This window comes from Physeter macrocephalus, unplaced genomic scaffold (assembly GCF_002837175.3).
Source record: "Physeter macrocephalus isolate SW-GA unplaced genomic scaffold, ASM283717v5 random_74, whole genome shotgun sequence".
NCBI classification, from domain to species: domain Eukaryota; kingdom Metazoa; phylum Chordata; class Mammalia; order Artiodactyla; family Physeteridae; genus Physeter; species Physeter macrocephalus.
Window position 1 is genome coordinate 801 of NW_021145360.1, and position 64,517 is coordinate 65,317.

The 64,517-nt window shown below is 52.1% G+C and overlaps 1 protein-coding gene, 1 long non-coding RNA gene, 1 other non-coding gene and 1 pseudogene across 5 annotated transcripts; 1 reads left to right on the top strand and 3 right to left on the bottom strand.

The window, feature by feature from the left end:
* The first annotated feature begins 3,288 nt into the window (after window positions 1–3,288).
* CREB3L1 (cAMP responsive element binding protein 3 like 1) lies at window positions 3,289–38,624 on the top strand. Of its 2 annotated transcripts, XM_007124989.4 has the most exons (12): window positions 3,405–3,616; window positions 22,682–22,910; window positions 26,028–26,212; window positions 28,493–28,571; window positions 30,403–30,560; window positions 31,206–31,355; window positions 31,509–31,567; window positions 31,755–31,823; window positions 34,092–34,191; window positions 35,120–35,246; window positions 37,456–37,723; window positions 37,910–38,624. In XM_007124989.4, exons 1-12 carry the CDS (start codon window positions 3,515–3,517, stop codon window positions 37,944–37,946), a joined length of 1,563 nt encoding a protein of 520 aa, XP_007125051.1. In that variant the 5' UTR covers window positions 3,405–3,514; the 3' UTR covers window positions 37,947–38,624. The 2 variants fall into 2 exon arrangements, 1 of the variants encoding a protein (XP_007125051.1); XR_008616528.1 differs by lacking the exon at window positions 35,120–35,246 and having other exon boundaries at window positions 3,289–3,616.
* Window positions 5,385–18,799, bottom strand: LOC129391811 (uncharacterized). Of its 2 annotated transcripts, none has more exons than XR_008616529.1 (3): window positions 18,508–18,799; window positions 14,263–14,320; window positions 5,385–5,591 (listed from the first exon to the last, which is right to left on the bottom strand). It is a non-coding gene; the product is annotated as an uncharacterized lncRNA (long non-coding RNA). The 2 variants fall into 2 exon arrangements; XR_008616530.1 differs by lacking the exon at window positions 18,508–18,799 and adding an exon at window positions 15,472–15,572.
* A 6,490-nt stretch (window positions 38,625–45,114) lies between the features above and the next one.
* On the bottom strand, window positions 45,115–45,238 carry LOC112067484 (small nucleolar RNA SNORA28). The gene has a single exon (XR_002893303.1). It is a non-coding gene; the product is annotated as a small nucleolar RNA SNORA28 (small nucleolar RNA).
* Window positions 45,239–47,068: 1,830 nt separating this feature from the next.
* Window positions 47,069–48,838, bottom strand: LOC102987477 (eukaryotic translation initiation factor 5-like; annotated as a pseudogene).
* Between the last annotated feature and the right edge of the window lie 15,679 nt (window positions 48,839–64,517).

The following is a 64,517-nucleotide window of genomic DNA, read 5'->3' on the forward strand; positions in this document are numbered from 1 at the left end:
GCCTGGAAAATCGGAGCTCCAGGCCTCCTAAGGAGGCAGGTCCTTCACCCCACCTCCCCCTATTCCCTGCTTGGAGAAGACAGGACCCTAGGGGTCATTAACACCTCCCCCATTTGATAAATGTGAAAACTGACACCCAGAGAAGGGCAGTGACTCTCTAAGCGTGTCAGTCCCCAGCCAAGCCCTCTCCCCTCACACACACACACACACACACACACACACACACACACACACCATCCCTGCTCACAGCTCAACCTGTCAGGCGCCTCTCTCTCCACCTGACCTTCAGTGTCTGGGACAGGCAGGAAGCTTACCTCTGTCCCTTCTCTCCAGCACGTCAGTCACCGCATGGGTTGGAGCATGTTTATGCATTATGCTTCACAGCTGGAGCCACTGCTGAGCGCACCAACTAGATTTTCCTGAGTCCACAACCAGAGGGGCTACGGTCTGTGAGCTTTTCTTGACCTGGAGTATTTCGGGGTGTTTGCAGCACCAAACTGGGCCTCCTTCCCCTGCCCCTTCAGATGTAGAGAAGGGGCCTGAGGCATCTGGGCCTCAAGCTCAGGACTGGCCTGGAGGAAGTAGACCCTCCCTGTTGGGTCAGAACCCAGACTGCAGACCTGGTGAGCTGTCTACTTTCCTCTGCTGGAAAATCTTTAAGAGATATAGACACCGAAGGGATGACTGCTACAGAAAGCTTCAGGTGGCCCCTCTAATCTGAACAGGCACAATTCTTTTCACTACTTGAATAGAATCAGTGAGACCATAATGAGTGTGTATAGGGCCTTGGGGTTTCACATTCATCCTCTCTCTCCCATGTCACTGCCTGACCCTCCCAGTCTTTCTCTTGCTTTCTCCTCTACTTGCTGTTCCCTCTATCTGGAATGCTTTTCCCTCCATTTTTGCCCCATAAATGACTCCAGTTCTCAGCTCACACATCACCTCTTTAGAGAGGGCTTCTTTACCTACTCAATCATATCACACTATTTTATTTCCTTCATAGTCCTATCACTATTTGAAATTATCTTCGTAACATTTTTTTTTTTTGCCCATTCTTTCCTCATTCACTCTAGAACTTAAGTACTTAATCACGACTGTATCCCCAGGGCCTGGTCTAGGGACTGTTCACAGGTGCTCAATAATACTTGTAGAATGTGTGAACAAACCCCCTGCCATCCTTCTCTTTACTGTACGTGCCAGGCTCCGCACTGCCCATTCCTCTTCTCTGCTCTCCCCGTCCCTTCCCCCCCAGGATTTCTCTTGGGAGCTCCTGCCTCTTAGACTCCACAGGAGGTACCGGAACCAGAGTGTCTCCCCAGGATTATTTTCAATGGTTTTCTGGGGTGTTCACCTGGGTAAGAATCAGGAAAGAGAGGACACTCTAATCTTATTTATCTAAAACTATATAATCTTCCCCAATCACTTAAGTGGTGCCTATGTCTCTAATTACAGAGCAGGCTGGGAGGAACACAGGCACAATTTCCAGCCAACCTCAGGCAGAGGGGCACTTTTCTTCCTTCTGGGGACCTGCAGGGACTCCAGCTCGGGAGCCAGGACTCCAGACACCTGCAGTCACAAGCTCACCCACCATGGACTGACTTGTCTGCCCAGCCAGAGATGGCAACCCCCCACGCCCACAAAGGATCAGCTACATTCTCAGTGTCTGACTGTTCTCCAGTTGGCCAGAGGTGACGCACTTGGGGAAAACACCCATGGTCTCAGCACCCTAATTCTACCTGCCACTGTTTAGAGAGTGAACTGATTTCTTTTTGGCCCTGCCTAACTTCTCAGAGTGACATTGCTGGTGAACTGGTCCCCAGAGCATGGGCTGTATTCCCAACTTCTCAAGAGCAAACTCTCTGGGAGTCCCAGGAGCTAATAGTCATATGACAATGTGGAGGGTCAGAACATCATTCTCCAGAACTATGTCAACTGAACCAGGAGATGGGGGAAAGCCACATGCCTGCCCGCCCGCCCCAGGCAAACAGCTGTTATCTCAGCCTAGCTGTGTGCCCTTTCCCCACCTTGGCACTGAGAGAGCAATTTGGGTGACATCCCTGGCTTAACTGCAATGACATCTCTGCTTCTTAAAGGCTTTTGGTTCCTGAGCTAATTAAAAGCTCCAGACAGGGAGGACACACTTAATCCTATTAATGACTTCTGGGCAGGAACAGTGTGCCCAGCCCTCTGAGGGAGTGACTTTCTGACCACTTCCATTTGTTCAGGTGCCTGGTGATTGTTTATCAGCCCTTTCAAGAGATTACGCTGTACTCTGGAGCGGGCCACTTAGGTAATGGATCCAGGGGGCCTGGGAGTGTCCTGTGACCATGGAGCATGCAGCCAACCTACATCTTGGCTCACACAGAGTCCATGACTACTGTTCTCCAACTTCTTGCTCTTCAGAAACACTAGGGGTACTCGATGATTGATGAGAAGAGGGGTCCTTACCTCATCTCTGCTGTCCCCCCCAGCACTTTCACACACAGGAAAGCTGGATACAGTCATCGCCCTGAGGGATCTCAGAGTCCAGTGGGTTTATAGACACATGAGCAAACAATGACAATACTGTATTAGACTCACCACATGGAGGTAAGCACACCATGCCCTGTGGGTGTATAGTGATGGTAACTGCTTCAGCCTGGGGGACAGGGAAGGCTTCCTGGAGGAGGAGACCTGAAAATCTCCCCATCGAAAGGAGATTTGTTGAGGGCCCCAAGAGGTGGAATGCCCTGACTTTGGATTTGGTTCAGGCCCTAGCATAAGCCTGGAAGAACAGAAATAACTCAGCTCCCTCATGAACTTACGGGAGTGTGGTTGGCAAAGCCTTAAGATGCTGAGGTTCAAGGAACACAGTTATTGGCTCTAGGACGATTTTGCTTCAAGCCCCTACCTTTTCAGAGAAAAGAGATTGGCAAGACTAGCTCGCAGCTGTCTCTTTAAAAGAGGAGGGACGATTCCTCAGGCCGCTCCTTCTCCTCATTAATATGAAATTATCGTGAATATTGATGTGGAGGAGTGGCGCCTCGGCCAGCTGGGCTAACCAGCCCAGGGGTTCCCGGTTTCACAGAGAGGAAAAGTGACAGAAGCCGTGCAGAGGGAGACGCAGAGAGAGCGGAGCGCCCGGCAGTCACCCAGTCTCGGGGGAGCGCTCAGCTCCCCCGCCCCCGGCTCCCACCCAGTCCGGGGGGCTCCTCAAGCCCTCAGCCCCACTCCCGGGCTCCCCATGGAAGCCAGCTCTGCCCCCGGAGGAGCGGGAGGAGGAGTCGGCTAAATGCCCGCGGTGCGCCCGGGGCCCCTGAGCCCAGCCAGCTCTGCGCCGCTGCCCTAAGGCCTCCGCGCCCCCCACGCCCCCTACCCGGGGCCGCGCAGCCTCTGCCCGCCCCTCCCCCGGGGCTTTGCCCGGGACCTGCCCCCCGCCCGCTTGCCAGCTCTCGGGCCGGAGCTCTGGGCCGGGCGCGCCGCCGCCCTGGAGTGAGGGAAGCCCAACCGAAGGGGGTCTCCGGAGCCTGCCGCGATGGACGCCGTCTTGGAGCCCTTCCCGGCCGACAGGCTGTTCCCCGGATCCAGCTTCCTGGACTTGGGGGATCTGAACGAGTCTGATTTCCTCAACAATGCGGTAAGATGAGGGGTCTGTGTTTTCCTTCCACCACTCCTTACTCCTCTTCGCGGTGCACCTGGGGCCCCCTGAAGGACTGGACTACACAGCACTGGGCAGAAGTGGGGGAGGGGGCTCAGTGCAGGGTCCCCTTGAGAGACACGTGCTTAGAGCTCTGAGATTTGGTGACTAGATCCCTCGACACCTCCCTAGACCCCGAACCTGGAGCCTCTGAGCTTGCGCCCGTGCACGGCCCTCCTGGAGGCTCCGTCCATGGATACATTGGCCTCGGCCTTCTAGGGGTTAGGGAACGTCGAGGCGTCGGGGCCATCGGATCCACTGATACGACCTCAAGAAACACCAATTCTGTCCCCCGCGCCAAGTCTTCTAATCGTCCTCCACCCACCCTGGGGTTCTGGGACCAGACTGGGCGCAAATTGGCGGCGCCCTTTCCTGCGCCCCCTTTAAGACCTCGATGGCTCTGCGTCTGGTTCTCCGCTGGGGGGCGCACAGGGGAGTGTTCGAGGGCCAGAGACCAGACGCCCCTTGGGGGGCCAGAGCCAGACCCAGGTTTTGAGCCAGACCCGGAAATATAGGGGTGCTGCTGTGGCCTGCCCAGGAAGTCAGGCCAGAGATCCCCCAGGGAGGGACCTGACCCTCAACTGGTCAGGGCAGCACAGGGTGATCGCTCAGATGGAGGAGGTCTTTCTCTAGGTCTGTTTCTCTGTCCCTTATGTCTCCCTGACTGTCTCTCTCTCCCTGTGGCTTCGTGACTGTCTCTGTCTCCGGGCTTGTCCTCTTTCTCTTCCCCTCCCTCCCTAAGGAAACGTGGCTTCTTTCTTCTTCCCTCCCTCCCTCCCTCTCTCAGGCTCAGCCCTAAGGCCCTGGGGGGCGGGGGGATGGGCTCGGTAATGGGAGAAAATCTTTGAGTTCAGAAGGGGCTGCCCGGTTGAAATGCGGGCTGCTTGGGAGATCTGGGGGGATTCCCCAACCCCATGCAGTGACCTGCCAGTCTCTGCCTCTCCCCCCCCCCACGCGCGCACACACACACACACACACACACACACACACACACACACACAGTGATCATCTCAAGGGTCTCTATTTGCTGGCCTCTAACTCCTGGAACCAAGATAAACCTGGCAGACGAGAGCCAAGTGCACTGAGACTCCCACGCGCGCACACACACACACACACACACACACACACACACACACACACACAGTGATCATCTCAAGGGTCTCTATTTGCTGGCCTCTAACTCCTGGAACCAAGATAAACCTGGCAGACGAGAGCCAAGTGCACTGAGACTTAAAGGATTGGGCATCTTGGACTTCTACCTAAACTGTTCCAGGCTGCTGGTGGGGAACAAGTCCAGGGACAGGAACCTGAGTCAGGGAGGCATGGGGTGAGAGGTCTCCTGGTGCTCCATCAGGCAGTAGATCCAGGTCACCCTGCTCTCTCGGAAGGCCCCTGGTTCCAGTCAGAGAGAGCACACTTCTGCAGACAAGCTGAGGGGAAGAGGGGAGAGGGCTTGAACCAGTAGTGGGGAGACCTGGGTTCTAGGGCTGCCTGTGGCTCTGCCTCTCCCTGTGAGCCTGGGCCATGCAACCGGCTTTCCTCCCTGGTCCTGTTTCCTTGTCTATAAAATGGGAAGAGGTTGGATCATTCTTTCTAAGGATGGTCTGGCACAGATCCTAGGAATGAAGTAGCAGGGATCTGGGGTTCCACACGCCCCTCCTGGAGTTGGTAACAGATACTGGTCAGAGGGAGGGAGTTTGCTGCAGCGTGTACCTTTATTGGTAGAGCCCCCCTGTGAGGATCCCTCAGCCTTCAGCAGCTCTTAAGTTGGACTTTCTTCTGAATGAACTCTGCCGCCTACAGCCTCTTCCTGCTGCTCCATTCAGCCTTGCATCCCCAGCTGCTCATCTGGGCCTTGGTCCAGCACAGGAAAGGAGGCATGATCATGATCAGACAGTGGTATCCAGTACTGGGCCTGGGGAGGGAAAGCCCTGCTGGGAAAGCTCCTTATCTCAGGCCTAAGCAAGGCCAGGTGAGGCAGGGGGAGAGGAAAGAATTTCTAAGAGGAAAGAAAACTCCTGGGCTGGGAATCAGGAAATTTGGTTCTAGCTGTGCTTCTGCCACCAGCCAGCAGGGCAGTTCAAACAAGTGACTTTTATTCCTGTGGGCCTTGGATTCCTCATCTGAAAAATGGAGATACAGAAGCTTCCCCATAGTGTTATTATAGAGATTTAGTGAGAAAATTAATTAAAGATTAATGCAGGACGATGCCTGCCAGGTAAGTTTCCATAGTTAAACATGCTCTGGAGACTAGATGGGGTAGTGGTAAAGAATACTCTGGTAGGAGTTGCTTTGTGACCCTGAACACGTCACCTTCCTTCTCTGGTGCCTCCGTCGTTTAGATGTCTAAGGTCCCTCCCAGCTGGAACCCCATACCAACCCCATCCCCAACTCCCTCTTCATCCTGCATGAGGATAGGAAAGTGTTTCCAGGGTTAAAGATGGAAAGGGGTGAAGTTTGTGTGCTTCTCAGTCTGGAAGATGGAGGGTAGGTTATTCACTATCCTTCTTAAAAATCCAGATAAAGGCCATAAAGACAGTGGAAACCATGTGAGCTCTGTTACTCTGTACAAAAGGCAAAAATCAAAAAGTATGCTTACCCTGAACACAACTGTGTAAGAAATATGCAATCTCTTGGACAGAGACAGGAGAATGAGTTGCATACTTTGCATAAGCCATGTGTGCTTAGGGGTGGCCAGGGGTGCTGCATTTCTCCTTCTGTGAGGATACCTTCATCCTATTGCAATCTTGTCTATGTGAGTCTCAGAGACATCCCTCTGAAGGAGCTGCCCTTCCTGCCAGATGAGGGGGCTTCTCCTCCCATCCCCTCCCCACTCTCCCACAGTTCCTGATGTAGCCTCCCTAGAGCCCTCTTCCCTTGGACCCTGTGACCCCTCAGCCCCTGGGCAGGTATGAGAGAGGGCCTGGTGCTCAGAGAACTGGGATAAAGGACCAGAGGGAGAACAGGTCATGTCTCCAGAGAGAGACACTAGGTCCGTCCTCTGGCTCAGGGGAAAGGATGACTCTGGTTTCTCTAGAGGGAAATGGCTTTGGATCCCAGAGAAGCCCCAGCTGGGAGGGTGTGGGGAGGAGGAGAAGGAGGAAGAGGAGTTCTGTTGTCTCAGAGGGGCACAGCAGGAAGCTGCAAGGATGTTTGCCCAGCACACTCATTCACCTCCCAGCAGCTGGGGAGGCCAGGTGTGGGAATGACCAGGCCCGGGGACCAGCCCAGGGGAAGGGGGGTGGTGAGGGCTAAACCTGATCACTGCTCCCCAGACCCCCAGCCTGGCTTCTCCTGAGCTGAGTGGGGAAGCAGAGAACCACTACCATTACTATTTCCACCACCCCAGCCTCTGGGGGATTTAGGGAGATTAGAGAAGTATGTGCATTTGGGTGTTCCTATGTCTGTGTGTGGGCCTTTAACAGCCCTTAAAAGGGGAGGGGTGCAAGCGCATGTGCCTGTGTTTCTCTTTAAATTCTCACCAACAGGAAAAAGGACCCAAGGGCCAAGGCACTCTGGTCTCCAAGTAGAATCCACTACAAAAGAACTAATACTGAAAAACTAATGGAGGAACCCAAATCTCAGGGCTCCCCTTCAGGAAGGGAGATCGCCCCAGACACCTCCTTCTCCTCTAAAACACTAAGTTTACTTTGGGCAGCTTTTTATTTTGTTTTTGCTCCCCCCACTAGGATGTGAGCTCCTTGAGGGCAGGCGTTTAACTGTCTTGTTCATTGCTGTATCCCCAGTGCCCAGTACAGTGCTTGGCACAGAGGAGGCTTCAACCAACCGTTGCTGAATGAATCCATTTTCCCTAACCCTCAGGCCAGGCCCCACATTTTTTAAGGAAGAGGAAAAAGGATGCTCTCTACTCCCAGCCATCAGGGTCCTGCGGCCCACGCTGTCTCTGAAATTCAGGAAAGTTTCCAATGAGTTATCATTGCCTTGAGTCATCCCTACCCTTGGCACAGACCCCCACAACCCCTGGCACAGACCCCCACAACCCCTGGTGTAGGACAGTCTACAGCTGACAGATGCACAGCAGGTTTGAACTTGTGGCTTAGGCTTCACCCTTGAGCACCAGTTGTCTCTAGGGCTTCCACCTTCCCCAGTTTCCCCTTGTTCAGTTCACTGGGACTCCTGGATCCACACTCACCCAGCTTAAAACTAAGCCTTTTCTAGTCCTGCCGCGGGGCCTTTGCACATGCTATTCCTGACGTCTAGAATGCCTTCCAGTTCTCTCCATCTCATCTTACTCAGTTCAAAGGAAGCCTCGTTAGAAAAGCCTCCCCAACCACCTCAAGTGGGACCCCTTATTGTTTTGTTTCAGTCTGTTGTTGTAGTTGTTGTTGTTTTGGCTGTGCCACACAGCATGTGGGATCTCAGTTCCCTGACCAGGGATCAAACCCTATGCCCTCTGCAGTGGAAGCATGGAGCCTTAACCACTGGACCGCCAGGGAAGTCCCTGTTTCAGTCCTTTGATTTCTTCATAGCTCATATCTCAATTTGCTGTTATTTTATCAGCTTATTGTCCACTTCCTCTGTGAGAAAGCAAGTTCCCTAAGAACAGAGACCATGTCAGTTGTGTTCATTGCCATAAACCTAGCACAGTACCGTGGCACAAAATAGGCGCTTAGTATAGTAACACTCAACCATAAAACAATAAGCTGAGTCTAAAATTTTCAATCATACAAAATGTGGAGTTATGTTATTGTAGGATCAATGAAAAGTGGTATTTTTCAGTTGGTCTGTACTATCACAAAAAGCACAAAAGTAAAGATTGTGAAACCTTAGCGCATGCAGCAAACCAAACTGAGGAAGTTCCAAAGGAGCACGAGGCAGTCACTTCTTTACCAGCCCCACAAAGATAAGAGTTTTTCCCACCTTTATTTGAGATGGGTCCCAGGCATAGGACAGAAGCCAAGTTTTGGTCACATTGTAGTATACTTTGCTCTATTTCAAGGGTTTACTGTATTTGTAGAGAAAATGACTTCAGACTCCCTTATAGGCAGTCCCTATAAGGGAAGGGGAGACTGTTTTTAAAAAGACAGGCCTGAGTGTTCAAGAAGTGTACTGATAATTCCAGAAGGGGCCCTGGATTCTCAGGTTCTGGCCCAGCCAGCCCTGAGGGTGATGCGGACTGGATCCCACAAAAATGCTGCCTGTGTCCCCATCTGCTGTGAGGTCCCTCTGGCTTCCCTGGACCAGCCGGGAATTCGCTTGGTTATTTTTCAATACATACATCCGTACTTTAACAACTGGGAACTAAAGGAGCGCCAGTGCTGGTCACTGTGCAGAATGACCTCCAGCCACTCACAGCCAAATAAGAGAGACAGAGAGGGAAGCAGACAGAGCAGCACCACGGGGCGCCATGATGGAGCAGAGCATGATGGGAGCCCAAAGAGGAGCCTCCAGCCGGGCTGGAGGTCACGGAAGCTTCTCAGAGGAGGTGACCTCCCCACCCTCCCTCTCCAATATCCCCATCCCTATTGGCAAAGGAGTTATTGGAAGGCATTTCAGCAGGGAGGACTGGGGCCGTGTCCCTTTTACTGAGCCTGTTATATAAGGATCATTGGCCCCTGTGCAGATGAGAAAACTGACACTTACAGAGGAGGGGACATCTAAATGCTGTTCTCCGGACAGGGTCCCATGGAGTCAAGGAGGAGAAATCACCAACTTCTCTCCCGCTCTTGTTCTGGTTTGGACTTTGCCCTCCAGGGCAGGAACGTTTGGGATCTCAGATATCAGAGGGGCTCCGCCTTCATGCTCACTCACTCCCATCCTTAGGGCACCATGGATGCCTAGAGCTTTAAGGGCAGAGCCAGCACGTTGCCAGGCAGGAGAGACCGCACATCCCATCCCCTGCCCTCTCCTCATCCTCACTCTAGGATGCCACTCCCCGGCCCACCTGTGAACTTGGACCTTTGCTCTCTGCAGTTCCCAGGACTCCTCAGGAGGGTCTGTTTCTGTCTGGCCTGGCCACTGTGCCAGGAGAGGGGAGGATGAAGGCCAGCCCCGCTTTGTGTCTTCCCTTCCCCATATGATGTGCCTCCTGCAAGTCCTGGTACCAAGGCCCTCTCAGAGCATCCCTCTGTGGGACCTGGCTTGCTCTTGAGCCTCCCTCAAGAAACCAGCTCCAGATGCTGGAGAACAGGCTGTTCTTCTGGAAGTCTCAGAGCTCCAGGGGGCAGGATGGAGGAGGAAGATTTGGGTGGAGTTAAGTCAAGACCATGAGCATTGCTCTGGCTGGAACACGAAGTAACCCACTTCAGCAGGCAGAGTAAATGGTAGAACTGGGGAGCAGGACTGGGCAGAAGGTAGTCATGAGGATGTCTGGTTCTGGGGAAGCTGGGAGGGACAAGATACAGCCCAGAACTCTGACCATTAGAGAAAATAGACCAAGGGTGATTTCCTTGGAATGTCAAAATCCTGATCCTTATGACATGGACATACCACATCATGAGCGAGGCCAACTTGACAGCTGGAGGAATATTGGGCTTCTCTGCTGCCGGGCTGAAGGTGCCTCTTCCAACTCTCCCGGGACAGAACCCTCACTGCAGCTTCCTTGGCCCTTGGCCCAGGAGCCATTTCACCCATCACAGAGAGGCTGACACATCTGGGCTGGGCTGTGTGGTCTGACAGAACAGCTGGACAGCAGCAGCTGTCCCCCTATTCTCCTTCCAAAAGAATAACAAAAATGAAAGCAGCAGTGGAGTAAGGCAGGCTCTTCAGGCCCTCACGGAGAGCCAGGAGGCAGTTTGAAAGCAGCAATTGAGGGGACTTGCTGGGGAGGCAGACAGGCCCAAGCCTTTTCCCATGTGTTCCCCGCTGCCTAGAATGTTCTCACCTCTCCTCACCTCATCTCCCTAACTCTCTGTCTGACCTTGGGCAAATCACTTCCCCTTTCTGGGCCTTGGTTTCCTCATTGCTGAACTAGACTGAGAGTTCTTTGAGGGCAGGGAGTGTCAGGCAATTGTTTTTATCTATTCACTAGTTACAGCTATAGTGACTGGGTGCTCAGGAAATGTTTATTTATTGAAGAGATGGAAGGAAGGAGTGAGAAGCGGTGATGGATGGATGAACGAGTGGGTGGATGGGTAATGGGAGAAAGGACACTTCCACACTTCCCGCTTTGATGGTACTTTTCTTTTTTTAGGTGGATTTTATTTATCAATCAGTGAATCTTAACCTAAATCCTACATCTACCTTTCACTCTATCATGATGGCCTTTTCTTTTTTTTTTTTTTTTTTTAATTTTTATTGGAGTATAGTTGATTTACAATGTTGTGCTAGTTTCAGGTGTACAACAAAGTGAATCAGTCATATATATATATATATATATCCATTCTTTTTCAGATTCTTTTCCCATATAGGTTATTACAGAATATTGAGTAGAGTTCCCTGTGCTATACAGTATGTCCTTGTTAGTTATCTGTTTTATATATAGTAGTGTGTATATGTTAATCCCAATCTCCTAATTATGATGGCCTTTTCTATTATGAAATATATCGTGCACATAAGAGAATATATATAATGCATGTATATGAATTACAAAGTGTAATAAAATGGATACCTGGGTACTCACTACCCAGCTAAAGAAATCGACCCAGCTCTCAGTATCCTGGGCTCTCAAAGTTGCATGAGCTTGGGGAAAAGTTGAGCTGTAGACTCTAAATCCATTCCACTCTGGGCAGATTCTGAACAGAAATTCTCCTGAGACCTGGTGTCTATTCCAATACCCCACCTGACCAGACAGAAAGTCCACAGGTCAGATGGCAGATACCTCGACAAGCGCTGGGGAGCCAAGCCATACCTGAGGTGGGGTGGGGTGACCATTAGCGGTCGGTTTTAGCCCTGCCCAGACCTGGGAGCAAATCCTGGCTCTCACCATTTGTCATCTGTGTGAGCTTGGACAGGTACCTTAACCTCTCTGAGCTTATTTTCCTCATCCATTAAGTAAGGATGACTGTAGCACACAGGGTTCTTACAAGGACTCAGACAACTCTTGCAGAGAGCCTAGCACAGTGCATGGCACACGGCAAGCCCTCTATAAACAGTAGCTGTTGCTGCTGTTTTTATTCTGATTGTTGCTGTTACTGCCCGAAAGGACGGTCCTCAGCATTGGACTGCCCTTGGAGGAATGTCCCATCTTCGTCCCTTTGTTAGCCCCTAATCATAGGGATTTTATTTGCCTACCTGTTGGACCTCTCTGGAGCTGAAAGGCTGTTTTCTTTGGGTAAAGGCAAAAAACCCCAGGCCTCTTCTCAGGGCTATGTCTTTCTGGGAATCAGGAGAGGGATGGCCAGGGATGAGCAAACCTGGGGCCCCAGGTGAGGACCCAATGCCTGGAATGGGGGCCCATATTTTGTATCTGGCCCTGTACTAGGTGCTGGAATGGGACAGCAGGAAATCGATCATTATTCCTTCAACATCCAGTGTTGTCGTGTGTTCTTAAGAGCACAAAATCTGCAATCAGAGCTTGGGTTCAAATCCTGGCTCAGCCACTTGCTAACTGAATAAACTGGGTAAGCTACTTAACTTCTCTGTGCCTCAGTTTCCTTAACCATTCAATGGCAGTACTAATAGTACCTACCTGATCTTCTGAAACTTAAATCAGGTACTGCATGGAAGGAACTAGAACAGTGCCTGGCATATAAATATTAGCTATTATTGTTATTAGGTATACTGTATGCCAGTCCCTGTGTGAAGCCCTGCAGAGGGTTCGAGGATGAAATCCATCCTATATCCTACCCTCAAGGTGGTTAAAGTTTAAAAGGAGAGATGGGTCCCATTGTGGATAATTAGAGTTCAAGGCATGATATTAACCAGTGGCCTATGAATGCTACAGTGGTATAAGACGGAGAGGACTCCTCCAGCTGGGTGATCAAGGAAGGCTTCCTGGAGGAAGCAGCACTTAGTTGGACCTTAAAGGATGATAGGAGTTAGAATGAGGAGATAAAAGGCAAAGGCCTTCCAGGCATAGGGAATGGTACAAGCAAAGGCTCTGCAGCCATGGAGCTTACAGCAGGTTTAAGGAACTGGGAGCAGTCATCCAATGAGGCTGGAGGGAAAGGAAAGATGAGGGGTTGCAGCTATAGTGGAAAGTTGAGATCAATTTGTGACAAACCTTGAATGCTGTGCTTAGGAGCTGGCAGTCTTTTCAGCAGGCAGAAGGGAGCCAGTGATAGTTCTCAATGATAGTTCTGAGCTGGACAGGGCAGTGGTCACAGCTCCCCTGAACCGTCTCAGTGCTAGGAGGTCTAGAGTCCATTAGGGCATCCCAGCTGTCAGCCTGTCTGGATGATCAGGGCCTCTCCCCCAAGACACCATTGTGGGCCCCTCTCTGTGCCCAGAGCAGGCCGAGGCAGCAACTGACCCCAGATCCCTTCTCTCCTCTGATTTCTACCCCCTGCCCTGATGTCACTCTCACACTGGCCAGGAGCACCAGTTCCCTTCTGGCTCTCTCATCCCCAGCACTTGGGGCCAGGCTGGCCTGGGGAGGCCCAAGGCAACTCCACCCTTGCAGAGACACAAGCTGTCCCTCTTTGGGGCTGAGAGCTCCAGTCTGAACCATGTCCTGCCTCCTGGCCCAACCCCAAGACCCTAATGGGGTTCCCTCACCCCCTCAGGACCCTCCACTATCAGGCAAAGCAGGTCCCCATTGATCCCAGCAGCCTAGAAGGATCGGAGCCCTCCTTCTGAGCCCAGCCCAGCTTGGCACCTCCTCTCCTCGGCCCTCCCACCCATCAACTGGGACAAGATACCCAAAGCCCCTTTCATCATCCTCCCGGAGAAGAGGCCCAACCCTGCCCTCTACCACCCCAAAGCCTTCACCCCTTTCTCTCCCAGGGCTGCAAATCAGTTCCACATTTGGGATCTGGCAGGCACTATCTGCTCAGAACTTTCCCCTCCCAGTTAGCTCAGGCTTCCATCTCCCCCGCCACCCGTCATAGTCAGACCAGGGGGTCTGCAGAAGGGGAAGGGCTCTTGCCTCTGGTGACCCCTTCAGAGGTCTGAGAGGGAGCTGGACTGTGGCAAGGAACCAGAGGGACAGTGGACACGAGGCTCTCCCAGGGAGAGATGAAAGAGGACGGGTAGGGGGCGGGGCAGAGGCAGAGCTTGAGCAAGCATATGAGGGGATGAGGGCTTGGGGGTGGTGAGGGAAGGAGTGAGGTGGTTCCCAGCTCAGCACATTCCTGAGACATCTGGACGTGCTGGAAGGGCCCCAGCTGGCCTGCATGGCTGTGGCTCCAGCTTCTCTGCTCTGTGATGTCAGGACCCAGCATTTCCCCCTCCTCTCATAGTCCCGCTGGCCTGGGGTCCACCTTGGGGCTGAGGTGGACCCTCAGCCTGGGGTCTCCTCCCTGGACCTCTCACCCCCAGTGAGCAAGAAGCCCCTGGGGCAGTGGAGGAAATACCTGAGTCAGAGGAGGGCCCGGGCCTGATGCAGGAGGCAGCCATGGAAGACCCAGGGGTTTGCCCATGCGACTGACTCAAGGAGATTCCTCCTTTGGGCTGGTGCCTGCCCCCTCCCTTCTCCTTGGAAGGCAGATGGAGACAGAGGAAAGACTCTGGGAATGGCTGCTTACCTTGAGCTGTGTGATCCTGGGCAAGTCCATTCCTTCCCTTGGCTCTCAGTTTTCCTCTCTGTAATAATAATGATAATAATAATAGCTACATTTGAAAAGAGCCTTCTATGTGTCTTGCATTGTACAAAGCACTTTACAAATGTTGTCTCATTTAACCCTCACAGCAACCTCACAGGTGGCGTAGATATAAGTACCCCTATTTCATAGCTGAGACAGAGGCTCAGAAAGGTTAAGTAACTTGCCCAAGGCTACACAGTAGGCAGCAGAGCCAGGATTAGAACTGGATCTGTCTGCCTCTCTTGCTTATAACCGTTGAACTACATTGCTTCTACAAGTAAAAGGGGATGGACCTAATGATGCCAGAATTCCTTTCAGCTCTAAAATTGCAATGATTTCTTTTGGCTATCGTGGGGCTCTTCAAGAAGGGCAGGGGCAGGCATTAGTCACACACTGGGTGGGGGAAGAAGGGCAGAGTCAGATGGCTTTGAAGCATCAGATCGGTCAGGAATCTTTGGAGGTCCCCTCCTTGGAGCCCCAGAGAAGTCCAAACCCCAGGGGCTGGAGTCACAGCCTGATCCCCAGCCGAGCCCAGGGGTCCCACACCTTCCCTGAAGGAAGGGAATAAATAAGGAGAGAGAATGCAACTTCTTCCAAAAATAAAACCTGAGGACAACTCAGACAGGCCTGGGACCGCTGACGAAGCCAGAGGCCGAATGCTGAGTGCACAGAGGAGAGGGAAGAGGCCAAGGGAATTCCAGCCAGAGCCTGGTGGCAGGCTCCAGCCCAAGAGGGCCTTCCAGCTGGCCAGGGGCCGGAAGAGCAGCTCGGCCGGTTGGCCACTGGGCTCCGTTTATACTCTCGGACCTGGCCTAAGCCTGGGGACAGTTCCTCCAGAGCTGAGTTGGGGGCTGTGGTCCCCAGGTACCTGGTCTGGCTGGGGCTTAAGAGCAAAAAGGCCTTGGGAAAGAACAACCCAGAGAATGGGTACAACAGGCCCCACCAGGGAGGAGCTGAGGGAAGGCATCCAGGCGCATGGAAACTGCCTGGAGCAGGAGCAAGCTGGCATCAGAGCGGAATTCAGGGCAGTCACTCCTGGAGGCTCAGCTGCAGAAGAAAAGGCCTCAGTCCATTTGCTCACCGGCACACTCCTTCATTTGCCCACTCATTCAGTCAGTCACTCAGTCACTCAGCAAAGAGCTGAGCACCTACCATGTGCTGGGACCAGTGCTAGGCTTTGGAGACACAGATGAGAATTGGACACAGCGAGACACAGAGGTGACATGGCTGGATCATTTCGAGCTATACTAAGGAAGTCGGAAACTATCCTAAGGGCAGAGGAAGTCATTAGTGGATAGTGAGCAGGGGAGTCACATAGTCATATTTATGTTAGAAGATCCCAAGGTGGAGAATGTTCTGGAGACAGATTGGAGTTCAAGCCTTGGACCGACCTTCATAACTGGGTAGTCATACCACTAGTCAGGAAGCCCTTTGGGAGCAGGAACTGGGCTTTGTTCATCTCTGTATCCACATGGTTGGGCACACAGTAGGTCCTCAGTAAACACTGAACAAATGCACGAGGGATGAATAAGTGGATGGGACTAGATGCCCTTATTCTCCAGAGGCCCCCAGCGCCAGCCCTGGCACTTAGTCTCCAGTGTCCCGAGCTGTCCCACAGGGATCCTCCGGCTACTGCCTATGGACTAACATCTCCAGCAGCCAGACCCTGGGCTGCTGTGCCCTCAGTGGTGCCAGTCACAGCTCATCCCAGCCCTGGGCGGCGGCACTAACTGCCATCGCTTCCTTCTGCCCAGACAGTACCTGGCACCCACCCCAACATTGGGCCACAGCACATGGGCCGCCTGGTCAGAAGATGCCAGGGGCTGGCTGGGAACCTGTAGGCCAGCTCTTCACTTTCCTGAGGGACCTGTGGTCCGGCCAGGGAAGGGCTACCACAGTGTCAGGAGGGGGAACTGGAGAGCCAGACTAACAGGGCTGGGGGCTGCAGAGACTGTGGACCCTGCTCTGCACAGCGGCAGCCTGTGGTGGGCACCAGCCTGCCCCTTCTTCTCCCACTTCTTTTCTCCAGCACACAGGCACAGAAAAGCTCAATCCCCATGGTACCTCTTCCTCCAGTCCCAGCCCTCACCGTCCCAGCCCCAGGCAAGCCCAGGACTCCCAACGCTCCCTCGCTGGGGGTCACATGACTCAGGCATGTGGCTTGGCACAGTCAGCATTCAGTGCTGTGGTGTTGTGAGATGTTGTGTGTGTTTGTGTGAAAGTGTGCATGCCCACGTCTGTGACTGTGACTGTCTGGGGTAACTGCATGTATGCGTGTGTGTGTGCGCACATGGGAGTCTGTGTCTGTCTGATCACATCTGAGGAGTGTTTCCTTGTTGGGTCTGTGTCAGTGCCTGCCAGTGTCAGCCTATGTGAGCCCAGAGAGTGTGTATGTGCATTAGTATCTGCGCCAGGCTGTAGAGAGAACAGTCTGAATGTGTCTAAATGTGGGGATCTTATGTTGCGTGGTGTCAGGAAGATGGTGTTTCCCTGTGTAAGAAAGAACCTCACAGCCCACGTCTGTGTAGCATGTGCACACACATGCACACGCATGTGCACAAGCACGTGCACACGCACGCACACACACACACACACACACACACACACACACACACACACACAGGGAAGCATTTCTGCTTATTTGGACTTGGGCTCTGTGGTGAAGACATGTGCACGAGCACGTGCACACGCACGCACACACACACACACACACACACACACACACACACACACAGGGAAGCATTTCTGCTTATTTGGACTTGGGCTCTGTGGTGAAGAGTTCGGTAGGGGGAAAATATGAAACCTCAGCAGCCGCCTTCCCCGGGCCTGTGGGGAATGGGGGATGAGAGTGAGGTTGGAGGCTGGAACAATGTGCTTCCCTTCACCCCTGTGCCCTGCCAGGAAGGCTCAGGGAGGGGCTGGCTCCAGGGATGAGGAAAACTGGCTCCATCCCTTCACAGTCCCCAGAGATGCCAGAGCAGAGGAAGAGAGGCCACTTTCCGACTAGTCCACTTCACCCTATGCCTGCCACCCCTGCCTCAGTAGGAACACAGACTATGTTGGGGAATGGATGGGGAAACAGGCCTAGAGAGGAGACACCACTTGCCCCTGCCCAGGTCTCACAGCACAGATGGATCTTGAACTGGGGCCTCCTGAGTCTGAGTCTAGGGCCTTTTTCCCTTCATAGGACAGCCTTCCAGTCTAGCTCTGGGAAGATGCCTGGATCTCCCCCATCCCCAAATGCCTGGATGGTTATGCTTAAGAACTAGGAGGACCACTGGGTACCCAGGGGCCCACCTCCCTTCCCCAAGCCCCTGCCTGCTCTCTCTTGACCCTACCCCCACCCCTCACCGCCACACAGGGCACAACAATGACTCAGACTGGTGGCCCTTCAGCTAGAAATGGGGGCAATTTTCTAGTGACCACGAGGCAAGTAACCGTCCGGGAATGTATGGGTCAGTGGAGGGGGGGGCTAACCTGCGGGGGAGGGGAAGGGGAAATGTGAGAGGACTCTCCTCCCATCGCTCCCCAGAGCTCACTCTCTCGGAAGGAATGTCCGGGCTCGGCCTTCCCCCCCACTCCTTATCCCACAGCTCAGCCTGGACCCACTCCGGCCTCCTCCCTCCTTTCCCCAAACACAGACTGAATCAGCCTGGACCGGGGGAGGGGGAGAAGCCCGGGATGGGGGTGCAGGCGCCGAGGGGTAGGGGCCAGAGAGAAGGGGGCGCTCTCAGGCTGCGGCAGGTGGGGGAAACCTCTTTCCCACACACACCCTCAGGTGACAGCCGCGCCCCCAGAGCTTTTCCTTCTCTCTGCATCGACCCCCAGGGGGGAATTAGGGGAGGGGAACTGAGAGGAGCCTCAGACGGCGCTATTACCGCCCAGGAGTGTCCCACCTCCCCCTACCTGGGACAGAGACCCCGTTGCCCCATCAATGCGCCCAAGGTAGGATTATTCGAGGAGGGAAGGAAGGAGCTGAGCTGGAAGAGCTGCGAAGGAACTTAAGAATTGGGGCCTGGCCTCCCCTCTGTCTTCACTTTCTGGGGCTCCCGGTAAGGGGTCGAGGCCACGCAGCTGATAAGGGTCTTAGGGCACCATAGAACTGCCAGGCGCACCTGAAAGCTCAAAAGGGCCATTTCTGCCTCTGCCCCAGGTGCAGAAAGGGACACAAGACGAACACACTCTAACCTTGTGCAGCCCGCGCTTCGGCGGAGGCCGCGAACCCTCCCCCGCGCGAGCCGTGCCCTCCTCCCGCCTCCTCCCCGCGGCTCCAGCGGCGGGCGTCTCGCAGCCTCCTCCCATTGGCCACGACCTCCGCAGATCCGACCAATGAGCTTGCTGGGTTCCGGCGCGGGGCAGCCCCCCGCGCGCTTTCGTTAACCTCTTGTGAGCCACGCGGGGCCGACTGGACACGCTCCTTCTTTAAACTTAAAGGGTCGGCGACTGAGACCCGGCTCCGGGAGGAGATGCTGCGGAGGGGGAGGGGTGCGCGGGGCTGAGAGCCCGAGAGCTCGGGACCTGTCCTCCAAGAGAGGGGAGCCGGCGCCGGCTGCGCGTGGCAGCCGAGAAGGAGCTTATATTGGCAAGACTGTTGGAAAAAGTCTTCAACAAGGAGGGAAACAAATCATAATATTTCCTTCTCTGGCTTCCCACCCCAGTTGCTTGGAAAGTCACCCCCGGTAGAACGCTCACCCCCAGTAGAACCCTATCCCCCTCAGAACGTTGACTCCCTGCCGTCTATAGAATCCTGCCTCCCACCCCCAATCATTTTCCATCAGGTAGTCTGAAACCTGAACTTTTTGTGTGTGAACTGGAGAAAGAGCTGGGTATGGTTTTGGGGGGTGGGAGAAGGGACAAGGGGCCTTGCTGAAGCTGAGGAGGCCTGACATCTCCCGGGGGGGCTTTCCAGGGTTAGGGGGAGGGTGGGTACAGAGGAAGAAGAGAGGACAGGAAGGAGAAGTTGCTCCACATTCCTGTGCAGCCCCAGAGCTGCGGATAACCCCTCCCTCGGCATCACCAACTCACTGTGTGATCCTGGTAGGTCCCTCTCTGGACCTCAGTTTCCTCATTAGCAAGTGGGGAGAAGGGGCGTGGACCATGGGCTTTCTCAGGTCCCTTCTGCCTCTAAATTGATGGTATAAACCAGCCATAACTGGGCTGCTCTGAGAGGCCAGACACTGGATAGAAATAGGGCTCAAAGCTCTCTAAAGGGAGCCCCTCTGGCACGCTCGCATGAGCAGGAGGTGGGCCTGGGGATGATGGGACATCCCACCGTTGCCCCCAGAGGTCCACCCAGCACACAGGGAAGCCCTGAGCAAGGAGGACTGGGTTCTCTGAGTGTCCCCCACCCCCAATCCGCCTGCCCCTTGGCCGCCCTCCCCTTCCACTTGGCTCCCACCCTCTGGAAGCTCTGTCCTGCTGGGCCTTTGCTGCTGTCTCCAGCAGGTGGGGTGGGACTGCTCACAAAGCAGGGGCCAACTGATCTCCCTCAGCAGGTGCCTGCGGGCACCCCAAAAGGGGTCTCTGAGAAGGACCTGGCTCATCTGCCTGGAATCCTTTAGGGACCCCAGCCCAGACTGGAGGAAGTTTCTCTCCTCTCCCAGGCCCAGGGAAAGGGTTTGGCAAACCCTTATCGCCTGAGAAGCAGCTGCCGGAGAAATACCTTAGCAGCTGACTCACTAGGCTCTTCACAACCCCCTCCCACTGGCTCACACCAGGCCTTTGAGAGACCCTGAGAGAGAGAGAGAGAGACAGAGACAGAGGGAGAGAGAGGGCGCCCCCAGGTGGGCTGACCCAGACTCTGCTGAGGGTGTAGCTAGCACAGTCCAGACTGTGGCTGGCTAGGTGGCTGGGGGGCATTGCACCCTTAAATGGCCTTTGGCTGGGATCACAGTCTTGGAGACTTGTTCAGCCTCTGACTTCCTGGTACTGCCTCACCCCAGGCATTGATGGGATGAATGACATACTGATGGCGTTGCCTCTGGGGTACAAGGCACTGTCCCTCCACCAATAGCTGTTGAGTGTCTATCCTAGGCCAGGGGATGGGACCCAGCAGGTGAACAAGTCCAGACCCTACTACCTCAGGGAGTTCACAGTCTGACAGACAGGCACCTCCCGATCAGGGGAATGTCTGCTGTCACTGGGGGAGGACTGGGGTGTGACTGGGGTTGTGGATGCTTCCCTGCTTTCCTTGGCTCCCTGAGCCTCGGTTTCCCTACCTGTCAAATATAGATATGCAACTTCCTTGTCTCCTTGGGTAATTGTGAGGATTAGATAAGACAATGCATATGAAAGCACTTCAGAAAGTTAAAACCACAAGAAAAGTGTAGGATAGGGATGGTAAGTTCTGACAAGCTGGGGAGAAGAGAGAGTACTTAAGACGATGGGTTTCTGAACTCATTTTATCATGGATTCTCTGATCCATGCTTTGTTTGGAGGAAGGACCAAGCCACCTCCCTGCATTGGCTCCAGGCTCCATTCACCTCAGGCCCAGAGTTAGGCTTTTGATAATAACAATGGCTAACAGTTATCGAGCACTCACTGCATTCTAGACCCTGTTCTCAGTGTTACATGTGTTTGCTGTATAGATGTATACATATGTTATTTGTATACATGTGTTATATGTATTTCCTCATTTTACCCTCATAATCCTATGAGGGTAGCATTAAGCACCTAACAAATATTTGATCCTCATTACAACGGTGAGGTAGGAACTATTATTTCCCCCTTACAGATAAGGAAACTGAGACCCAGTGAAGTGAAGTAAACTTAGCAAGGAGTGAGCTAGGAGTCAAAAGCAAGCTTATCTTCAGAGCTTGGGCTCATCCCCTGGCCCCCACACACAGGTGCTCATGTGGCTCTGAATCTTATTCTCAGACAGAGGGCTTTTCTGCTCATCCCTTCCAGACTAGGACAGGCTCCAAGTATTCCAGGCCAGAAAGCCAACAACTCCGGACTCCAGAAGTCAGTCCTTACCCACTCTCCAGGTGGGACCCCAGGGCCAGAAGCAAAGCCCCAGAAAATTCATTCAGTCAGTAAAAAATGAGTGAACAGGGAGCTCCCCTGGCTGTTCAGTGGTTAAGACTCTGTGCTTCCAATGCAGGGGGCGCAGGTTCAATCCGTGGTCAGGGAACTAAGATCCCACATGCTGTGTGGCGCGGCCACACAGAAAAAAAAAAGAATGAACAACATTCCCTTACATATTTATAATTCTTTAGAGAGAAAAAACAAGCACCTCCTATGTGCCAGCCACTGGATGCTTTACTAATAAGAGGTTTGTTGAGTAACTACTATGTACCAGGGACTATTCTAAGTGCTTGACATGCATTAACTTGTTTAATCTTCACAATAACCCTAGCAGATAGGAACTATTATCATCCCCACTGTACAAAGGAGGAAATGAAACATAGAGACCTTAGTCAACTTTCCCAGGATCGTGGAGACCAATATTTTTCAGACTATTTTGTTTCTGAGAAATATATTTTACATCCTTCCCAAGAACATACACACACGCACACACACACACACACACACACACACACACAACTGAGATTTAAAAAAATCTACCAAGTATTTAACTTCCCTATGTGCACTCTGATATTTTTCTACTCTATTTTGTTCTGTTTTCTTTTTTCTTAAATTCTGGTCGTGACCTACTAAATTGATTTCACAACCCATTAATGAGTCACCACCCACAGTTTGAACAGCACTGAGTCATAGCTAGGAGCATCAGGGCCAGGATTCAAATCCAAATGATATGGTTCTGGAGCCTAATCTCTTGGTATAAAGAATGGCTGGGAAAAGGGAGACACTGGAGGCATGCGGACAAGTGGGGACTGTACTAATGAGGGGGGCAGAGTCCTCAATAATCTCACCACCTTGCATTCCAGCAAAAGAGAATACAAAAGTCACTGATATTGCCTTTGGAATGCAAACTTGCTGGCATAGATACACTTATTCTTTAGTAATTAGTCCTCCCATGAAGGAAGTAGGGTGGACTGAGAAACAGACTTGGGCAATCTAAGTGATTTGACCAAGGTCACAAAGCCAGCTCTAAAGCCCTATGTCCTATCGCCTGGAATCTTTCACACCATCCAGGACTCACCCTTGAGAATACTGACGGAGAGGCTAGAGACAGCGGTGGAGGTGACAGTAGTGATAGAAATGATAATAGCTGGTATGATGATGTGGGCCGGGGGGAAGTTGGTGTTGGTGGTGGTATTGATGATGGAGGGAAGAGTAATGGGGAGGTTGCGGGGACAGCGGTGGTGGTGGTGGCAGGGCTGGTGGCACCACCAGAGCAGCATCTGTGCCCCCTTTCCAGGGTGAGCTGACTCCCTCCTCTTCCCTCCCCCTTTGCTAGCACTTCCCTGAACACCTGGACCACTTTGCAGAGAACATGGAGGACTTCTCCAATGACCTGTTCAGCAGTTTCTTTGATGACCCCGTGCTGGACGAGAAGAGCCCTCTACTGGACATGGAACTGGACTCCCCCACGCCAGGCATCCAGGCCGAGCACAGCTACTCCCTGAGCGGTGACTCAGCACCTCAGAGCCCCATTGTGCCCATCAAGATGGAGGACACCACCCAAGGTAAGAAGGGGTGGCGGGGCCCAGGGTACCAGACCCAAGGAGGGACACCAGACCCAAGGAGGGACAGCAGACCCAGAGGAGGGACACCAGACCCGAGGGGGCTCCCACAAAAACCTCTCAGGGGAGCCCCCCGCCTTTTTGTTCTTCCGCAAGTCAGACCCAGAAGGGCACTTCTCAAGAGGGTCTTTGGCTGACTTAGGTCAGTGATGTGCAAAGGGTGGGTCCCAGACCAGGGGCAGCACCTGGGAACTTATTAGAAATGCAGATTCTCAGGTCCCACCCAGACCTGCTGGATCAGAAACGCTGTGGGGAGGATCCAGCCTTCCAGGTGATACTGATGCATGCTTAGGTCTGGGAACCAGCCTTAGATGGAACAGCTGGCGGGGAGGGGAGGATTAAACAATAAATGTGGACAAGTCACCAAGACTCTAGAACCTTACCACCTCCTCACACTGTGATGTCCTCTGAGACGTTACCTGGGCGAAACACCTGCACCCTATTTTTTTTTTTTTTTTTTGCCACATCACACGGATCTCAGGATCTCAGTTCCCCGACCAGGGATCGAACCCGGGCCCCGGCAGTGAAAGCCCGGAATCCTAACCACTAGGCCACCAGGGAACTCCCCTGCACCCTCCTTTTATTGCCAAAGGTAGGGTTCTCTAAAGCTCTCCTCTCCCCCACCTCCCTCCCTTTTAAGCAAAGGGCCCTTTGAGTTTTTCCTCTCAGGTGATCAACATTTGAGAACTCCAGACTGTGCCCCACCTAGAAATGGTCTATTTGGGCATTTCCTCATATGGCTCCATCATATTTGGACACATGTCTTAGCCTTGATAAGCCTCAGTTTCTTCATCTACAAATGGGAATAACAGTAAACATTTCTATAGCACTCTCCAGTTTACAAAGTACCTTCGTGTTATTATCTCATTTGTTTCTCACAACTCACAGGTGAGGTCAGAATCACTTTTATCATACTCCCCATTTGTCTGATAAGGAAAATGAGACTTCGGGAAAGCTGAGTTGTTTAGGTTACGCACACAGTAAGTGCAGAGCAGGGACTTGGGAGCAAGCAGGCCCCCTGATTCTAAACCTCACACCCATGCCACCACCACACTTGCCAGCCTTAAGGGGCGCTAAAGGGTACAGGCTTTGGTGTGCATCCCGGCGCCTCAACCGGCTGCTGTGTGATCTTTAACAAGTTGCTTAACCTCTCTGGACCTCGGTTTCCTCAATTACAAAATGAAGACACTAGGTATCTTGAGAATTCTGGCCAGGATTAAAAATATATATATGAAAAGTACCCAGCTCAGTCAGTGCCGAGCACATTTCATATATATGTGTGTGTGTGTGTGTGTGTGTGTGTGTGTGTGTGTGTGTGTGTGTGTATATATATATACACATATATATAATTAGTGACTATTTCCTTATGTGTATAAAAGTCCTATTAAAACTATCATGTCTAGAACCATGAACAGGGTTCTTATTCCTCTTTCCCTTTGGAGGACAATGGTCTTGAGTGAGTGTTTTAATCTTCTCAACTATTAAATGGGCAGAATAGCAGCGCCCGCCGCCAGGGCTGGTGGGAGGAATCCACAAATTCATATGCAGCAAGAGCTTAGAATTAGACTCAGTGCAAGAAGTGTGAGCTGCTTCTGAGCATCTTTGAGATTCCCCAGGGGCAGAGACGGGACTTTGTACCCGGCCCCCATCCAGGCGCTTGAGGGCAGGGACACCTTCTGGGGCTTTAAGTGGCTCCAAGGCTCGTGGCTGTGGAGGTCTCAACTTCCCTGTGTGCCCTGGCCTCAGCCCAGCCTCTGGAGGTCACCTCGATGGGGTGTCAGGCCCCAACCTGGGGAAGGGTAGCATGTTGGGTGGACAGCCTCCCAGCCCAGCAACTCCTCACCACCCCAAGTCTATTTTTAGAGCAGTTTGTCTGTGGGTCCTTTGCAGGGGGCAGCTTCCCGGAGGCCAGCGGGCTGGCCCTGTAATTTGGGAAGATTGTGGGTGTTCTTGGAGCCCAGGGGCAGCCTGCAGCCCAGAACTGAGGCCCTCAGCCTCCCAGCAGGGCGGGGCCTAGCCTCTGAGGTGGGATCAGGCAGCTGCTGGCCCCTCTCCCCACCCACAGTGGGTTCCAAAGGCTAGAGTCCCCTCTAGCCCACCCATGCTGGCTCCTCAGACCTCTGCCTCACCAGAGCCAGGTGCTGGGGCCACCAGGGGCAGGGCTGACTCCGAGTGGCACCCATCAGGAAAAGGGGGGATGCCCAGCAGCCCTGTGACCCAGGTGAGGCCAGGAGGCCCACGAGGTGGACGCTGCCCTGGGAAACCTGAGCATCACTCCTCACTCCCCACCTGCCCCCCCCAGGCACCAGGTCCTGTGGATTCTTCCTTCTAAATTTGTCTCCAGTATGTTCCTTCCTCTCCATCCCCACTGCCACTGCCTTAGCATGTGCCTCACCTTCTCTCGCTGGACAATTTCAACCGCCTCCTGCGGGTCTCCCTGCCTCCCTCTGCCGGGCCAGTCTGCACACACAGGCAGAATGATCTTTTCTAACATTACAAATCTGAGCATGCTTAAAACTCTTCAGTTACCTTTAGGACAAAGTCGCAGCTCCAAGGCCCTGCCATCCCTGCTGGCCTCTCTGACCCCATCTTCTCCTTCCCTTTGAGTTCTAACTGCACTAAACTGCTCGTGACTCTCACCAGATCCCCAGCACCTAGCACAGTGCTCAGCAGACGTTTACTGAATAACAATAATTGTATTCACAATAGCTGCCATTTATTGAACATTTACTTCTTGTCAGGTACTTTTACAGATGAGAAAGCTAAGGCTCAGAGAGGTTAAGCAGCTTACCTAAAGTCACACAGCCCGTCAGGAGGGGTCTGTTGTCCAAGACCACTCTGTAAACTGCTGAATGAAGAAGATGCCCCCACTTCTTCTGGCCCCAGCCCACTCCGCCCTCCTACCTCACAAGCGCCGCCCCCTGCCCTTTTCCACCTGCCTCCCGGTATACCCTAGCATCTCTCCACAGTCCTGTCCAGAGCAGCTCCAAGGGGCCAGGAGAGGGGCTGAGCCCTCTGCTCTAGGAGTCCCCTGAGCCTGGGTCCTGCCCCCTTCCCTAGATGTGGAACACGGAGCGTGGGTGCTGGGACACAAACTGTGCTCGGTCATGGTGAAGCAGGAGCAGAGCCCGGAGCTGCCCGTGGACCCTCTGGCTGCCTCCTCAGCCATGGCTGCCGCTGCCGCCATGGCCACCACCCCGCTGCTGGGCCTCAGCCCCCTGACCAGGCTGCCCGTCCCCCACCAGGTGAGCCTGGGGACTGTTAGTAGGGGCTGAGGGAGGGAGGAGGGATGATGGGTCTCTGTGGGAAGAGCAATCCAAAGCCCTGGGCACACAGGGGCTCTGTGATCAGGGAGCAATGTGACCCTCAAGTCTGAGAGTCAGAACTCCCAGACCAGGCCCCTGCCCATCCCTTGGGCCATCCCTTCACCATCCTAGAACGGGCTCAAACCACAGCACCCTCGGAATAAGCTGGGGCCCTCACTGTGTGCAGAAGAAAGATGACAGGGACCCAGGCAGGGCTGGGCATCAGGGGCCCAGTCGAGGGTCTCAGGGAAGGAGATAGCCCAGGCCACTTAATTTTCTCAAAGTGTCTGGATTTTTAAAAAGGAAGAAACATCTAAATGGAAATATAAGAATTATGCCATATTTCAATTGTTTATCTTCATGAGATGAATATTTTTAACCCACACCCTCATGCCAGCCCTCACCCCCTTGAATGTATAGATAAGAGCAGTCGGCTGTAAATCCAAAGTTGACATCCCAGATCCCTGGCTCCTGGGAGAGGCCCTGCCTGGGGCCCAGCTCTGCTCTCATTTGTGCTCTGGGCATGCTGCCTTCCCTGTTTTTTCCTCAGCTTCCTTCTCTGTAAAATGGGAGCATGAACTACTGCTAAGGGGGTCCTACCGCTGAGTCTACAGCATGAGGGTTACCTTGAAATCCCTAGAGTCAAGGTTTGGCTGGCACTGCCCCCTGCTGGCCACACAGCTCACCTGATCAAAATGTACAGGACCAAAAGTGAGAAAGGTCAGCCCCTCCTCCTCCACCAGGGACCTGAGGATTCAGGGTTGGCTGCAAATGGGGAGGATCTTTTGGGACCACCTCTAGGACAGGCTCTGCGACTCCTCAGCCCTCGCCATAACAGGAAGGGAAGGCATGATGGCAGCAGCAGCCAGGGTCTTGGAAGCTGCGCGCCTGCCTCAGAGAAGGAAACTGAGGTGGAAGGGGTTAAGCAACTTGCCCCACACTGCAGTCAGAAGCAATGGAGCTGTATTCCAAACTCAGCCGCCAGACCCTGGAGCCCACACTTTCCACCCTAGTGAGGCCGCGACCCCCTAGTGGAAGGCACAGGAACCAGGAGTTGGTATGACAATGATGAGCGTGTGACCCACATCTGAGCTGTCACCCTACTGCATTGCAGTCCCTTCATCTGTCACTTGAGGCCTGAGCTGTGATGTAGACCAGGGAATCTCCAAGGTCCCTGCCAGCCTTAACCTCCTGGGATTCTTACTCACCTGCCTAAATTCGGGATTCTGGGTCCCACCCACGATATCATGACCTCTCTGCTGGCTGCAGACCTGGAGGGGAGAGATGGCCCTGAAATCCAACACCCAACACAGTGCCTTTGCAAAGAGAACACCCCTTGTATGTGTGTTGGTCCTCATGTGTAGGAAGCCATGCCTGTTGATGTCCTTTCTGGAACAGCAAGTTGGGATGGCATAAAGAAATAGGAATGCATGTTTATTTAAAGCATTAATCTAATTCTATCTGTCCCTTGCTTAAAAACCCATTAGGGGCTCTTCATTATTTCAAACTTCTTGGTCTGGATTCTATACACCCTCTCCCCAGGCCCTCCCCCCAGATCTTCTGGTCTTGTTTCTCACCACTCCACCTCTGACACACACCCCTACACTCTGGACACCCTTAATACTTGCAGTTTCCAGATCTAGCTGTGCTCTGTCTGGCCTCTGTGCCTTTGCAGATGCTTTTCCCTCTTCTTGGAATGCCTCTCCCCTCATCTACGTCCTGCCCCATCCTTTATCTGGAATACTCCTATTTATACATCAGGACTCAAACTTCAGCTGCTCAGGGAGCTTTCTCTGGGCCCCCAGCCAGTTAATGCCTCCTTCGTCTGTGCTGTTGTTACCGCTCATTGAACAACTACGATCTGCCAGACATTACCTCCCGTCCTCATGGCAACCCACATGGGCTCACAGTCAGTGTAGGGTCAGCCTCCACCAAAAAGATGGCCCTGGCCTCAGAGGCCACAGGTGGCCCTCCTTCTCTGAGCTTAGAGGCTAAACAATGCTACTTGGCCACCATTCTCTTTTCTTAGGTCTACTTGACTTCTCTAAGCACGAGAACTTGCCTCTGCTCCTCTGGAATGTGCCTGGAACCCTGGGCCCAGATACTTCCTTAATGCTGCAGGGCAGACCCCCAGGCCCAGGGAGAGAGGGAGGTTGGATGGCATGGTGGGGACGGGCCCCCCCGGGGCAGCTGACGGAGCTGGACCTGTCTCTTCCTCAGGCCCCGGGAGAGATGACTCAGCTGCCAGTGATCAAAGCAGAGCCTCAGGAGGTAAACCAGTTCCTCAAAGTGACACCAGGTAAGTGTGTCCAGAGAGGGACTCTTCCTCTCCAGTCTTGGGCAGACTGCATTCTTTACTCCCATGGTCCAGCCCACCCATCTCCCTCAACACCTCCCATCTCCCCAGAATATTCTCTCCTCCCCACCCTGCCCATTCTCCATCCCTCCAGTCCCCTTCTTACACAATCTACAGCTGTCATCAGTATTATCAACACCTTCTCACCCCTCCCATCATTCATTAATTGAAGTCCACTCTATAGCCATCAGTCCATCCATCCATCCATCCATCCATCCATCCATCTATCTACTCATTTATCCATCTATCTGTCCATCCATCCATCTATTCATTTATCCATCCATCCAACTAGAGTTCACTGGGCATCTCCTAGTCCCAGGAAGCTGGGGAAGCAGAGAGAGAAGACAGTCCCTGTACCCAAGTAGATCACAGAGTAGTGTGAGCCACGGACAAACCACCAATTATACAGCAGTGTTATGGATTAAAGATGGCAGATCCCCAGGAAGCCTTGAAAGCACATCCCCAGACCTGACAGGGGAGAAGAGAAGAGAGGAAGCTTCTTGGATTGACCAGAAAGAGAAAGGGCTAACTGAATCTTGCCAATCCCACCTCATTAATTCATCAAACATTGATTAAGCATCTACTGTGCTTATTCAGGCCCTGGACTAAGTACCACAAGGTTTAGAAAGATGAATAAGGCCCAAGTTTCACCCTCAAGTTGGTCCCAGCCTCTGAGAGAAGATACAGAATTAACAGGAGGTAGAAAGGGACCAGTGTGAAAACACCTTACATTGTAGGGTGCCCTTCATTTCATAAAGCATGTTCCCATACATTAGCCCGTTGCATCCTCCTGGCTCCATGCAAGGAGTCCTTTCACTCCCATTCAGCAGGGAAGTGAGGCTGGGAGAGGTTAAGTAAACATAACTGTAGGTCACACAGTTGTGGGGTGCAACAGTCGAGACTTGAACTCGGGTCTCTCTGAGTCCAAGTTCAGTGGTCTTTACAGTCTGGCATCCATAATAGGCAAATGAGAGCCAAAGAAGGGAGAGGGAACTCCTGCAGGAGGCAGTCATGGGCCGAGCCCAGAAGGATGCAATGCTTCCTCCTGCCAGCGTCAGCCCGGCTCTGCGGTGCAGTCAGCTCCAGATTCCCGCACCTGGACTTCAATCTGGGCATTCTGTGCTGGCCTGGGAGCTCTCCCTGCAGCAAGGCTCTTGGTCCTCTTGGCTCTGCACAGGCCTCTTCCTGACCACCTGCAGAGCGTCAGTCTTCCTGATGCTGTGGCCTCAGAGAAGCAGCACAGAAGGCATGCTGGGGAGAGCAGTGCTCCTGGTGGGTCTGCTGAAAGCCCAGTGCCTGCTGTCCTGTTACCCTGAGGTTGAAAATGGACACCCTGGGATTTTGCCGTGGAAAGAAAGGGACAGAGGCTGTGGCTTGACCAGCCTGATCCCCATGGGTCTTGCTATAGGCAGACTCCAGTCACCTCCTGGGGTTGCCAAGTTGGAGGCTCAAAGATCCTGAGCCCTGTGAAGTCAGGGGTAGGGGAGTTATCCCAAGAATCAAGCCTCTGTGATATCCCCACCAAGAACCAGGCTTAAAGGAGCCAGGCTTCTGTGGAGTCAGAGATGGGGTGACACTCAGGAATTGTCTTCTGGGACATCAGCTCGTCTTTCTGACATGGCAGAGGGGCTTCTGATGTTATAGCGGTCAAGGTCCCAGCAGCCAGTCCCACAGTCAGTCCGGGCTGTCTTAGGCCCATGCTATGCTGAACTCTGATTGTGCGACCAGAGCTGGGGTGCCACCCTGCTAACCTGGCTTCTCCTGCTCTCCCCAGAGGACCTGGTGCAGATGCCTCCGACGCCCCCCAGCAGCCATGGCAGCGACAGCGACGGCTCCCAGAGTCCCCGCTCTCTGCCCCCCTCCAGCCCCATCCGGCCCATGGCCCGCTCCTCCACAGCCATCTCCACCTCCCCCCTCCTCACTGCCCCTCACGTAAGCAGCTGGGGGTGGATTGACCCTAGGGTCAAGGAACTGAGTGCCTGGGGAGCCCTAAGCCTGATCCCCATCCCCGTCAGAATTCAGAGAGGTGCCTGCCTGGCAGATGGGAGTGACAATCTTTTAATCGTGCCTTAGGGTAAATAGGAAACAGGTAGAGTCCAAGAGGCCTGCCGAACCCACACTATTGCAGAGCCAGGACTAGAACTTGACATTCCTCACCTTCAGGGGGACGGCCCAGGCTGCCCCCAAAGAGCACTGTTTGGAGAACAATGTTCAGGAGGCCCAGAATCCACTGGGATGGGTGTGGAACCTCCCAAGAGGTGGTAGGTGTCTGAGGTGGGTGCTGTTCAGGGGGCCCTGGACAAGTAAGCTTTGAGGCTGTGGGTTCCAGGATGGGATCTCGGGACCACCCCACCCCCAGCAATATACTGAGGGCCAAACATGCCAGGCTTCCAGCAACGTCCTGAGCACTTGATACATGTTATTGGATTTAATTCAGATCTGCCCCTTTTTCAGATGAGGAGACTGAGGCTCAGTGAGTTGAGTGCCTTGCCCAGGTCATGCGAAGAGTAAATGGCAGAGCTTGAATTTGAATGCAGGGCTGTCTGGTTCCTAACTATCATGTCCCCCTTACCACAGAAATTACAGGGGACGTCGGGGCCACTGCTCCTGACGGAGGAGGAAAAGCGCACCCTGATTGCTGAGGGCTACCCCATCCCCACAAAACTCCCCCTCACCAAAGCTGAGGAGAAGGCCTTAAAGAGGGTCCGGAGGAAAATCAAGAACAAGGTAAAGAGTGAGCCAGACCCTGCCCCTGCCCTGGGGCTTCCCTGGTTTGAGGGGAGGGCTCTGCTCCCCTGGAGATGCCAGCCCTGAAGTTAGGGAGCCCCAGGAAGTGGATATGTGGTGTGGTAACTCCCGTTTGGGGGCTTCCCCCTATAGATCTCGGCCCAGGAGAGCCGCCGTAAGAAGAAGGAGTACGTGGAGTGTCTAGAAAAGAAGTAAGAGGTCTTGGGCAGGTGGGAGGCTTGGGTGGCCTGGGCCCCACTCCCCAGCCTGGCCTGCTCTCCCCAGCCCTCTCTCACAGGGGCCGGGGGCACAGGGACTAGGATGCTGGTGGGCAGGGCTAAGGGGGCAGCAGTGAGTCTGGGGGCTGCCCCTGAGCCTGTGCCTGCTTGGCCCCCGCAGGGTGGAGACCTTTACATCCGAGAACAATGAACTGTGGAAGAAGGTGGAGACCCTGGAGAATGCCAACAGGTGGGTGGTGCCACCTGCGTCCCCTCGGCCCCTGCCCTTCTGCAGCCAGTGCCTGGCTATGGCATAGCTCTGGGAGGCAGGAGAGAGGAGAGGTCGCTGAGTTCAGGATGATGGGAACCCCAGAAACAGGGACTCTGCAGCCTGGGACCCTCAGTTTCCCATCTAGATACCAGACAGGGCTGGTAAGGTGCTTAAATGTGATGATACAGACCAGCACAGCAGCAGCCCCTGGGAACTTGTTAGAAATGCTTATTCTCAGGCCTCATGCCGGGCCTATTGAATCAGGAACTCCAGGGGGAGGGTTCAATGATCTGTGGTTTTGTTTTGTTTTGTTTTGTTTTTTGCGGTACGTGGGCCTCTCACTGTTGTGGCCTCTCCCGTTGCGGGGCACAGGCTCCGGACGCGCAGGCTCAGCGGCCATGGCTCACAGGCCTAGCCGCTCCGCGGCATGTGGGATCCTCCCGGACCGGGGCACGAACCCGTGTCCCCTGCATCGGCAGGTGGACTCTCAACCACTATGCCACCAGGGAAGCCCCTGATCTGTGTTTTAATAAGCCCTCCAGGTAATTCTGATGCACCCTAAAGTTAGAACCTACCGGTGTACATGCTTGCCACCCAAAGCGAGTTTCTCAGACCAGCAGCATTAGCATCACGTGGGGGCTTGTTAGAAATGCAGAATTTCAGGGGACATCGCTGGCGGTCCAGTGGTTAAGATTTCGCCTCCCAAGTCAGGGGGTGTGGGTTCGATCCCTGTTCGGGGAGCTAAGATCCCACATGCCTCGCAGCCAAAAAACCAAAATGTAAAACAGAAGCAATATTGTAACAAATACAATAAAGACTTTAAAAATGGTCCACATCAAAAAAACTTTAAAAAAAAAAAAAAAAAGAAAGAAAGAAATGCAGAATCTTGGGACTCTCCCCAGACTTACTGAATCATAATCTGCATTTCAACAATATCCTTGGGCGATTCACATGCACAATTAAGCTTGAGAAACATTAGTATGGAACCCGCACAGGACCTGGCATGCAGTAGCTATGTAAAGTCACAACTCTGGGTGCCATTTTTGTGATCCTGGAAAAACTGTTACATACACCTCTCTGGGCCCCAGTTTCTCTGTCTAAATGGAGATGATAGAAGCAGTATCCCCCAGGATTCATGTGACGATGAGATGAGACCTAGCAAGTAAAGGGCCAGCACTGTCCTTGGCATTTGAGAATGTTCCATTGATGTTAGCTTTTCTTCTTTGTTTTTTCTTGTTATTATTCTGAATTCTTGATAGTAACCAGCCATGAGCCCACAGTAGGTTTGTGGGAGTAATAATTGTTTGCTGGGAGTAATTAAAATAACAGACAACAGCTAGTATGTAGCAGGTGCTCAACAGAAGGCTTTTTCCTTCTTTCCTTCCTTCTCCCCCAGCTTCTCCAGCGGGATCCAGCCACTCCCCTGAATGACCTGGAGAATGCCCCCCTGACTCAGGGATGGGGGGCGGGAGCCCTCACCCCTCACCCCCTTCCTCTGGCCCAGATTCCTCCCTAGTCCCAAATAGGGCGAGGCCCTTAGAGCTGTTTCGCCACCTGCTGTACATTCTGGGAACTGCAACCCCACCGACCGGCTGGGTGGAGGAAAGGGAGAATTAAACATTTGTTCACCAAGGGTGGGCTGGGCACCCTCTGTGGGTACCCAGAGGATTCCTCGCCTGGAGGGACCCAGTCCTTGCCCTCAGGGAGCCCACAGTTAGCGAATGAGACTGACATAGACATTCATAAATAAAGTGTTACAGGTGCTGTGATAAAAGCAAAAACAGCAACAAAATTAACAAAACTGGTAGCTACCATTTCCTGGACACTTGCCCCTCACCATGTACCAGGCAGCTGCCAGACGTGTCCTTCGTATCAGCTCAAGGTGCCGTGGACACAAAGGAGGGAGGGTCAATTTAGCTGTGGCTGGTGCAGGGTAAGAAAAAGAAAGTGGCCTCAGCTGAGGTGGTCCAGGCTTGCCTCCAGCCCCCACCTTTGGCCAGGAGCATCACAGGGCACCCCTGAGCCTCCATAGGGTGAACCAGCTGTTCACCATGAGGCGGGTGTCAGGTGCCCCAGCCGCACCACAGAGGAGCCACGTGGGAGGTGACCTTTTCTGTCTTGACTGAAATGGGCACCTGGCGTGGAAGCCAAGTCTGGAGGCTGCCCAGCTCCTCCCCGGGAGAGCTCCCTGAGGCAGAGATGCCTGCTGGGTCAGAACCTGCCGGGTGACCGCTGTGCCCTCCTCAGGACCCTGCTCCAGCAGCTGCAGAAACTCCAGACTCTGGTCACCAACAAGATCTCCAGACCTTACAAGATGGCTGCCACCCAGACTGGGACCTGCCTCATGGTAGGTGCTGTTCCCTCACTGCAGGGCCACAGGAGGACAGGTCTTCCCCAGGCTGGCTTTCTACAGGGAGGTGGGGGGGCAGAGCTTCGAGGGCCTGGCCATATTGTGGGTGGTGTCACCAGAGTAAACCATCCTAGTACCTGGTGCACTGGCTCCAGCAGACCCCAGCCTCTTTCCCCAAGTCCATGGAACCTTCCAGAACATGACCTTCCCTGACCAGTTCTAACACGGTGTGGATGTGTAGTGACTCACGTGAACTCAGCTAGAGGATGGCAGGGCAAGTCCCGTGAGGAGACAGCTTCTGCAGGCCCAGTGGAGTGGAGTGATGGGCCTGGGGGCATGCGGGGAAGTATGGACCTGGTTCTTTCTGGAATGGAGGGTGGGTGCCTAGGCTGTGGCTCAGGCCTCTGCTAGCCCCTCTTCCACATTTCCTGGAGCTGTACAGCATGTTGGCTCTTGGCTAATCACTCCCCAGGCCCTCCAAGATCCTCAAGCTCTCAGGTGGCAAAGCCCCAGTAGAGGCAGGGGTTAGTTTGGGCTCTGTGACTCTTAACCTCTTCCTGCTGGCCCGCCTTCCTGGAAATCCTGCTGGGAATCTGGTGTGAAGATACGTGCCCCTCCCTTGCCCCAATCTCAGCCTCCTCCCACACCTACCCCTTCCTTCCCTTCCTGATTCCTCCACCCCATAGGTGATAACCACATTGGCCAATTCCCCCTCTTTTCTAGCACTGCCTGGGGCGGCCCCCCTACAATGGGCTGAGATGTCCCAACAGCCTCTACCTTCTCCTCCACCAGGTGCAGGAGGTGGTTGGCTCTGGGAGCAGCTTTCCTGCAAAAATATTGAGCCTTTTGCCCCCATTGGCTCGGGCGCAGGGGGAGGATTGGGATGGCCAGGGTTGCATCCCCTCCGCTCTCTCTCCACTACCAGGTGGCAGCCTTGTGCTTCGTCCTGGTGCTGGGCTCCCTTGTGCCCTGCCTCCCTGAGTTCTCCTCCGGCTCCCAGACTGTGAAGGAAGACCCCATGGCCACTGACAGCGTCTACACTGCCAGTCAGAGTGAGTGCTCTGAGCCAGGCTGCCTTCCCCCCACGCCAGCCCCAACTTCTGGGCAGAAGCCAGACACAAGAGAGGAGCCAGGTTTGGGGATGGCGCCATCTCATTCTACCTCCTCATCTTGCAGATGGGGAAACTGAGGCCCCCAAAGGGTCCATGATGTGTTCAATGTTAGTTATAGAATTAGGACTACAGTGAAGAGCCCCCGATTCCCAGCCCACCCAGGCGTGGCTTGCGGGGGTAGGTTTAGGGAATAACAGGAATGTTTCCACCCTAGCCCCCATGTATTATGGTGCCAGTTGGTAGGGACATCTGCTGAGCACCATCGGTATTTTACAACTAGGATAGCAAATCAGTTTCAGCTCCAGGAACATTTTCCATAAGACGGTGGTGGCTGCCTGAAGCACTGTGTTAAGAAGGACTCTGAGGCACCATTCAGGATCAACAGGATGGAGTGCCAGGATCCACTGGTAATGTCTGTCATGGGCAGAGGCGGGGTAGTGGTAGTGTGAGCTCAGATAGTTACCATCCCACTGGGTACTGTGAGGATTGTTAAGAGCATAGAGCTTCAGAGTCAGCCATATCTGCCACTCACTAACTGCGTGACCTCAGGCATGTGTCTTAAGCACGCTAAATTTCAATTTCTTTATCTTGAAAATGGGAGTTACAAGTTCCACACTTCCTGAGCACATTTGTTGTGAAGACTAAATGACATGGTGCACAAAGGCCATTAGCACAGTGCCTGGTACACAGCAGGCACCTACTAAATGAACACAATCGCTTCCTTTTTGATGAGCTCACAAGAGGAGAGAAAAGATACAACACACAGTGGCAAGGGGAGAACTGGTATAGGGTGCAGCAAAGAATAGTATGGGTTTCCAGAAGCAGAGGATACTTCAGATAGACCTGCGGAGGAACTTCCAGATAGTCCCTCATCATTTACCAGGAGTGAGTTATCCAGCAGGGCAGGAGGAGGAAGAGGAAACAGATGGGAGGTCAGAGAGAGAGGAGCTGGGGAGGGGTGGGTTTCAAGAAGGAGGGATACTTCAGGGAGGATGAGCTAAGCCTGCAGGGCCTTGAGGGGAGGAAGCTGCGTGGGGAGGGTTAGGGGAAGAGGAAGCAGAGGCGGGGAGTGAAAACCACTCCCTGGACCAGAGCAGCCTGAGGAGAGAACAGGACAGTTACTAAGGGAGGTGGGTGGCAGGGATGTAAGGTCTTGAGAGCCACGTGTCCATTTTCCCAAGGCCTGAAGGGCCTATGTGTGTTGGGAGGTACAGGGAACCTTGGAGAGGAAGGAATGGAAATTGCGGGGGGGGGGGGGGCTTAGGGGGCGAGGGAGGGAGTGTTGATGGACAAAACCAGAGTCAGGGGAGCCAGAGGAGTGAGGGAAGGAATGAGCCCCTCCAAGTGAACGCAGTGGGTTTCAGGCCCAGTGTCCGCAGGGCGAAGAGGAGGAGATGACCTCTGGAGCAGGCTGGCTTACAGAGCTGGTGCACCGCACAGCTCCAGGGACTCCGCTCACATAGACTGTGAGATCCGGGCCCTGAGAGTGAGAAGGGCGGTGGTGGGTCCTGGAGTCAGGCACACCTGGGTTTGCATCTCACCTTCAGTGCAGACTAGCCTGGGACAGCGTGCCTGGCAACCTGGAGCCTCAATTACCTGTTCTGTGAAATGGAGCTAAAAATATCTCATTCCAAGAGTTTCTGTTAATGATTTGATATAGGTTAAAGGATGCCTACAATGCCTGGCACATGATAGATATCCAAAAAAAATGTGTTTTCTTTTTTTTTTTCATTTCCCTGAAGGGCAAACTAGGGCCTAGAACGGGAAAAAGATTGATTCAACGTCTCACAGAAAGTGAGTGGTACAGTAGGATCAGAACCCAGGTCTCAGATGCCCCAGCCCAGTACCCTCTGCTTAGGAAGATCTAACTTTCTCTGAGTGCAGTTTCAATCACTCTATTTAAACCTCACATCAACAGGAGGTTAGCCCTCGTATTCCTATTTTACAGATGAGCAAACTGAGGCTCAGAAAGGTGAAAGCAAAGGCATGACTTGCCTGCAGCCACACAGCTCAGAATTGCTAGAGCTGGGATTCAGATCCAGACCCATAAGATTCCAGGGCCCAGGTCCTTAAACACCAGGCCCTGAATGTGGCCTGGATGGGGAGGGAGCCTCTTGGCACCGTGGTTCACCCTGATCTCCCTCTCCAGTGCCCTCCCGAAGCCTCCTGTTCTATGATGAGGGGCCAGGCTCTTGGGAGGATGGCCGCAGCGCCCTTCTGCCCGTGGAGCCCCCGGATGGCTGGGAGATCAAGCCCGGGGGGCCGGCGGAGCAGCGACCCCAGGACCACCTGCAGCATGACCACCTGGACAGCACCCACGAGACCAGCAAGTACCTGAGTGAGGCCTGGCCCAAGGACGTCGGTGGAAACAGCACCAGTCCTGACTTCTCCCACCCTAAGGAGTGGTTCCACGAGAGGTGGGTGGGTGACCCCTTCCCTTCCTGGGGTCCCAGGCTCCCCCCGCCCTCTGCCTGCCCCCTGTCCCCATGTCCTCAGCCACACCCTCCCAAGGCCCTGTCCCTACCATGTCCAGATCCAGCTTGCAGAGGGGCGAGAGGGTCCTCCCTGGACAGAGTCACCCCTGACTTCTCTTCTCTCTCTAGGGATCTGGGCCCCAACACCACCATCAAACTCTCCTAGGCCGTGCCAAGACCCAGGACACAGGACGTACCCTCTGGCACTCAGAAGAGGGGTTGTCTTGCTCACTAACCCGGATCCGGCTATTACCCCTGCCCCCTGGGGTCCGTCTTCCCCCCAGCCCACCTTTGCCCCAGATCTTGACTGGGGCCTCTCCTCTCCCCGCACATTTGGACTGTCCCCGTAGGCCAACCGCTCTGTTCTCACCACCACTCCACAGCCATCCGTCCTTCTCAGATAAACCACTCACTGGGTTACCTTTCTCATAACGACCAACAGGACCACTGCCTCCCTGCCCCAACCCCGCCACACACACACACACACACACACACACACACACACCGACCGACACACACCCCCACCCCTCCCCCCACTGTACAGAGACCAAGAACAGAAATTGTTTGTAAATAATGAACCTTATTTTTTATTATTGCCAATCCCTAAGATATTGTATTTTACAAGTCTCCCTCCGACCTGCACCCCTCCCTTGTTTTATATTTTATGAAGTTAGTGCGGGCTTTGCTGCTCCCTGGCCCAGGAAAGAGGATCCCCCCCCACCCCTCACCTGGCCTCCCCCTGCCGCTGCCCAAGCCGCTGGGCCTTTTTAATTGCCAAACTGCTTCACCCATCAGCTCAGCACATGCTTTAAGAAGGCATAAGTAAAAAAAAAAAAAAGATGCAGCATCAATTCCTGACTTTGTGCCTTTCTTCATGGTTGGGCTGGGGGCAGGGGAGGTGGGTGGGACTGAAGGATGAAGGAGTAAGAAGGGTAAGTTTATTTTATATTCTGACCGGAGGTGATTGGGGGGTGAGGGGTTTGAGAAAGCATTTGCGTTGAGTTCCCTCTTCCAGCCAGGCGCAGAGTTCAAACTAGATGGTCAAAGAATTTGCAGCAATTCCCCCACCCCAAGGCTCCTCCAAGTACCCACGATTGCTGAGTATGGAAGCAGAAAGGCATATAAGCCACCAAGATGGCCTTTAGGGGGTGGGACCTGCGATAACGAGCACTTAGGGTGGCCAGGCGCTACACCAGGCACTGTACACGCCATACTCAGGTTGGTCCTCCTAAGACCTGCCAGTTTCTTGGTTCTTGTATCCTTTGCTTCAGCTGGATTAAAAGCGCAGACTTCAGAGTAAGAACAGCTGCTTTTGACTACTGGCGCTGCCACTTGCTAGCTACATGCGGTGGGCAGAATTCCAGTATGACTCCAAGGTTCCTGCCGCCTGGCATACACACCCTGTTTCATCCCTTCCCCTAAGGTCTAGAGGGGACCTGTGAATGTGAGGGGATGTCACTCCCATAATTAGGTGACCTTTTATGGAAAAAGTAAAGGGATTTTGCAGGTATAATTAAGGTCCCAAATCAGTTGATTCTGAGTTAATTAAAAAGGAGGTTATCCTGGGTGGGCCTGACCTAATCAGGTGAGAGCCATTAAAAGAGGGACTGGGGGCTTCCCTGATGGCGCAGTGGTTGCGCGTCCGCCTGCCGATGCAGGGGAACCGGGTTTGCGCCCCGGTCTGGGAGGATCCCACAGGCCGCGGAGCAGCTGGGCCCATGAGCCATGGCCGCTGAGCCTGCGCGTCCGGAGCCTGTGCTCCGCAACGGGAGAGGCCACAACAGTGAGAGGCCCGCGTACCGCAAAAAAAAAAAAAAAAAAAAAAAGAGGGACTGGGCCCTTCCTGAAGAGATAGTCTCCTGCTGGCCTTGAAGAAGCAAACAGCCATATTGTTGTGAACCACGTGGAGAGGGCGGCCTCTAGGCGCTGAAGGCCTCATGCTATGGTGGCAAGGCATTGGATTCTGCCAACAACCTGAGCAGCTTGGAAGAGGGCCTCAGCTCCATATGAGACCCCAGCCCAGCCAACACCTGGACTGCCACCTGGTGAGAGCCTGAGCACAGGACCCAGCTGAGCTGTACCCAGATCTGAGCCATGGACACTGAGATCATACATGCGTTGTTTTAAGCCACGTTTGTAGTAATTCGTTATGCAGTGTAGGAAACTAAGACACTACGTAACTTGAACCTCTCTGAGCCTCCACTTCTCCGTTTGTAAAAAGAGGATATAACTAAGATTCAGTACATGAGGCTGTTGTAGGGATTCAATGAGGTAAATCATATAAGGTGTTTAGAACAGGGCCCAATGTACACTGGCTCTGAGAAAGATTAGCTGTGCATTTAGAGGCAGTATCAATACAGTGAGCTAAGGGCCAAGCTAGGGGTGCTACAACAAGCACAGAGGAGGGTGCCTCACCCAGACGAGCAGTAAGGGCTTCCTGGAAGAGGTGACATGAAGGACTGTTGGAAGTAGGCAGGAGAGAGAAAGGGGCATTCCAGAAAGAAACAGCCTGGGCTAAGGCCTCAAAGGTGGGAGAGAGAGCAGGAAAACTTCAAGAAAACCTCAAATAGTTCAGAACAGACAGAAGGTAAAGGGCAAGGATGCTGAGAACTGAGGCTGGATAGTGATCAGGGCCCAGATCCAGAAGGGCCTTGAATGCCTTGCTCTGGCATTTGGACTTTATCATGCAGGCATGATACTTTCATACTCGGAAGAAGGGGCCTGGTGGTGGGATGGCGCCTGGGCCAGCCACCAACCAGAGGAAAAGATGGACAAGACCAGACAGAACTATGGAGCCTCAGAATTGACCTTCAAGGCACTTCCCTGGCTGTCCAGTGGTTAAGACTTTGCCTTCCAATGCAGGGGGTGAGGGTTCGATCCCTGGTTGGGGAGCTAGGATCCCACATGCCTTGCGGCCAAAAAAACAAAACATAAAACAGAAGCAGTATTGTAACAAATTCAATATAGACTTTAAAAATGCTCCACATCAAAAAAAAACCTTTAAAAAAAAGAAAAGAATTGGCCTTCAAGCCCCATCCTCTATCCTCCTCCTCCCACAGCCTCATCCTGACCACTTGATGGGGACCTCATTGCCTGCTGCTGGGCATCAGTTTTAACTGCTAGAATACGCAGGCCTTTGCAGCAAGGCCATTAAAGTCTGGGCTCTGGGCCAAAGCTATGATTATTATTAACAATAACTTTTAGCACACCCCCTTTCCTGATTGATTCATCCATTCTATTAGTCATTCAACAAACTGCCTTCAAAGGCCCCCCCAGGCTTGTGGAGGAGGCTGGGGAGTAAACCTGTCATCAGAGCCAGTGTGATGGAGGGGTGTACAGGATGCTAAGGAGATGCAGAAGAATGTCATGTAATTCAGATTCTGTGGGTCAGGGAGGGCAACTTGGACTGAGTCTTAAAGGATGGGTAGGAGTTGGCGAGGTACAGAAGGGGTTAGGGTGTTTGGGGTGGAGAAAATGTCAGGTGCAGACACAGAGTCATGAAAAGCAGGGCCAGGACCGGGGTAAGGCAGGGGGGTGATTAGCGTGCAAAATTTAAGGAGGCACTTGTACAGCCCTGAGAGTGAGTATCTCCTTAAATTTGGCACCCTAGGAGCCCCAACTTGCTTCACCCTCATCCCGGCCCTGATAGAAAGTAGGGCCCTTGCAGGGATCTAAAGAAAGAACATTTTATCCTGAAGGTGATAGAGAGCCGCTGAATATTTTTAAGCCGGAGCGTGAGACAATAAGATTTGCCTGTCCTGGGGCTCTGCAGGGGGTATGGCGAAGATGAGACAGATTCCGGAGATAATTAGAAGGAATTATCAACAGGCTTTGACATCAAATTGGCTGTGGGGTGCAAGAGGGAGGGTGGAGCCCGGCATGACATTTAGGTGTCTGACTTGGAGGCCAGGGTGGTGGTGGATGAGACCTTTCGCTGAGACAGGGAATGCAGGAGGAAGAGCAGGTTTGGAGAGAAAAAGAATTCGTTTTATCGTATCTTGCATTTGAGCTGCCTGTAGAATGTTTACATTAGCATGCAAGTCTAGGGCTTGGCAGAAAGGGATCCCAGGCAGATTAGAAAATTGTCAGCATCCAAGTGGTATGTTAAAGTCTTGGGTCTGCATAAAGTGAAGAGAGATTTAGGGAAGGACTCCAGGGAAGCTGGACATTAAGAGACAGTGGAGGAAGAGGAGCAAACAAGAAGGGTGAAAAGGAATGGTCGGAGAGGGGAGAAAAACCAGGAGAGGTGAGTGCCCCAGAAACTGATGGAGAGAGCTTCCAGGAACCGTGCTCACAAGTGTCAGATGCTATGTGAGAGGCTGGAAAAGATGAGAAAACAACGTGTCTATTTGCTTTGATAATGAGGAGGTCACCAGTGACCGTGGCTGGAGCTGTGTAGGGAAGAACTGGGGCAGAAGTGAGACCCGGGTGGAAGTGAGGACAGGTGGGTCGGTTGTGAAGACTGGGGTAGACGGGGGATGTAGTGAACACTTGTCACAGAGGGTGGCAACTAGAGCGGGGATGTAGGTGAGATCAAGAGCAATTTGGGGCTGCTCTTTTAGATGGGGGAGAGTTGACCATGCTTATTTGTAGAAGGCAAAGACCCAATAGAGAGGGAAGATGATGGATGATGGGGGTGTGTGGGGGAGGGGAAGGGATCCAGGGAGCAGGTTGAAGGATCCACTTTTTTAAAATAATTTTAACATAGTTTTAATCACGTAACATAGCTGTTTCAAACAGGAAGTTTTAAGACAGTTGAATACAGCAAAGTGAAAGATCACTCTATTAGAATAGCCGCTCTGAATAAACTCCTTACTATGTGGATTTGAATTCCACTGAAAGTTTGGCACTAGACTGAACAGTGGTCTAAGCCAAAATTTTCTCTTTAGTGTTTAAAAGCCTTGTTAAGTTTTTCTTCAGATTTAAGGGGGGCGGGGGGAGAAGAAAAAGGGAAAAAAAGCCCTCTATAACAAAGCCTCATTAGCTTGATAATGGGTATGCTGAAAGCAACTTCATCTCCCCGGAACAATTCCAGGTAATGGCAAAAATTTAAAACCCAGGTGAGACATGAATTTACAAAAACCTCTTCTCTTTGGTGCGACAAAGCACATTCCCTCCAGGTAGGTATATGGCTCTCCCTCAATCTCATCAAAATCTATCAAGAAAGGCAGCTGGAGACCAAGCTGTACCTCTCCAGTAAGGACTGCCAGGGTTTAATTTCTTAAAATATCAAGCTAACAAGGTTTTATTATACCAAATGTTTATATAATTTCAATGTGAAAAAAACTTACATACATTTGTTAAGGTCTCATTGTAATCTGTGAGATGGATCACAAACAAAGAGGTGAATGATACAAGCCAGTGCTCCAAAAAAAATTCACTCCATGCATTTTGATTCCCACAGTGTACTTTTTGTGTAAATTTGTATCCTCAAGATGATTTCTCAGATGTACTCATAAGCCCTTCTATCAAGTGAGTTTACATCAGCAAATTGGGCAAGCAGATGGGGGCGGGGTGGGGGAAGCCCTCTATAACAGAACCTCATTAGCTTGATAATGGGTATGCTGAATGCAACTTGATCTCCCCTAAACAATACCAGATAATGGCAAAAATTTAAAACCTAGGTGAGACATGAATTTGCAAAAACCTCTTCTCTTTGGTGCGACAAAGCACATTCCCTCCAGGTAGGTATATGGCTCTCCTTCAATCTCATCAAAATCTATCAAGAAAGGCAGCTGGAGACCAATTTGTACCTCTCCGGCAAGACTGCCAGGGTTTAATTTCTTAAAATATCAAGCTAACAAGGTTTTATTATACCAAATGTTTATATAATTTCAATGTGAAAAAAACTTACATACATTTGTTAAGGTCTCATTGTAATCTGTGAGATGGATCACAAACAAAGAGGTGAATGATACAAGCCAGTGCTCCAAAAAAAATTCACTCCATGCATTTTGATTCCCACAGTGTACTTTTTGTGTAAATTTGTATCCTCAAGATGATTTCTCAGATGTACTCATAAGCCCTTCTATCAAGTGAGTTTACATCAGCAAATTGGGCAAGCAGATCACAAGGAAGTTACTTCCAAATCTAAAGCCCAGGATGGGCTGGGTCAGGCGCTAGTCACTGGCTTTCAGTTGCCATCATCACAGACTTCCTGGGTATCTCACAATATTGTGAAAATAAAAAACACCCCCAGTCTTACACCAAAATATAGGCTCTTAGAAGTATGCTTTTAGCTTTTTCAAAAAATAAAACATTTTGGGGGGTGGGGGGAATTTGAGATATAGTTAACACTTATTTTGGCAAGATAGCAACAAAAACCAGAAAAGTATAAGCTATGTGTCCAAATGCAGAAGTCATCAAAGAACCAGTTTATCAGGGGAAAAACCCACACTGAACGAAAGATACAGTATGTCTAAATATTTTGAAATTGTAATTTGAATCAAGAGTAAATGCTGAAAAATTATGCTCAGTTTTTGCTAGAGATTAAGTGTACCTTTTCCTGCTTCCCCCAAATAAAATCGTAGAGCTTACTAATCACTCCCCAAAGTTTCAGTTTTCTCTCAGTATAAAGCAAGAGCTACATACACATAATAAAATGCTTATATGTTAATGTAGTGATTCCCCTGGCTCATCCAATGTGCAATGCACATGACTTCAAAGACTACAATTTGGGGCAAGTATAGAAGAAATGAAAAAAAACACAATTCAAGTTTCAAAACCTGTTCTTAAAATTATTTATAGGACACTCAGGTCATTTTAACATCTCAGTAAGATAAAGGTGTTTGCACTGTCATTGATTATCAGTCCACCTTGGCATGGGAAGAATGTACATTACCAGATGCCAATCTGAGGGGCTAGAAATAAGACTTAAAAGTACATTTCTTAATTAATGACTAAGTAAGGTATTAATAAGTTTATGTTCACGTTCTGCCGAGACCTCTTTACAGTCTCAGCACCTAACAATATCTAACAGGCTCCAATAATCCTCTCAGATTAAATGATGGTGCAACATTTTTTAAAGGAGCCAATTATTTCAGTTTACTTAAGTCATTCAGAGCCAAAAATCTGAAGAACGACCAAAATCAAATCTTTATTTTTATAACTGTATAAATGTGACCCAAATGTGTCCACCACTAAATTTTCAAAAAGAAACATGCTGTAAATAAGCAAACTACATCTGCTCACTGATATGTGTATGGAGACTCCCTAGATGTCTTGTTGGGTTTAAATACAGACCACTCACAGCAATACATTTTTAGTAGAAAGTGTAGCATGACGTTAAGCCATTTTAGCTTTTGCACATACATGTTGCACTTCTGGCTGATGATGCAGAAAGATTCTCAGCATTAGCTTGTCTCACAGGAAAGAGAACACCGGAATAGGTTAGACTTCCTTGCTATAGCAAGCTCAAATTGTGTCAGACTTTTGATTATCTGCCACAGAGTGTTGCTTGCATGCTCTAAAACCACTTTAGCTTAATGAGCAAAGATCTGCATTTTCCAGAAGTCGATCCTTTACTAAGATCCCATCACAATTTGTTTTACAGTATTTCATACATCCTAAGACAGGTCTTGAAAATCGAGAATGTGGTAGAGTTTAATTAGCAGCCTGTACTTCACCTAACAATACATAAAACAGTACATTTAACAAAAAAGTTCAAAGTTCAGTAAAATATGGCACAATGACTAGAAATTTCTTAAACAGTTGACCTTTGGACAACACAGGTTTAAACCGCACAGGTCCATTTACATGGAGTATTTTTCCTCAATAAATACACACTACAGTATCACACCATCCATGGTTGGTTGAACCTTGGATGTAGAAGGCTGACCCTATTGTTATAGGCAAATTTTCACTTGTGCAGGTATCCAAAGGTCAACCTCACTCCAGTTTTACAGCAGTAAAGACACTTTCATTATTTCCAACAATCAGGTGCTTCATGCCAAGATTTCAGCAGTTATCATGAGCACTCACCAGGTGGGTTTTTGAGAATGAATGTGCAGAGTTTATGATGTGTGTCAAGCATGCCTCGATAGCCACGGGCTTTACAAGAATTACCTATTGTTTGTTTCTTCGGATGGACATGCAGATCCATTTCAGGATTCTCACACTCAGGACAGAGAACAAATTTTTTAATGAATCCATCCAACATGCCTTGCAGCTTATTAGCCTCATGAGATCCACTGACAATGTAACGGTCATTCTTAACATCAAACTGGGTCTGTGCTCCCAGTTCACAACCAAAATATTTGGTGGGCTACGTTGGAGGCCGATTAAGCGCTTTGGCTACGTCAACCATGTTGACTATAACTGTCTTGATTCCATTTCCTTTGCCCTCAACCTTGGCAATCAGACGGGGCCTCTTGTAGCGATAGAACTGGTCTGACACGCTGCGGTTGACATTGACAGACATTTTGGCTTATTAGTGGCTTTATCAATAAGATGAAGAGATCTCTGATTGCAACTTTTTGGTATCCTCTGTCTGGAGAAGAAGGGATGACATAAACGACTGCAAGAGTTCTCGGTCTCTGACATGAAAAATTTTTCGCCACTGAGGCTGTAAGCTTCAGTCATCAAAGAACCAGTTTATCAGGGGAAAAACCCACACTGAACGAAAGATACAGTATGTCTAAATATTTTGAAATTGTAATTTGAATCAAGAGTAAATGCTGAAAAATTATGCTCAGTTTTTGCTAGAGATTAAGTGTACCTTTTCCTGCTTCCCCCAAATAAAATCGTAGAGCTTACTAATCACTCCCCAAAGTTTCAGTTTTCTCTCAGTATAAAGCAAGAGCTACATACACATAATAAAATGCTTATATGTTAATGTAGTGATTCCCCTGGCTCATCCAATGTGCAATGCACATGACTTCAAAGACTACAATTTGGGGCAAGTATAGAAGAAATGAAAAAAAACACAATTCAAGTTTCAAAACCTGTTCTTAAAATTATTTATAGGACACTCAGGTCATTTTAACATCTCAGTAAGATAAAGGTGTTGCACTGTCATCTGATTATCAGTCCACCTTGGCATGGGAAGAATGTACATTACCAGATGCCAATCTGAAGGACTAGAAATAAGACTTAAAAGTACTACATTTCTTAATGACTGAGTAAGGTATTGATAAGTTGATGTTCACGTTCTGCTGAGACCTCTTTACAGTCTCAGCACCTAACAATATCTAACAGGCTCCAATAATCCTATCAGATTAAATGATGGTGCAACATTTTTTAAAGGAGCCAATTATTTCAGTTTACTTAAGTCATTCAGAGCCAAAAATCTGAAGAACGACCAAAATCAAATCTTTATTTTTATAACTGTATAAATGTGACCCAAATGTGTCCACCACTAAATTTTCAAAAAGAAACATGCTGTAAATAAGCAAACTACATCTGCTCACTGATATGTGTATGGAGACTCCCTAGATGTCTTGTTGGGTTTAAATACAGACCACTCACAGCAATACATTTTTAGTAGAAAGTGTAGCATGACGTTAAGCCATTTTAGCTTTTGCACATACATGTTGCACTTCTGGCTGATGATGCAGAAAGATTCTCAGCATTACACTGTTAAGCTGGGCTGCACCCACCCCTTTAAATGGCATCAATATCAATGTCATCGTCCTTGTTGTCAGACTTTACAGCTTCAACTTTCAGTACACTGGCAGTCTTTGAATACATCACCTCAATGTTCTCATCTTCATCATCATCTTCACCACCGGAAGATTCTTCCTCTGCTTCCTTCAACCACTTTATAAAAGGTTCCGCTTTGACACGAATCTCTTTGGCAAGTTCTTTTGAGACATATTTCTTAGAGGCCTTTTCGGACCAGCTAACGATGACTTCTTCCTCCAGAAGGTCTGCATCATACATCTCCTTCAAGATATGTGGAATCTTGGAGATGAGCTGAGCTTGATGCATTGCTACCACACACTCCAAGCCATGAAGAAGGTACCGTTGAGCTTTTTTGTTGTTGTGACAAAATCGTAAGAAATGGCGCCTGTGTTTCTTAATTTGCTCTCTAATTTTCTCATTAAAAAGAACTTCAGTCAAAACAAGAGGGCCCATGGCTTTTACATCCAGTCTTTCTGCTTCAGCTACAATTTCTTTGTCAGATGAGTCAATAACACCCTCTTCTTTCTTTTTCTTAACAAAATCAAACAGGATATTGACACACTCTTCAACAGTCCTTTCCAAATCATCACTGAGGGTTAAAACTTTCGCGTGGTCACTGACTTCGTCCATTCTTCGCCTTTGAGCTTCCTCTGTTGTATCCTCCCCCGAATCATCATCTTCCTCTTCTTCCACAGCATGCAGAGGACTGATTTCATTGGGTGGTGGTGGTGGTGGTGTCTCACTGCTGGACATGGAGCCATTTTCCTTGTCTTTGCCCTTTCTATTTTTCTTTTCCTTCTCTTTCTTTCCTGTACCACTGTCACTATTCTCAGGTGGGTTTTTGAGAATGAATGTGCAGAGTTTATGATGTGTGTCAAGCATGCCTCGATAGCCACGGGCTTTACAAGAATTACCTATTGTTTGTTTCTTCGGATGGACATGCAGATCCATTTCAGGATTCTCACACTCAGGACAGAGAACAAATTTTTTAATGAATCCATCCAACATGTCTTGCAGCTTATTCGCCTCATGAGATCCATCGACAATGTAACGGTCATTCTTAACATCAAACTGGGTCTGTGCTCCCAGTTCACAACCAAAATATTTGGTGGGATCTATTTGGGGGAAGAAAGTCTGATTCATTAGAGTTGACTAAATTAACCTTTGGCCGCTCACTCAACCTTGGCAATCAGACGGGGCCTCTTGTAGCGATAGAACTGGTCTGACACGCTGCGGTTGACATTGACAGACATTTTGGCTTATTAGTGGCTTTATCAATAAGATGAAGAGATCTCTGATTGCAACTTTTTGGTATCCTCTGTCTGGAGAAGAAGGGATGACATAAACGACTGCAAGAGTTCTCGGTCTCTGACATGAAAAATTTTTCGCCACTGAGGCTGTAAGCTTCTTGCTTGTATGCTGTGTTTCCCCAATACAGGTACCAGTGGCTGCGCAACAGGTCTCTGGAATGTTCTCGCTGTGACTCCACTTTTTTTTTTTTTAAAGAAATACTTTATTATATTTTTTAAAGATTTATTTATTTATTTATGGCTGCGTCCGGTCTTAGCTGCGGCACATGGGATCTTCGTTGAGGCATGCGGGATCTTTCGTTGCTGCACGCAGTCTTCTCTCTAGTTGCCGCATGCGGATTTTCTCTTCTCTAGCTGTGGTGTGCGCGGGCTCCAGGGTGCATGGGCTCTGTAGGTGTGGCGCTCAGGCTCCGGAGCGCGTGGGCTCTGTAGTTTGCGGCACGCGGGCTCCAGTTGAGGCGCGGGAGCTCAGTAGTTGTGGCGTGTGGGCTTAGTTGTCCCGAGGCATGTGGGATCTCAGTTCCCTGACCTGGGATCAAACCCGCATCCCCTGCGTTGCAAGGCAGATTCTTTACCACTGGACCACCAGGGAAGTCCCAAGAGATCCACTTAGGACTGGAGAAGCCTAGACAGAAATGGAGGGCACACTGTGAGTGCAGAACATGGAGAGACAGGAAACTGAGGGAGCCCCCATAAGGCTGTGAAGTTTGGGGATGGGGCAATGGGGAGGGTGGGCATCGGAGTTGCACCGGGGAGAAGGGGGAGAGTTTGAAATAGTCACTCAGAGGAGTAGGAGACAAAGCCTCATCCTTCAACAAATATTTACTGGGACTTCCCTGGTGGCATAGTGGTTAAGAATCTGCCTGTCAATACAGGGGACACGGGTTCGACCCCTGGTCCAGGAAGATCCCACATGCCGCGGAGCGACTAAGCCCGTGTGCCACAACTACCGAGCCTGCGCTCTAGAGCCTATGAGCCACAACTACTGAAGGCCGGGTGCCACAAATACTAAGCCCATGTGCCGCAACTACTGAAGCCCGCACGCCTAGAGCTCGTGCAACAAGAAAAGCCACCGCAATGATAAGCCCACGCACCACAACGAAGAGTAGCCCCTACTCGCCACAACTAGAGAAAGCCGGCACGCGGCAACGAAAATCCAACACAGCCAAAAATGAAAAATTTTTAAAAACCAAATATTTACGGAGTATCCCTTATGTACATGGCACCATGCTGACCTTGGAGCACCAACAAGACCCAGCTCCTGATAGCAAAGGGCTTGAAATCTAGCATCCTCCCATTATTGATTTGTGACCATCCACCAAGCATTGGACTGAGAACTTTACATGTCCCAATTAGGAACCAAAATAATCCTAAAGGGTGAGTATTTTTATAGATGAAGAACGTGGGGTTCAGAGAGGTGAAATGACTTGACCAAGGTCATACATCTAGTAAGTGGCAAAGTGGGTATTTGAAGACAGGTCTGTTTGGCTTCAGAGCTTATGTTGCCCCTCCGGCTCTCCAGCTCTCATCCCAGCACGCCTTCCTCCCTCCTTCCCCACAGCCGAGTTTCTTATTCTTGCACAAGATCCAAGCACAGTGGGGCGTCCTGGAGCCCAGGGTTTGGCAAGTTGGTCAAAGCATGGTCATCTGCGGTCACTACCCTATGCCTGTCCATCCCAGGCAGTCTTCCCCACCTATGTTAGGAGGCAGGGTTAATCCCCTCGCACAAGCCACCTGCTGACATCCCGCCTCCTCAGCGCTGTGTCACTGCCGCTAAGGGGGCCCATCCCCAGTATGGCCCCAGTGATGGATCTGCAGCCTCCGCACTCTGTTGTCAGCCCTGGCAGCTGGCCTTGCTGCAAACACGTGTGATGGCTTTCACGGGGCCAGTCATCCTGCTCAGATTGCCACAACAAACCCTTTGTTACACCTGGAAACCAAAGCTCTAGCAGCAGGGAGAGCAGCTGTGGGCAATGCCTGGAGCTGGGATGGGCCAGGGCCAGGCTCCAATTCCAGAGGGTGGACCACCCCAGAAGCCATCTGGCCAAATGGGGCACCTATCTGGTGTGGGTAACAGGTGCCCCTTGGGGCATTGGGATGGAGGAGACAGGCTGCGAATTCACCTCCAAAGGAGCCCGAGTCTCTCTGTCATAGGAGTGACAGCTAAGAGCATGGGTCTGATGTCCATGCTGCACTTCTGTATGCGACCTTGGCAAATTACCGAACCTCTCGAAGCCTCAGCATCCTCATCTGAAGAATAGTACCCACCCTCCTAAAGTTTCTGTGAGGGGTAAATGAAAGCTTGCACATGAAGGCCTTAGCACAAGGTCAGTTATGCAGTAAACACTCAAAAGGCATTAGCTATTATTTTCTGAGCGCAGAGGCAATGGCTGCAGTCGTTTCATGGAGAGAGTTGCAGCTGGGAGAGGCTGCAGAAGGTGGTCAAGAGGGTCGGGGTGGGAGCGAGGGGGACTTCCATTTTTCCCTTGGATCCTTGGGAAGCGGGCAGAGCCACAGCTAAAAAATAATGCAGTCAGCAGCTGGTCCTAAGTGGGGAAGGTGTGAGGACAGAGTGGAGAAGCTTCACTTTAAAAAGGACTGAGCGGGTAGAGCTCCACAGGAAAGAGCTGAACAAAAAACCAACCGGCAACCCAGCAGCTAAGCAGCTGTGAGGGAATGTCAATCCAGCTAGAACTACCATAATTCTTGGTATAGGAGGCCTGCACGTTTGGAAAATTAGCAATCCTAAAGGCAATCTCAGGGGCGAAGATGGGGGGAAGGAGGAGCTCCCAAGTGCCCAAGCCCACCCTCTCCAGCAACAGGGCTTCTTTAGAACTTGGCTTTAGGGAGGAAGCTCCCCTGCGGCCAAGCTGTTTAATGCAATTCCATTTATACCATTCATCCAAGATGGGATTGATGGACCAGGAGAGACGGGGGGGAGGCAGAGCTGAGGCATCTGCCTTTTGGGAGTTTACAGATGAGGGAAATGGGCAAATGTGAGGTTGTTACAGGCAGCACGGGGGAGTGAAAAATGGCATGAGTTCTGGGGCCAAAAGACCTAGATTTAAATCCTGGCTCACCACTCACTCACCTCACCTGAGCCATCTTGAGCAAATAAATCACTTGAATGACATCTCAGGGTCCTCATCTGTAACATGGAGGAAGTGATAATATCTACCACCCAGGCTTGTGGTAAGAATCAAATGAGATGTTAGTTCTTGTTAGAGGGTGAAGGGGAATGCCCAGAGAGGGGCCCAGGAAATAGTTATGGGGCTGAAGGAGGGAGACAGCATCTGTAGTGGAGTGCCAGGAGGGGCTCATGGGAGATGTGGCACCTGAGAATGGCCTTGATGGATGGACAGGATTTCAGAGAAGGGGACATACTCCAGGCAATGGGAACAACGTGAGCAAAAGCACAGAGCAGGACAGCCACTGTAGGGCTGGCGAGAGTTGGAGGAGCCTTGAGCAGTACAGCTCTCCCCCCTCTGTAATCTATTCTCTACCTCTGAGAGTCTGGTCCCTCCCACCTTCCTGGGCTCACAGTCAGTGAGGAAAGATAAGACAGACTAGACTAGACACTGGGTGCAGAGGGCAATGGGGTCTGGGAGGAAGAAGAGTGCCTTTCAGCTGGAGCCATCCAGGGAGACTTCCTGGAAGAGCAGGCATTTTAGTGGATCCTCAGAATTTGAAGTACAGCAACAGAAGGAGATTTCAGATGAGCAATGCTGTACAGCCCTGATGCCAATTCCCAGAATAAGGAGCACAGATGAGTGGAAGGAAATGGATGGAATTGGAGGATAGGATGTGGGAAGATCAAGGCAGGCCTCGAATGCCAGGCTGAAATATAGGCAAGGGGGAACCACTAAATACTACAGAGGGAGAGTAAATGCTGTGGTCAAAGGTTGACTTCAGAAAGATGAGTCTAGGGTAGTAGATAGGAGGCATTAGACCTGAGAAGCTAACCAGGGTCCCACCATCATCCAGATGTAAGGCTCAGGTGAAGAACACCCCAATGACAAGAGGAGATGATGCAAGGAGGAACCATGGGATTTCCAGGGGGAAGAAGATGGACCCCAAGGAGACCTCTAGTCTTTCCTTCCGGAGTTCGGTGCCCCCCTCTCCCGATCCAGGAGGCTGATTCAAACTTCTGGAAGACCCTGGCCCAGGGGCCTCATGGGGGTAGGTCACAAGAGGCAGCTGGGCCCTGAGGAGGCTGCCAGGCTCCAGGGTCGGGAAGCTCTCCATCCCACACCCACCCCGAGATGGGTCCCTCTCCCGGATGGGTTGAGAAGAGCTCTAGGCCTAGAGGCAGTATTACCGGCAATCGGGTCCATCCCCACATTCCAGGTGTCCTAGAGCATGTTCCTCTTTCTGTGCCCCTTCCCCAAATCGAATTGGGTCTGTAAAGTCCCGTGGCGCCGACGGGGTTAAAGCCAGCTCGTGTCACCGCCCCCGCCACCCCACCTGCCCGCCGCAGCGGCGAATGCCGAAGCCGGAAAGCGCGGGACAAGGTGGGTATATCACAGCCGCCGAGTGACGGGCGGGGCGGTGATTGGCCGCTGCCGAGCTGCAGGGTACAGGGGAGGGGGCGCAGGGGTGGGCTTTGGCGGACGCCCAGGGCTGGGTTCGTGCCCGCCGCCGGCTGGGCTGGGCTCGCTCCTCCAGTGCCTGAGCCGGGCTGGCTGGGCGGGGCGGCGCCCTCCCCACCGGACCCCGCGGGCTGGCGGGTGTCTCTAAGGTGACACTCCGGTGCGCGGCAGCGGCGGTGGCTGCAGGCGCGCGCTCACCGCCCGGGCTCGGGCTCCGCTCAGGCTCCGGCGCCAGCCGTCCGGGGGGCGCCCTAGCGCTCACCACGCAGCACCCCGACACCCACCAAGACGCCCCTCCCGAGGGGCCCGGGAAGATCCCCGCCGGCCTTTCCGAGGAGCAGCGCCCAGCAGCTGCCGCTCCCGTCGTCTGAGCCCCGGCGTCGGGAGGGACGTGCGGGAGCCGGCGCTTCCCTCCCTCTCCGCCTCGCGTTCCCGGGCCCAGGAGGAAGGGAGACTGAACTTGAGCAGGGAACCCCGAAAGGCCGCAGGAGCCGCGAGAAGAGGACGGCCGCAGGATGGCCGAGGGGCCGGGCGGCGGAGGGCCCCGCGGGGACGGGGTTGGCGGCGGCTGCCGCGCAGCCGAGGAGGAGGTGGTGCGGCGGCGCTGCCGGCGGGGGGCGGAGGCCGAGGTCTCGCAGCAGCAGTGGCTCGAGGCGCCGCGGGGCATGGCCGCTGGACCCCCGGTGGAGGAGCGGTTCCGCCAGATGCACCTACGAAAGCAGGTGTCTTACAGGTAAGAATGCGGACAGAGGGGAGCCCAGCTCTTGGGACCACTCCCCTTTTCAGTCAACAGTCATTGAGCGCCTGCGGCTTGCCTGACACTGCTCTAGGCCCTGGGGATTCAGAAATGACTACCAAGGGGTCTCCGCCTTCTGTGTCCAAGGGGGAGCTTCTGGGACCCTTTCTCTAATGAACAGTGAAAGCCCTATTCATTCAACGTGAAATTACTGATGCCCACTGCGTGCCAGGCACGGTACTGGGCGCTGAGGGGAAAAATAACCAAGACATGATCCTTATGAACCTCTATCTGCTGGGGAGAGCCAAGAGATCCTCCTGGCTCTTCTTCTAGGGGAAAGAGGGACCCCCTACTCATTCAATAGGCCTTTCTTGAGCTTTCCTGTCGGCTGACCCTGTGCTAGACACTGGCCTGTGGAAGTGACCGAAATGATGCTCGCTGCCGCCACGGCTGAGACCCTGCTGCCTAGAGAAGGGGAAGGAATCCCCTCCTGGACCCCTCTGCCCAAGCAGACCTTCACCGGCATCCCAGTGGCAGACTGAAACTTGCACTCCCACCCGAATCTTCTTAAACGTCTTCTGCCTGTGAAAGATTCCCAGCCTCCCAGGTCCCACCACCTATGCCCAGAGGAATCAGCTGGAGTGGGCCCCAGAGATCACTTTTATGATTTGGGATGGAGTGGGGGAGGACTGCCCCTCAGTAAGAGTGAATACGTTACACAGAGGAGGGATCTGAGGGGGGGGTGGAGGCAGGGCAGGGGCAGCCCTCGCCATCCTCTTCCTCTCCCAGACGACAGCCTCAACCAGGACTTGCTACCCCTCTAAAGCCCCTGGCCCAGAACCTTTGGAGGGTCCAGCAGGGACAGCGAGGTGTCTGCAGTCCTTGAAACCATCGGCCTGGTTAGAGAGGACAAATTTCCTGTTTACAACCCCGAGGACTTGGGATGTGTCTGAGGCTGCCCTGCTACGTGGGGCTTCTGGGAGGGTGTTTCATAAAACTGACCCAGTCCTGGGAGCTTGAAGGACCCCAGTATTTTTAATGGCTATGAGACCATTGGGCCTCCATCACTTGGGGGAAGATGAGAGAGAACAGGAGGGGACTTTTCCACCATCATGAAGTGAGACGCTCGGAATAAACGGGCAGGAGGTTACGTTCCCACGGGCCCTACCTTCACTGTCTTGCGGCCTATGAGGAATCGGGAGTACACTGGGCTACATTACTGAGTTCTTCTAGAACACTGTGCTGAGAGAAGGGCGTCGTCTGTCCCCTAGCTGCAGAGAGAGAAAGGTCCCTGAAAGTCCCCAGGGGGAGGAGAGAGTACAAAGAGACTGATGGGTGATGGGGCATAGAATGAAAGAAATATTAGTCTGGGAGTCAGGAGGCCTGGCTTGTATTCTCACTCTGCCGGTGACTTGTGTGCCCTTGAGCTAGACAATCTCTCTTTCTCTCTGGGCCTCAGTTCTTCACCTATGACATAAGAGGGTGACCCAAGGTCAGGAACGAAGAGCATCTGGAGATGACAAGGAAGCCAGAGTGCCAGAGCGGGGTAGAGGCTTAGAGGGATGGGGGCAGAGAGTAATCAAAAGGCTGAGATAGAAGATGCTGTGTGCGCACACTCACACGCGCACACTCCACGCGCACACTCACACGCGCACACTCAGAGATATAGCCACAAGGGCTGGGATTCCCCCAGGGTGGTTCCTGAATGGAGGCCCCTCCACAGCCCAAACTTGAGGCCTCTAGTCACTAAGGATGCAGGGTCAGCAAGCTGTGGCTCCTCTCTGACTGTGAAAAGATCAGGAGATCTCCGGGTCACCTGTGTGAGGGCTGCAGAAGAAGCACCAGGGCGGGTGCCAGCTGTCACCCTGGACAGATCAAGTGAGGCACCTCCTCATACCTTGCGGTTAGGCCAGAAGCCCCATCTTAGGACCAGAGCAGGTCAGAGCATCAGGTCAAGAAGAACACCCTGGGTAGAGGGGAGAGGAAGCCCTGGGAAAGAGACAGAGCCCTGGGCTGCCCAGGGGACCCCCGTGGAATAACTCAGCCCTCCCCTGTGGCTGCCATCCTCAACAGCCTTGGGAGCAATGTTGCTCTTCCTCATACAGGCCGCTGGGGGCCGGCAAGAGCCAGGCCCACAGTGGCCCTTTCCACATCCTCTGCTTGCCACAGTTCCATGCAGCTCTGGCTTGCAACTAAACCTCCCAGCCCGCTGTGAGGATTTGCTAAGAAAAGCAGTTGAAAGCCATTCACAGAGAGAAAAGGCTTTTAGACAGAAATGCGGGGGCAAAAAAATCCGAGGGCGAGGGGTGGCAGCGGAGGCGGGACTGGGGCCTGGCTGCCTCTGACGTAAGTGAGGCCAGGCGTTTTCAGCAGCACAGTAGGAGCTTTTAGGGACGTGGAGGTTTCTGGGAAATAGGTTCCCTTCACCCCACCACTCTGCTGTGGGCGGGAAGCAGCCCTGGCAGCTGTTTTAGTGGGATGGAGAGATGGCAGGTCTCTGCCAGTGGAAACTCTCAGGGATAGGGAAGTGGGAGGACATCTTGTGTCTGCATCTGGGCCTGAGGAAAACTCCCAGACACTCAAGGAAGTCCTAAATGCTCAGGGTTGGGCTCAAGAGACTATTGGAGGGTGGACTCCAGCCTGGGAGAAGCCAGGGGTACAAGGGACACTGGATTTGGTCTGAAAGGAGCAGTCAGAAGATGCAGAACTTGAACCTCTGGAGATAAGCCCAGTGGTTCCCAAACCAGATCGGCTGAGCATCTCTTTTAAAATCATTTCTAAAGCCCTTCCTGGAGATCCTAATGCAGAGAGTCTGGGATTGGGCCTGGGCATGCCAACTTTTAAAAACCTCCCCAGGTAATTTTGATAGTCAAGTAGTAGGTTCAGAAACCACTGACTTCACCTGCGGAGAAGCTGGAGGAGAGAGAGCAAGGGTAAAAATGTGAGCTGGATCACTGGGGTGTGGCCGGTAGGGGGCTTCCCTGTCCTGGGTGCTTCTGTGGCCCTAGAAAGACCTTGAAGGAGGATCAGTACCTCTGTCTGGAGCTCTGACCCTGGGCCAGACACTGTGTGAGATGGAAGCATGAGATAACATTCTTCTCTCAACAAAAGTATGATTCGGTCCAGGGCCAGACAGTAAATATTTCCAGCTTTGCAGGTCACACAGTCTCTGTCACTCTGCTCTACCGTCGTAGTGTGCAAAAGCAGCCACAGACAATATGGAAACCAATGAGCGTGACTGGACTCCAGTAAAACTTTATTTATAGACACTGAACTTTAAATTTCATATCATTTCTACTGTCACAAATATTCTTTTGCTTTTTTCCAACCATTTAAAATTGTAAAGACCATTCTTAGCTCACAGCCATACAAAATCAGGCAGCAGGCCATATGTAGCCCATTGGCCATAGTTTGCCAACCCCTGATCCAGCAGATGGGACGGGACAAACACATGGGAAAGACAGCTGATGGTGGGATTGGGCAAAGGGGCACATACATTGCACCCAGAGAGGCAGTGCAATGCACATGCATGCAGCCTTCAGGGTCAGAGAAACCTGGGTTCGAATTCCAGCTCGGCCCCTTCCTAGCTGGGTAAATCACTTTCACCTCTGACCCCATTTCCTCTATTGAAAATGAGAACAATTATACCTGTACAAGAGGGTGGCTGGCAAGATGAAAGAAGATAAGAGATGTAAAGTTCCTGACTTGTAGCGTGGGTGAGACACAAGTTAGATCTTCTGCCTTCTGTAGCTGGACCTCCTTGTGGGTTGGGGCCGGGGAGAGGTTCAGGAAGGCCCCTGAACGAGGTTCGCCGCCCTGAGTGATGGATGGCTGATGAGACCTGGGAGTGGCAGAGTTTAACAAAGGGTAAGAGCAAGGGCTGAGCCTGTGTGCACGTCCCAGGCTGCAATCCTCCCCCTGCCCCCTCCACTCCCACGGAGGGGCTGGGGGGAAGCGACTGGGGGTGCCAGCTGGCAGGGGAGGGTGCCCCCTGCTGTGGGCATGGGACTGTGGGTACCAAGCTCCTCGAGGGAGGGGCACCTGATCCAACTCTCCCTGCTGCTATTTACCAGAAGCTAAAAATAACCAAAGAGTGACAGGGAGATGGGGCCGATTTGTAATTTAAATAGCAACGGGATAAAGCAAAGAGCTCCAAGAGATCACATTCTGTCCTGAATTTAAAATGCAAAAACCGGGGGCAGAGAGCGGAGCTGGAGCTGGAGGAGGGGGCCCGCTGCCGGAGGAAGCCGGAAGCCGGGGTCTATCGTTCTCCTTCCTTTGGGAAGGGCGCGGGCCCAGGCCCAGCCCGGAACTCCTTCCTCCCCTCAGGGACCCAAGGTTCTTGCTGACTCGTGAGTCAGAGGCCAGGAAGGCTGCGCCTAGAGGTGGGGTCAGGCTTATGTGAAGGTGGCATTGTAGGGTTGGGGTTCCAGAAGGAGGGTCTTATGTGAGCCTCTTTTAGCCCAGGGCGCTTGAGACAGGCCCCCTCAGCATCTCATGCCCCCCACCTCCCGCACCAGGGGACATAAGTCCTTTGGGCCTTTTGGAGGGGAACTGGGAGGACTAGTTCCAGCAGAGGCACTTGAACAGGTTCTTCTCTGCTGTGCTGCTAAAAAGACATCAGGAAGCCTGGGTTGGAGTCTCATTTTTGCTTCAGTGGGTGCCATTTCAGAGCAGGGCATACAGAGAAGCCCCCAGGGATCCAGGTCCCAAGGACAAGGGTTAGCACAGGCTAAGGAAGACCTGTCTTTAAGGATGCACAAAGTGGGTAGGGAAGGAACCGGCAACAGATCTGGTTTCTGCTGGGCCCCACTGTGCTTAACCAGTGTTCTTGGCCTACAGGTGTTTGGGGAAGGAAGACTCATCTGGACTCATAGAGTAGGGGGGGATTTGAGGATCGCTGGGCAGCATCTTACAGATGAGAAACTGAGCCTCAGAGAAGTTAAGCAATTTGCTAAGATCCCACAGTCAGTAACTGGTAGAGCCAGGATCCAGACTCAGATCAGCTTCACTCCAAACCCGCTGTCAGGCTTTCAAGGTCCTGGACGTTCATCCTTAAGGCTCTCTTCTTTTGGCTCTGTACTAAGTGCACATATCCGTGGGAGGGGTAATAGCAAAAGGGTGTGAGGGCTGGAAGGTGGTTCTGCAATCAGGGCTTGTGATCCAACAGATGGGGATGGGAGGCTTGAAGGGCAGGAGACCTGCTGATCTTGCCCTGGGAGCTTGGTGCTGCAGTCCAGGCCGGAAGCAGCAGGAAGCTCCTCAGGGCAGCTCTAGCTGACCCCGAGCAAGGGGACAGACACCCAAGCTCCTCTCCCCTCCAGCCTGGGGACCTGGAAGGTGCCAAAGGCAGTTTCCAAGAGCGATCATGGTTTGAGGGACCACACTTGACTGCGGAGCTGCCTGTGCTCTACCCACAGCTCTCTTGCCCCAGTGGGAAAGGGTCCCCAGCCCTCCTCCAGATTTCCTCCCACACGTGACTTTAATGAGGCTACCCAGAAGGAGCCTAATCAAATTTCCATCTGTCACTAGCTAGCAGCACCTGCAACCCAGCTCAGGTACATCTGTCTCCTCTGTGGGGGTAGAGGCCCAGAACCTGGGCAGGGGCCAAGATCAGCAGGTGCTTTTAGGCTCTAGGTTGCTCCCAAGGGCTCCCCGCAGGTACCTGGATCACAGGCTTAGCTGCTGGGAAGGGACATGGGCTCCAAAACTCCCTCATGTCTCACCACAGCCACTCATGCAAACGGGAAGCCAGCCCCCCTCCCTCTGCTCTGCTTGTTGGACAGCTATATTCAGCTCATTTCGACTTCCATACGAAGTTACTAAGCACATACTGTGCACCCAGCACAGAGCTAGGAGCTACACTGGGTTCAAGAATCTTGCAAGGAGACAAGACTAATATGCATAAAAGGTCACATAATAGAGGAATATTTGGGGGGAACAAAGGTGAGTGTCAGAGACACATCAGTGGGATGGGAGTGCTAGCTCTGGAGCAGCATTCGACACTTAGTAGGTATTGATATTTATAAAATATTTGTCATAGGAATGAATGAGTGAGTGAAAACCTGGAGATCAGGGAAGGAGATTCAAATGAAACTGTCAGAGCTAGACAAGATCTTAGAAATCATCTGATCCAACCCAGAGATATTAAGTGATTTGCCCAGCATCACACAGCAAGGGCTGGGGTTTGAACCAACTCTTTCCACCTTCCCACTTTTGCTCTTTGGGCTGGGGTTTTGAAAGATGGAGATTTTGATGGGCCAAGCTTTATGCGCAGACAGGGCAAGGAGAGCAGCATAAACAGAATGAAATGGCAGGGGTGAGGGCAGCATGTTAAAAGAAGTGTGAAGAAAGAGGGAAGAAACGTTTATTGAGTACTTACTGTGAGGCAGGCACCAGCATGGTGTGAGCTGAGAGAAAATCTCTGCAGGGAAAGCTTGGACGAAGAGGCAAAAAAGAAAGGAACCAGAACACAAGGAGTCTTGAAGGTCAGGCCAAGGAGGTTGGCTTGGCTGGTTGTGAGAGCAGTGGCTGTCCAGATCGTGGGTTAAGTGTTTGGTGCCCTGGTACATTTCTTTTCCCCAGCTCCCACTTGCTCATCCAGGCCACAGAAAGTAGAACACCTCACCCTCTGGGACCTCAAAAAAGCCCAGAATAATTTTCTTACCCAGATTCCTCTTCCTGTGTGTATCTGGGTGGATTCTGAGGGGTCCCCAGCTCCCCAGTGCTGGCACACATTGTCCTAGGAACTGATGAGGGCCTCTTCCCCAGCCCTGTGCACCTGTCCCTTCCAGCCTTGTCCTCCCCACCCCACCTGCAAAGTATTGACAGCTTCAGTGAGTACAAGCCCAAGGGGACCGTGGTCCCACAGCTAGGACTGCTCTGCCTCTCAGAGCCTCCAGCCTGCCCAGCTTCCCCTCCAGGCGTCACATTTCCTGCTCTCTGCTACTCCAGGGCTGCCAGAAGCCTCAGACTGAAAACAAGCCCAGCCCCATTTCCTCTGTTTAACTGTTCAAGCTACTTGCAGAATCCCTGGGAGAGGAGGACAGGGCCCTGCAACAGCCTCCTTCTAGAATAGATCTTGGCCTGCCTGGCAGAGTCTCTGCTGGGCCACAGCACACAGGACCTGCCTTGAGGCAGGGTGATGGGCTGGAGGGAGAACCACTGGGAAAGGGGCTGCCAAGCTTCAGCGGCATCACCTGGCTATGTCCCCAATCCTAGAGGGGCAATAGGATGTCTTATTTACAGGCACAGACTCTGGGGTGAAATTCTTATTTCTACCACTTACAGGCTGGGTAACCTTGGACAAATGAGCTTAGCCGCTCTGTGCCTTAGTTTCTCCATCTGTAAAAGGAGGAAAATAACAAGATCTATGTCATAGGATTGTCACAGGAATTCAAAGTTTTCTGGCACAGAAATATCCAAGAAATATTAGCTATTTTTTATTATTACCAAGTATTAATTAGTCATGACATAGCTTGATTTATTAAGCAAATAGTTATTGAGAAATATTATGTTCCAGTCATGAGGGACACAAAGGTGATTACAGCACCAGATGGAGGTTTCTAAGGGCTGGGATGGCATCGTGTACATTCCTGTGTCTGCAGGTTCTATAGCATAAACGTTTATTGAACTGAACTGAATTAACACCCTTTCTGTCCTCGAGAAATTTACAATCTTTCTGGGGTAACAAACACATACAGAGCTAAAGAACTAATTATAGAGCAGCATGATTAAAGAGTGCTTAAGGAGGGTATGATTTCCATCCCAGAACCAACCCTAATAATAAAGAGCGAGTGTATGCCTTACTATTTATTTACCAAATCCTCACGATGGCCTCAAAGTCCACCCAGTGTGGCCTTTTGGCTATTCTTTAGACACATCAAGTACATTCCTACTCAAAGGGCCTTTGCTCTTACTGTTCCTTCCACCTGGACTGCTGTTCTCCCAGATTGTCACATAATTTGCTCTCTCAATTCATTCAGGTGTGTTCTCACATATCACCTCAGGAGGCCTTCCCCAGTCCCCCTAACCTAAGTAACATCGCTGTCATCATCCTCTTGCCCCTTCGCCTTGGCTTTATTTTTCTCTATAGCTCATCTCATCTCATTACCGGACATTATTTCATATATTATTTGTTTAGAATAGAATCTAAGCAACATAATGTTAGAGCGCTGGTTCCTTGCACACTGCTATCTAGTCTGATACAGTGCCCGATGCACAGATAGAAGGCACTCAATAAATATTTATTGAATGAATTCATTTGTAAACCCTTTCACCTCTCATTGAATCCTCCTAGAACTCCACAAGCTCAGTTATTACTATTGCCCCCTTCCATGTTACAGATGAGAAAACCGAGGCTCAGAAAGGCTCCCTGACACACATATTCACCAGTTTATCTGTTTATAGCCTACCTTATTCCAAAAAGGATTTCAGGGGACCTGGAGAGGTAAACCTCTCTGACCTGATCCAGGGTGCACAGCTGGTAAGTGGCAGAAGCAGGACGTGCACCCACATCTTCTAGCTCCATTCTGGTTACTCTCTCCACTCTGCCACTGTCCGTGTGTTAGACGGTGTGGTGCTCACAGAGCTGACAGGAGAGAGAGCTGTGGGGGGCTGGGCACGGTCCCAGTGCACCCAGAGCTTGTGAGGAAGCGGGAGACCTCAGCAGGACCAAGAGGTGAAGATCGGAGCAGTTAGGTGGAGAGGAAGGCCAGACTGGGGCCCAGGTTCAGATTCCAGCCTGGGCAGGCCTGCTGGCTGCCGGGCAGGCCTGCTGGCTGCCTGGCAGCCTCTGACTTGGTGCTGTCTCCTGGCTGCTGGGCTGGGCTTGTCCTCACCTGCCTCTTGCCCTCCGGGGCAGCTCCTCTTCCCAGCCAGCCTCCTGCCCTGGCCAGCGGAAGGCGCCTACGAGGCCTATGGTCCTCGACGGGGCAGCCGGCCGGCCTCTCGCAGGGCCCCCTGGTCAGGAAGTGCCGAAAGAGGAAGAGAGTCGCTGGGCAGGATGAGCACACTGGGGGCCGGCCACAGTACCGGGGGAGGCTGCGATGAGGCTGCAGCTCTGGGCCCGCGGAGGTTCTGGAGACAGAAAAAGGAGAGCGGCCCGGGGCACTGAGGCAGATGTGGCGCTACCGCTCCTGGGACGTGCCACAGATCCCAGCTGAGGCCCCCCAGTCACAGTAGGTACTCGGGTGGCTGCAAAATGGGCACAGGGGCCTCTGGCCCTCAATCCCTCCATGAGTCTTTTATCTGGGGTTGGGGGAGTGACAGAAGTGGGGTTAGGCCCCTCCCTGTGTCCAGTGGCTCTGCAGAGGTGCAGAAAAGGGCAAAGGGGCTCTTGGCAGGGTGAGAGGGGCTCTGATGTTTGAATTGCTGGGGCAGTGTGGTGGGGCCTGAGCTTGCAGAAGGCCAAGAGTCGAGGGAGCTAACCACGGGGGGGTCTGGAGAGAGAAGTCCCCACAGGACTGTGGCATTGGGTGCCTTGTGCAGACTCAGTGGGGTCTTCAGTAGCCTCTGGTCTCCTCCCTCAGAGCTTGGTGTCAGAAGCATTGCGAAACTTTCCCAAAGGGACCCACGCACCCCAGGAGGACCGTGTCCGGCCCACTTGCAGATTTCACTACCACCCTGGCACCTGCAGCTGGTGGGAGGGCTGCTGCCCCATTCCCCTGGTCTCCAGGCCTAGAGGAAACTTGAAGGAAGCTGGGAGAAGGTTCTGAGCTTCTGGATGCTGGCTATTTTTTAAAACGGCAGGCTTGCTCACATGTCACAGCTCCCAGCACTGGCTATGTGTGGCAGGCTGAGGCTGGAAAAGGGACTGCCAGAATCCCAGAGAGGGTGAAAGTGAAGTGACACAGGATGTGGCAGGAGCGCTAACAGAAACAGCAGGCAGCTGATATGGGCATCAGGGTGGCAGGGTTTGGAGGGAGAAGACCATACTCTCCAGCTTCCTGGCCTCCTTTTGTCAGCCCTGCAGGGGCTATCAGAGGCTGCCCCCAAGCTGCTGATTCCCAAGCATGTGTACTGGCTGTGCCACCACAGGCGACTGCTCTGGTTCCACTTGCTGTCCTCATCTCTTGAGGGGGACAACCTTTGCTGCCCATGGGGGTGTGTTTGTGTGTGGCTGCGAGGTATATTTCGGGGTGGGTGAGGTATATGTAAGAGGGATGTGGCAACATGTAACCGTTGTCCTGGGTTATATTTGGGTATAGGAGAAAGACGTATATGTTCACTGAGGGCATGGATGTTGGGGAATGAGAGTGTGGTCCTTGCTTTTGTGTATGTATTTATGAGTATGTAAGAGGTGTGCAGGTGATTCCTGCAGTGTAAGAGATTTACAGGTTCCGTTGGATATTGTGTTGGGAAAGTGCTATGTGTTAGGAGTGTGAAAGGATTACAAACAGCTTTGGATTTAGAAAGATGAATTTGAATGAGAAACGTGTTGTTGGTGTGTGTGAGGGTCACTAAGTGACTTTGGTCCTGGT

Excerpts from the sequence above, each read along its gene's own strand:
- CREB3L1 (XM_007124989.4), top strand. The coding sequence starts at position 3,515 with ATGGACGCCGTCTTGGAGCCCTTCCCGGCCGACAGGCTGTTCCCCGGA. Across the intron at positions 3,617-22,681 it reads CTGATTTCCTCAACAATGCG|CACTTCCCTGAACACCTGGA; the intron begins GTAAGATGAGGG and ends CCCCTTTGCTAG. Across the intron at positions 26,213-28,492 it reads GGCTGCCCGTCCCCCACCAG|GCCCCGGGAGAGATGACTCA; the intron begins GTGAGCCTGGGG and ends TCTCTTCCTCAG.